Here is a 72,089-nt window from a genome sequence, read left to right on the forward strand (position 1 = left end):
ATTTTTCCTTTAAATCACTCCGATACTTGCAAATAGGAATAGAAATGACTATAACAGTAACTGCTCTCAAAGTATTGACAATTTAATAGTGGAGGCAGACACGTAAATGCATAACTGTAATAAAAAGAATGGATTTTTGAGTTGTGATAGATTTATCAACAAAGTGTTGCAGCAGTCCAAAGGAGGTTAAAAAAATATGTAGCAGGGGGAACTATACTCTTGTAATAACCTATAATGGAAAAGGATCTAAAAAATAATATATATGTATAACTTAATCACTTTGCTGTACACCTGAAACTAACACAACATTGTAAATCAACTATATTTCAATAAAAATTTAAAAAAATGTTATGGCCATAAGGGAAAAGAAGACAGAGAGATCCAGAAGACTAAACAGAGCTGGTGACATTTGATCAGAGGCTTGAGAACTGAGAAGGTAAAATGGCGGTGGGATGAAGAGCCCATTAATGCAGAAATATATCAGCAAAACTCTGGAGTGTAGAAAGTGCAGGATATGTTCAGGAATTAGAAGTCTAATATAGCTGTGCACAAAGACATGTAGTGGAAAATGAGTCTGTGAAGAAAAAACAGTCCTGCCTATCAAACTAAGTAGTTTAGACTTTATTCAGAAAATTTATTAAAGCAGTGGGTGAAAAGTTTGGTTATTGCATCTCCTTAACATCATCATGTGCTGCAGTTCACGCACGTGGAACCAAGTCAGTTTTAGAGCAAGTACACCTTAAGTCTCTTGGGAGAAGGAGTAAATGCCAAGGCCATTGGTCATTATTGCATCTTCGGAGCCATAAAATTGGAACCACAGATATACTGAATGACCTTGACTTAAAAAGAAAACCAACATAATTAAAGCAAGTATTAGAGAGAGTAATTGATGGGACATTTGCCAACTTTGAATTAATTAGATTCAGCCTTAATTTTTAAAAGTGCTGCTTGCAGCAAAATGAAACCATCCTTCTCCAACAGAGTGAGATGTTAATGTTCCCATTATGATTCCTTTCAAATTTGAGCTCTTCCCAGCTCAAATCTATTGGGTTGGTTGAAAATGAAGTGGTGCTTGCAAATAACATTACTATCCGGAAGACCTATCTGGCTCTAAATTAGCCAAATGAAGGGCATTGTTCCCATTTCATTTTTATGAAAAGCTAATCCACAGGTCTCTAGTCCCAGTCTTTGCTTTATGCTGTGCATGTGTTTGAGTGCGTGTGCATGCATAGGAATTCATGCTTTTAGTGAAATGGGCAAGTATGAGATATATTGATTGGGTTCTTCTTGTCATTGACTGAGTAGCAAACTTGTCACTTCTCCAAGTAAGTGAATCATGTTGACAGGGTGCACCACATTTTGTAAGCTTTTTTTCTCTTTGTCCAGATCATTTGTAGTTGAAGCACATTTGCCACCTTTTAAACGTGGTCTCTGCAGCATTCCAGAGCCATTGAAATATTCGTCTTGACCTGGATAGTCAGTTTTTCTGCTAGCACAGAAGATTTTTAACATGAACAAGATCCTCTCAACCACTCTTTGTTTTGGACTCTTAACTTTATCTGTAATGTTCTTTTTAGAATCAGTGCATGGGCTGCCATATTTTATCCAAGGTATGTACATACTAATCTAAAATCCTACAGGTGGGTAAATAATCCTTATCTTCCTGTTTGCATTGCTTTGATTTTTCTACCACTATGGCAATAATGTTTTAAACATCAATATGATTGAATCATCAAACAGCCCTTCAGTAGTTGCTGTTTTAAATTACATGTAATCTGTGATGCTGTTCTTCTCAAGTAAATTAATTTCAACTGACACTGTACTAAATTAATTTCAACTACATTCTTTTTTTCTAATCCAGTGGCATCTGTTTCTTATTTCTATTCCATGACCAAAGATGGGAATGTGTAAATAGTGATACAGTGCTATGCATATTTCAAAAATACATCTTGAGGAAAGAAAAATGAGATTTTCATCCAATGAGATTATTAATAAGTTACTTATGAAAGGAGAGTGGTTCCTAGTAGAACACAGCCGCATGACACAGGGAGATCAGCTTGGTGCTTTGTGACCACCTAGAGAGGTGGGATAGGGAGGGTGAGAGGGAGGGAGACGCAACAGGGAAGAGATATGGGAACATATGTATATGTATAACTGATTCACTTTGTTATACAGCAGAAACTAACACACCATTGTAAAGCAATTATATTCCAATAAAGATGAAAAAAAAAATTCAAAGTGTTCATCAAACTCATGACAACAAATCTAAGCACAGTTTATTCACTTTGTTTTGTAATAAAATTGTATAATAAAAAAAAAAGATGGAAACTTGTGTGTGAAGAGATTTGGGGAGAGTAATGCATGGGGAAATTTACATAGTACTTTCAGGAAGATGATGATAACAGCCACATTACGCATTGACTGTATCAGATTTCTAACATACTTAGGGTACTTATGTTAAATGAAATAATTTAATTTATGATGTCTACAAACATATGCCACGATAAAGTTAGAGAAAATAAGTTTCTGCTCTTGTAATATGGTAACTTGATCTTTCTTTAAAATTTTCAGTGCATTCTGTAGTGGAAATAGCTTTTAATCTGGGAATCAGTGGAGCCAGATTAAATGCTGATTTATTAGGCAAACAACCTCATTGAAACTTTTATATATTTCTTTACATTTTAAAAATAGTAACTTAAAAATATTGCTCTTTAATATCTCTTCCAGTTTGAAACTGAGGTGATCTACCATCTAACTGATCTCCTTGTCAGGAAGAAGGAGATAGCCTTTTACTTTTGTCTTACTTGGGGGAACCAAGACAGAATATAATAAATTTTGTTTACATGACACTGGGTTGAGAAAACGGATTAAGTTTCCCCTTTCAGATCTAATTCAACTTTACTAGACCATTTTGCCTCAAATGTGCTTTTAAAAGTCAATGAAAATTAGAGCAGTTCTTCTGACAGTGGAAATAAAATTGCAGAAACCCTTGTTATTTATTTATAGGGATTTTCCCTTTGAAAAACAAATACAAGCCTGAGACTTACGTACAAGCCTGGGAATGAAAGATTCTGGATTTTATCCATGGCACTCACATTTTTGTCTTTGGCCAGTCAAAATCATTGTACTTGGTAGGACTTCATTGTTTTTCCTGTGAAATAATGGGATTTTCAGTTTTCTTAATGCAGTGTATATGTGTGAGGAGGGAAACATCTGGCCATTCATGAAGGACTTTGCAATATTAGGATGTTAGTTAGTGGTAACTGTAACTTCTGATATCATGTGTATATGAAATACAGTAAAATCCAACTCAAACATTTTGCTAGGTTATAATTAGATAACAACTCTGATCCCAGAATAGCACATATTGATATGTATATTTCATTGGCAACATACAGGAAACGTTTCTTTCTGGCACCCCCTTTGATCTCAGTTTCATTATATATAAATGGAGAAGATTAGTTATTGGGAAAATTATTTTCTAATCTAAATTGTCGATGATTAGAGTGAGCTTCTCTCCATGTACACATTTTTCAAATGTTTGACTTACTTTAGTCTTTTAACACATTGTTTTCAAATATGCATTTGTCTGCTGACAGAACACCAAGGGGTCGCCATCCTCTGTGTTAGACGCCATGCAAGACCAACAGCACAACCTGCCAGCTTTCATTTGCTTGGGGCCATACGAAAGCCTGCCTCAGTGGATAAGCTTGAATCTGGGCAGACTTCCTACCACAAAAGGTGGAGGAGGGAATATTGTGACCAGAAAGGATACGGCAATTTAATTTTTTTGGTATATTATCATTTGAGGGGTTTCCAGGTTTCTTTCTGGTAAAGTTTCTTGTCTATATCCCTTAAAAATCTTCACATTCAAATGACAAGCAGGAGACAACTGTCTTTTAAGCTTCAGTATCTCAAGTAGTAATCAATCAGTTTTTTCCTGTGTATTTGCAAAAATAATGACTCTCTCATGTCTGAGCAACTTTGCCATCATTTGTGTTAAAGGGGTATCGGCACTTGAGTATTTTTTTATTCAAACATCTCCTTTATCAACACTAACTTTTAGTGCAAAGAATGATGAAAAGTACATGCATTTTTTTCTTTTAAAACTGTATGTGTTTTAATACTAAAAATAAAAAGAAGAAATAAGACTTATTTGTTATTTTTCTTAGGCAATATATTACTTAACTTTAGAAATAAAAAAATTTTAATTTCTTGAAAAAACTTTTTCCTCAGATTCTTACAAAAGGTGGTTTTCTTAAAAGTTAGTGACAAGAATTTTTTTAGGACAGTCATTCAGGTGTAATTACTAGAAACCAACCTGGTAAAGAATGGTAAATACATTAATTGTCTTTCTAAAAAATGTTCCACTTAAATATGCAGAGAAGTGGGCTGTAAATTAAGCAAACAAAAGCTTCAGATCATCACTTTTCTAGTTACCTTCCTTCTAGTCTTATAAATTCCCTAAACTGAAGGCAATGAATCTGTTTCTTTTATCACAGTTCTCTTTCTGAAAAAAAATAATCAGTATCACCTGGCTACACAATGTTCCTTATTTTTTTCAATTAAAGCATATTAAAGATTGTAATTTAACATTTTAATGAACAGCTATAATAAAAAATTACTACACTATTGCACAGTCATGTCTTTCTCTTAAACTAAATTATCTCCAAGGGTCCTTGTTTAATTGATGTTAAGCAAAAATTCCATTGATAGTCTATTATTTTAACTACTCAAAGAAAAAAAGAAACCAGAATTTCACAAACAATTTCTATGTCTGTGAAGTAATAGAAATTGAGGAACTTTGAAATCGAGGAAATTGAGCAACAATAAGTGTTTTTGGTCAATGCAGAAAATTTTGATGCTGCCACCTACCCCAAGTCATTTATTTTGTTTCTCAGCAAAGCTTTCATTCCTTTAATTAGCCACTTAGATTCTTGAGTTCATTAGTTGACATTTTGTAGACACAGGGAAAGATAAACAATTTAAAGGAAGAATCTAGCTAAATTATGAGCCATTTCTCTAACTGAAACCACAATATTCCCACTCCTAAATTTTAAACTCACTAATCTACCTTTTGTCCACACAATATCAGTTATTATGAGGAGATGGAGGGAAGAATGATCCTATAGAAATTGTACCATAAAGGCTTGATTTTTTAGGCCACCTCACAAAGTTCATTTTGTTTATAACACACTAATTATTATTTTGTTTGCATTAAAATCTTGTTGACTCTTCATTTTTTATAGCTTGAATAAAGTCTATTGTCCTGACTTCTGCTCCAGAATTAAAGTATTTATGAAAATTTGGGTGATTTTTCTGTTTTTAGAGTGCTGAAATAGCTGGGCATCTGACCAATGAGTAGGCTGGGGGGTAAATGGACAAAGATGGAAAGATATCAATATGGAAAAAGTAGGCACTGTCTTACCTCTTCCACAGGGTTGCCTTGGATGATTCAAAGACAACTCCCAGAACACAAAAAGGCTCATATTTTAATGTGTATCAAATAAAATCTCAAAATCAAATGTTATTTTTTCTTTTAAAAACAACTTTTAATTCATATTTCTTATGTTAAACACAATAGTAGAAAATTTTTTTTAAATGCAGATGAAAAAACAGAAAGTAAAATTTACCTGCAATTCTACTAACCCAGAAATAATTACAGGTAAAATTTAGTCTGTAACCTTCCAGGTATATTCTCTATCTCTGCCTCCCTCTCTCTCTCACAATCTCTCTTTGAGTGTTCACATACATTCAACGATTGTTAAAACAGCCCATCTTTTTGGATTACACACCTCTCTCTATACACATTTTATTGGTGAGTATGCACATTGATAGTGCATATAGTGATTGATAGTGATTATAGTTACCTGTAAAACGTATTTAATCAGAAACATGTTCAGTGACACAGACTGAAAATGGAGATTTCACTACATTGAGGTAATTATTACAGGAAATGAATTGTTTCCAGATAAAGAAGATACAGATCGTGAAGAACTATTGCTGGCTCTACTGAATAAAAATTTTGATCTCCAAAGACCTTCCAACATTGGTGAGTTAAGAATAAAGTCAAACTTTATTTATTCCATCTTCTGACCTGTTCTTTCTACATGTTAATTTATATTAAATAAAATAATAATTACTAATTTTAATGCTGCATTGAAGGCTTAAATGTCTTTCTTATCTCGTATTCACGCTAAAAGCAATGGCGTTTATTAAAAAATATTAAAATCTTATTTTGTTCAGTTTGAGAGTCCTAATGAGATCAGTAACTATCTAGTTACTCAATAGTTATCTTTAGTCGTATTTTCCTCTCACCTAAGCAACTCCCACTGGTACGGTTAATATTATTTTTTACTAAATGCTTCAAGAATATCACTAAATGTTTCAAAACAGGTTTCCACTAAAAATTTCTCAAGTTAACTGTGGTTTTGTGGCAGTTAAGTTAGCACATTTTTTTGCAATCAAATTCTTTCAATTTGGGAAATCATTGGCATAGAAACCATTGGGAAATTTAGGCTATACCAACTGAGATTTTTTTTCTTTGCAGAACAGGAGAATATGATTTAGAATTATGCAACAGACTGGTCTCCAAGAAATGACAAATATTGTCAGAAACTTAGCAAGTCTAACCTGAGAGACAGTGTGACAATATGATAATGTGGTACCCTCTGAGAAAACATCTGTTCTTATAAAAAAATTGTCTATTCATGGGACAGTGTACCAGTTAAAACAATACCTTAATAAATACTTTAAAAATACAGGATTTTAAAATTAATAAGATATTTTTATTAAAGAAAATGAACAGAATTATATATATATATATATATATATATATATATATATATATATATATATATATATATATATAAGCTATACTCAAATTGTAAAACCCAGAGGGAGTTGATATTAACATTTCTGGAAATTTCCTTCTTGATTGAATTATATAGAAAAGATTTGTGTCCTGCTTTTTTTTACTGAATATCATTTCATGAGAATTTCCCCATGTCAGTTAAATAGCTTATATCTAAATACTAGTCCTTGTTAGATCTATGGTCTATTTTTAAAAACTCTGTGCTTATTGATAGAAATTAGGTATTTGCTCATTACATTACTGATTATATTTCAATATTACAGACATTGAAAAAATGCTTGGACCTTTATATTAGGGACAGGTGGGTGATCTCAAATCATACAAAAAAGACCTTTGTCTTCCTTGAATGTATGACCTGAAATGAATTAAATATTACTTGCAATGTACATTTTTCATATGATAAATGTGTCTTGCAGATATAGAGCTGGCTAACAAATTGGAAGAACTTAACCAGGTGAGAATGTGAAATACTTAAAACTTCAATTTTAATAATAACCAAAAGACACTTTCTTTTGACATAATAGTTGTTAAAATTATTAATACTCTATTATAAAACCTTTATTCCTGCTAGAGGAAGAGTGAAGTAATTCGCTAGGAAAAAAATAATCAAATTCTACTAAAAAATAAAGAAAACAGAACAGAGCCATAACTGAAGTGATCATGGGATAAAATGTCTAGAAATCTGGATTCTAGACCCAGCTCTCCAATTACCTATGAGACCATGGAAGAATTAAACTTCTCTGGACCTAAATCTCCTCATCTGTAAAATAAGAGGCTATAACTAGATTGGTGGTTTTCAAAAGTTATTATTATTTTTTAAAGTGAAATTTTTTTTCTAAACAAAATTGTATGTGGTCCCAGTAAATGAAATATATAAAAGTGGAGCTGCTCTGTTTGAAACAGCTAGTTTGGTGAAGGAGGGTCCCGAAGTGCTTCTTTCTTGACCTGCATTTGGCCTCGGTACAGAAAGCCCATTAGCAACCTTATCTCCTGACTCCTTGCTATGAAGAAAATTGGAAAATCATTGGATTAGATGATTTCTTAACTCTCTCAAACACAACTGCATGCAAATCCACTATTATACAAACTGTATGGCTGTTTGTGAGAGAGAGTTATGCCCCATCAATTCTTAGTATCCAGGACACAGACACATGCAGTAGCTCAGGCTGAGTTCTATTTTGATAGAATTAGGTCTTTAGGGTTTAGGCAATCAATGAGCTTGCTAAAACTTAACATGGCTTACACTCTGGGTGGAAATCCTAGGGGGCATCAAAATACTTCTCACTTACTGCTAGAAGGGACAAATTTTTCAGGAAATCCAAACATTCACATAACTCTTTGGAACTCCTTGAAAAGGACTGGTCATTATAGGTGATTTAATATCAAGACCAGCTATACAGGTTGTGTTTATAGGCTCCCCATTAATGAACACTCAGACTTGACTTCCTTCACCATAAGCCTGTTTGTTCCTGATCACCTGTTAAGTCATGGACCTTTCCCAGCCAGTTTCTAAATGCAAGTTTCGTTATATTTTTCTATTTAATTCTTTTTGTTTATTTTCATTTGTTACTTTTTTTTTTTTTTTTTTTTTCATTTGTTACTTTTATTTCCTTTTATTTCCTTTTTCGTCCTTCCTTTCTTCCATCTTTCCTTCTCCCTTTCTTTGTCTATATTTCTTCTTCTTCAATAGAAAAAAACATTGCTGTTATTAAAGATTAATACTTTTCATATTTGATTTTTAACAGTTGGAAAAACTGAAAGAGCAGCTCATGGAGGCAAAGGATGCTGAGATGTCTTATGCTATAGGTGGTCTATCTTCTTCCCATCCTAATAAGCGAGGTAAGTTTGGTGGTAGAAAAGAGTTGAAATAGAGATTTGCTGGACCTTTCCATAGTTAGTATAGCCTAGGCTGTGATGTGTTACCAATTATAATCTAAATCTCAGAGACCTGATCTAATAAAATCCAATCATAAAGTTCAATGCACATAGTACAACCCTCTTCTATTTTGTGGCTATATCGTCTAGATTATTGCTGTAGCTTGACTACCTCCAAGATTACCAAGACACAGGAAAGGATAGAGGATGAATCTCAGCTCTCAACTGCCTCAGTTCGGAACTCAGTTTGGTGACATGTTTCACTTCTACTGAAGTCCATTGCCTAGAATTAATCACTTGGGCTGCCACCAAAATATTGGCAACACAGGCTAATAAATGTTAGAAAGCACGTACAGTACTTGGAGAGTACTGCCTCAACCACAGTCAATCCTTTGTTTTGATTTTTTTTTTTTTTTTGCTGTACGTGGGCCTCTCACTGTTGTGGCCTCTCCCGTTGTGGAGCACAGGCTTCGGACGCACAGGCTCAGCAGCCATGGCTCACGGGCCCAGACGCTCCGTGGCATGTGGGATCTTCCCAGATCGGGGCACGAACCCGTGTCCCCTGCATCGGCAGGCGGACTCTCAACCACTGCGCCACCAGGGAAGCCCTTCCTTTGATCTTTTCTTAACCACATAGGCTATACTCAACCATCTCACATTAGAGACAACTCCAAACTCCTTTCACTGCTGCACCCAGAACAAAGAATAAGCCCTCCAGGGGATACTAATCTTTGTCAAATACAATGTGTCTCCTCTTCATTCACAGACCTATCAGCTAAAAGGACAAAATTCAATAATTGGAACAGGGACTGGATTATCACAATCAATAATCTTATTCACAAAGGAAAGGAACAAGAGACACACAACATCAAGAATGCTGGCCTCCAGCAATTCTGAAATCTCACTGGGCAAATATTATAAAAGTTTCTTACCCTGGAGATGGAGAATGGTTTCTTGATTAGGACCTGCTAGTGTGTAGGTGGAGTGCTTTGTCCACTGTGTTATTTCCCCTGGCTTCACCCTTTCTGAGGTTTTTGCTTTTTTGGCTTTTTCATTTTCATCCCTGGACACATCATATGGGCTCCTTGGGGAATATTCCCTTCTTGAGGATTGCACAGTTTTCTCAGGTCGCCTCCTACTCTCACAAATTTGGAGGCCCAAGGTTTATTTAGTCTTAAAGTGTCAAAGACATTTTTTATTCTAGGGTTTATGGTTTCTTTGCCAATGGTGTTCTTGTAACAATTTAGAAAGTTTCTCAGCTATTTGTTACACACAATTTTTTTTAAACAATTTTAACTCTTTTGCCTTCTCATCCCCAACTGAGTTGCCTTGAAGGCATCTGGAACATACTTTGAAGGCTATACATATAATCTGATTTGTGCCCTGAGCTCCTTATTCCAATTGACATTTACCTGGCATCCCTCACTTAGAGTCATTTTAAATTCCATTTTATAGTTTTGGGATCCAGAAACAGCTCTTGCAATATTTCAAGATCTTGTATTCCTGAACTATCTCTATTTCTTTTTATTTATTTGCAAAGATACCATTTTCTTCTTAAGCTCACTATTTCTTGCAACACCTGGCTAAGTGTATCCAACAGCAACTTAAAAACACTGCCAATATTCTGTTTTCCTAGTTTTTCTTCTAGAAATTCAAGAGGAGAACAATCTGAACCTGAACTGTTGCAGATGTCAGTTTTACCACATACTATGCTTCTATGTAAAATGGCTCTTCCTGTTTCCAGCCTATGATATCAATTTCCTTGTCTGCCATTAATCAACTGCTGAGACTGTGCCATAACTTAGGTTCTTCTTAGAGTACCACCCTCCTTCAAGTTTTCAAAGTGTATTTTGGGATAAATTAGGCAAAACACATCAACAAAATAACCTTACAATCTCAGTGGTGTGACTTGGTTTAAGATATATTTTGTATTTACATGAAGCCTTAGGTACCTTGGTTATTTTCCTTCACTTTGTCCCTGCACCGTGTGTCCTTGTAGCAGGATAGGAAAAACATGGAGGTAAATGCACCCTTACCTGCCAAAATTAGGCACATGATCTCAAGCTAACTTAGTGGGGTTGGGGAAGCCCCTGGGGAATGTGGAGAAATGCAAGGAACAGTTGGAGAATCCTACCTCTACCATAGATATTGTGAGCTTGTTATGACATGTATAACAAAATCTTCCCAGTAATGATTTACGTAAACCACTGAGTATATAAATTTGAGTTTAGGGAAGTAGCCCAGATTGAACATCTAAATTTGACAGTTATCTGCATATCACTATTGCTAGGTATTGTGATGAGACTGTCTAGGGGATCACTCTAGACAGATATAAAACAGAAGACATCCAAGGCCAAGTCCCAGGCCACACCAAGGTTAGAGACTGGGCAGATGAGAGAGAATTAGCAAAGGAGGCTGAGGAGGATCAGCTACCAAGGAAAAAGGTGACAAAGAAAAAGATGCCTTGGAAGTCAGATAAAAAAATTGTTTCCAGGAAGACATAGTTCAGCTGTTCTAATGCTAAGATAGGTCCAGTAAAATGAGAACTGAGATTTTCCATCTGAATAGCAATGGGAAGGGTTTTAATGGTTTTGACAAGAATTATCTGGTGGACTTATGGTTAAAGAGAATATGACAAAACAACAGAAATGACTAACAACAGACAACCCTTTGAGGAATTTTTTCTAAAGGGTAGTAAAAATTGGGATATTAGAGTAGCTTGAGGGGGTCAAGGAAGCTTTGTGTTTGTTTGTTTTTAAGCAAGGTGATATTAAAACATATGTGTATGTAGTAGGAACAAAGTAAATATTTGTGGTGATAAACATATGAATTAGATGCCCAGGTTAGGTGACAAAAACAACCCACATCATATCTGAAGTGTGGTGTTTATTGGCAAAACTAGAAACAGTTCACCATAAATAACAATGTGTAATGGTAAAATGGACTCAGAGATTCAGCTTAAAGCAAGAGTATCTTACATTTACTGTGAATTATTGTAATTTGTTTAATTATTTAATATATAGTTGACCAACAGCTGCTAAATTCTTCCATTCATTAAAAATATAACTGTCCAACACCTAATATCATGTTAAAAATGGGGATTACAAGAGTGAACCAGATACACATCAAGAGACACCAGAATGCTGGCTAGAGTTTTCCTTCACATAAACAATAAATGATAAATAAGCATTAAGAAGTTGGCTCTACTGGGGATACCATTCATGAAATTTCCCTTCAACTGGTCCAGAAAATTTCCAAACTATGTTCCAGCGCATACTTAATTGAGCTGCTCTTGTGGTATAAATCTGGGATATGTGTAGATTTCTTTTTCCTTCCAGACTGAGATATTCAAAGATATCCAAAGGGACAGAAAGGGACTTCCAAAATACTATAAAAAGAAGATTGGATTAGAGGGCGAAGTTCTTCAGTTTACTGTCTGAAAATAAACTTCTGCTTGCATAGGATTTGAATGTGGTTTTGTTTAAAGAAAACTCTGGCTCTTTTAGGAATGAAAAGTAGACTCTGAGTGCTATCATAACACTATGTGTTTGCGCTGATGAGCACTAGGGTCACAGTTTACAGAATGAGTGGAGGTAGGGAGGGAAACCTAGGCAGGAAGATAGACTTTTATCATTTATGGCAAAGAGTGTCTTTACTGAGTTTTTCAACTCATTTTTATTGTGCATCCTATTAATCAATAGTGAATTGAAGACCTATTCCCCCAAGGTCTTCATTTTATAAACCATTTAGATTGAAGGAAATTAGAGAAATTTGTAATTAATTAGATGAAGCTAACGTAAGTTGGACAATTGATTGGGAACAACCCACAGAAGATTTAAAATGACTCATTCATTCATTTGAAGATTAAAATGCTGTTCAGATTGGTTTGATTTTTCTGAAACATCACTTTATCATCAGAATGTGAAGACTCAATGTGATGATCAAATTATTTAAATATCATTTTTTGGTCTGCAAAGTAAACTTTAAATTTTCTTCCTTCTTTTTTCTCCAGTAAATAGAAGCATATTTATCACTGATTTTACTTATGTGAGTTCCTCTTTGGGACTTAACTTACCCCAACTCTTAAATAGAAGGGTGCGTCTTACTGTATTCTCTGAACTGCGTTATATGCATTATAATGTAGAACAGTGCTGTCCAATAGAACTTTCTTTGATGATTTGACCATTCTCTAATTTGCACTTCCCATTACGGTAGTTACAGGCCACTAGGCATTACTGAGCACTTGAAAGTTGGCTAGTGTGATAGAGAAGCTGAATTTTCACATTTTATTTAATTTTAATTAATTTAAAGATCCACATGAGGCTAATAACTACCATTTGAACATTCGTTTTAGAAAACTTTCTCTCATACTCAGGCATACATAAACTATTTTATTCAAATGTACCATTTTATCAAAAATATTCCTAATAAAGATTTTGTTTTGTTTATTTTTTAGCTTGCTTCTGGAAATACTGTGTCTAAAGTTTTTCCTCTGGATGCCAAAAAAAGATAAGAACATTAGACAAAATTATATATCTACTCACTTTACTGCTTAAAGATTGTAGCTAGTTCAAGCATAAAGAAATGGTGGCAGAACTTATCCAGCATATTACATGCTTAAAACTTATGTTGTGAATAATGATGACAAATCAGTTGCAGTTTTGAATGGCATGGGACTATCAAAATGGCTTTGTAGACCTAAAGTTGGGAGTGCTGTATCTATTATATGCTTTTCATAAATTCATTGTCTACATATAGTTTTGTCCAGAGATGACTAGGCTGTTGAGCTATCAATTAAAATATTTTAGACAGTGTCTTGGAAAATTAAATTATATTGTCCCAATTTATATGAGAAATTATATTTTATTAAATTTATTTAAAATATTTTAGAAAATGTCTTGGAAAATTAAATTATATTGTCGCAATTTATGGAAAATGTGCATCATTGTCCTTTCCATTTTTTTGTGATTATGCTGGCTACTATCTCTTTTCTGTTCATTAGGACAATTGTCACTGAGACTATTACAACCAAATGAATACATTACTGGGAAGCAGAAATCTATTGTTTATCGAACTCTAGGAGAAAGATGTATTAGAAGTTTCAGAGATAGATATTAAGAAAATTTTCATACAGAACAATTTGCTTTTGGGTCCTTTAATTCTCATCTCTGCCTCCTCCACAATATCAGAAATTATTTGAGCCTCTCAGCACGTCTGTGAGAGACTAGACTCAGTGTACAAAAAACGTTAAGTAAAACAAAACAAAAACTCATTGGATTTTCCTTCATTTTTTCCCCCATGTCTTCACATCAAACTGCTCTTGCTTACATCTCGTCTGAGCAAACTTGTTTAATCAATTCAAGGCTGGGAATCCAATTTCATTTTTGTTTGCCACCTGTTGTGGCACAGAAGCATAGTCGAAGTAACTTTATAATTAAAGAATATCAATGACTAGCTGGCCAGGTGAGCCTACCAGCATTCCCTTACGTCACAGAACAGGGGAAATGCAGTTTATCTACATGATGTTAATTGTGTGGTGCTTAAAGATAAGACTATCTCATGAGCTAGAATGAACAATATTGCTTAAGCTAAAAAAAAAAAATTAAAAATACATGAAACTGACCAAGTTGAGTAACATGCCTGCAGTGCTTTAAATACACTTGTTAGGAGTCACTTAAATGTACATAAATATTAGTTGCTCAATAATGCCTGAATGTTCCCACGTATTTACACCTGTTGTGAACACAAACATGATATTATCATAAAGAATACAAAACTCCTGTTTTCATCATCTCACGTTTATTAACTTTGGAGCAGTTGAACAATATTTGTGCATTTGTAAACTTTAGGGGTAATGTCATTCAAAAAAGGTTTTGATACTTCTTCCATTTAGAGAAAGTCATCTTTTTATAATTTGTTTTCTTTTTATAATTTGCTTTAAGAAGTTTAATTCCCTAAAGATATCTGTAGATTAAAGGTAGAATTTGCCTGATTTTTTTTTTTTTGTGTGTGTAGCTAGGAATTAATATCCCCCATGAAAAACTGGTTATATAATTAACGCCAGAACTCAGAAATCCATATTCACAGTTTGCTCTATGAAGCTTTTTTACAGGAACAAAGAAAAATAAAAAGTAATTATTTCTTTGAAACTAAATGAAAAGTCCCTTTAAATTGCTGACTTTCAATGAAATATAGCTGGATTTAGTAACATACAATGCGTTATACAAATAGATGAGATGACTCGTCATTTTTTAACAGAAATTATGTCTTAAATTTCCTGCTATGTTAAAAGGATGCCTTATTTTAAACTAGAATACCGCTGACTTATTTTCTACTCTGTATAAAGTAGTGGTAAAAGTTAAAATATGAAATAAAATAGTTATAAGTGGAGAAAACACTTTTCTTTTTTTCTTCATGTAAGTCTTGTGTATATGCTATGAGACAAATGCATTACACATTAGAATATAGTATAATTCAATACACTGTGACTTCTTACTTTAGTTAAAATGGAGGCCATAAGCATAATTTTGAATTTAAAAATTAAAGAAGATAGGAAATCAATTTGTTTAATCCAACTTTAAATCTTTATCATGAGAAATATTTAGGTTAAAGTAGGTTTTAATACCTTTTGTCAAAGTGTGAAGCAACAGCACCCAGTTGGATTAGCAGCTGACAAATATCCAAAGGGGAGAGAAAGGAAAGAAAGAGCTTCTAAGGAATTAGACATATTTCTATAATTCATCAGAAAGTTGGGAAAAGTGGGCAAGAGCAATTATAACTTAAATAATTCTTTTAAATAGTGAGTCCTGCAGGATATCTGTCCATGTACCACTAACTTTCTAATGTAAGTTTATGAACAGAAATTGAAGAATCAGTGAGATTTCTCAAAATTCAGTTCTCTTTGCTAAGGCTCCTCTATTACAATTAAAAGAATCATTCATTTTCAGTTTTTTCCTAAACTTAAAGTTTTTCAGCAGTTAGAAAATTTCCCCCCTCAAGGAGAAATTATATAAAAAAACCACTTTGTACTCTAAGTGCATATGTTCATCTCTATGTCTAAGTTTATTTTGTTCTTTGGATCGTACATTAATTCATTTTTAGTTAAGATCAACAACAACCCATTTCTCTCTTCTTCTTCTAATATGACTATACCTTCTCATCACAGTCTTTCTTTTTAGGCTAAAATAAACCTCTGCTCTGCTGACCGAACATTTTTCTTCCCACATATCAGGTCTGTTTGACAGTGATTACTAGGGTTTAAAGAAGTGTTTTCAGAAGGTTTTTAAATTTCTGCTGACTTATGCTAAACCTCTGGTCCAAGGAATAAGTTATCTTTATGTTTTGAAAGCATATCCAATGCACAATGAGCTTAGGCATCTAAATTACAAGAACAACACAGTTTTGCTGAGAGAGGAGCTTTCCAGAATACCAAAACTTATGCTTTCATAGGCCAATTAAAAATAATTTGAGGGCTTCCCTGGTGGTGCAGTGGTTGAGAGTCTGCCTACCAATGCAGGGGATGCGGGTTCGTGCCCTGGTCCAGGAAGATCCCACATGCCGCAGAGCGGCTGAGCCGGTGAGCCATGGCCGCTTAGCCTGCGTGTCCGGAGCCTGCGCGTCTGGAGCCTGCACGTCCGGAGCCTGTGCTCCACAACGGGAGAGGCCACAATAGTGAGGGCCCGCGTACCGGAAAAATAATAATAATAATAATAATAATAATAATTTGAATCTTTTTAAAGAAATCATTCTCATATATTCTTCAATGCTTTATTAAACACAGTATATGAAACAAATTAAATGGATTCTTAGATGAGTGATTAACAAGAAAAAGACTGTTTATTGTAATGTGCTAAAATATACTGTGCTACAATTAGGTGAACTTAACTGGCCCCTGGTGCTTTGGTGATTCTTTGACTTCCCCATACTTTCATCTGTTATTTCTGTGTGTAGTTTTTCTCATAATCAGTCAACACTACTCTTAATTAACTATAAGTTGTAATTTAGAGAAATGGAAAGTTGTTAGGGGACATGAGATAGCCAAACTTGGCAAATGAGTAATATCCTTTATTTCCTAGTTCTAAGTCAATGTACTCTGACCTGTAGTGTTTCTCAGTTCATTGGGAGAATAAAGTTTATGGGCTTAATTACTGCTGTTTTTTTCTGCTCAGAGACATTTTTCTCTTGTTTCTGGAACTGGGACTGTGTTTTATTTGGTTGAACCGGATTGACATTTGAATATAAGAGAAGCCTAGTTTCATAATCATTACTCAAGAGCCTCACAGACAAAGGATATGAGAGAAGTAAAACTTCAAGAGAAACTATACAGCGTTGTCTTTCCTTGTTCCCCAATGATGAACAAATGGATTGTACCTAAATTTTACTGAAAGAAATCAGTCTTCAGTTATTATTCTTCAGTAATATATGTAAATGGTAAATGCACATAGAAAGCGTTTCACTGTATTGTGTTTCTTAGAAAAGTAAGGTTTGGGGCCAAGTAACCGTTCATGAATAACTAAAATATATATTTAAAATATATCCATACATTGAAATTATCTGCACAATTTAATTGAAGTTACAACAATACTGTGATGTGATGGACTGAAGTTAAATCTCTGGAAAGGATTACAGAAGGTTCCTTATAAGTTTACTCATTAAGGAGTGTGAAGAACTTCACCGCAGCATCTTCCATATTTCTGTGACATTTCACCCCAGGAAGTTGTGTCTGCAAAAATGAAAGTTGAAAATGTTAAATTAATGTGAACTCTGTAGATAAGGGGAAACTCATCAACTTTAGTGGAGAAGAGCTAAAACTCTAATTACATGAGGTTTCATTATAACTTCTACTTATGCACCATATTTTTATTGCAGAGACAATAATGCAGAATGATAATTTCAGATCAAAATTTATTAAAAAAAGGATATTTTTAATGTAACAGCTAGGCGCTTATGCTGAAACCACACTTCCATTCTTCCGGTACCTCTATTTATTTTGAGTTTTCAGTCTTGGTTCAAAGGATGTTGCCATGACAAGTGAAGGATAAAGAAAATCTGATTACTACTTCTATTGTTATATTAACATGTTGATAATTATTGTACATCTTGTTCTCTTTAAAGGGTCCAACCATATACTGGTATTTAAACACAATATTACTGTTATTTGAGAGTTACGTTAATTTATCTGAATGATAATGTGTCAATATTGTTCTAAAATAAAAATTGTCAGTATAATACAGCAACATTTGCCTCACATTATTAAAAGTCTTAAGGCATGTGGCAGCCGGGGTAGCACAATTAATGTTCATACTTCTATCACATTTCATCAAGTGGGCATCCTGATTTCAATGGCAGTGACCTAGAACTTGTTAATTGCATCTAGAGAAGTTATGAAACTTTACCAATCTTAATTCAAGTTGCTTAGAACTGAAGCCTATTAAAAACTCAAAACTTGGGTCCAATACATTAATGATCTGAGGAGGACATTGTGTAAAAATCAGATTATCTTCCTTTCCAAAATGCCTATCAGGGAAGAGATTAGCATTTGTTCTGGAAACTAAGTAACACACAGCAGCTGTATCTAGACTTGATTTCAAACCAAGAAAGACTTCCATGATTACTACCAGTTTCGTTTTTAGTGTGAAGACTTATATTGAAACCCAGAGGTGAAAACCCACAAATAAAATTGCTCCAAATGAGTGTACGTCAACTCCCACAGAAGTGAAACAAAGATTTTCATAAAGTCTGAGATATGGTTTCAGTTTCCTTAAGAAATGGTTAATCAGTGAAGTTGGCAATAACAATTTAGCACACAGGCCTTATAGGTCATGAAGAGAATGTTGGCTTAGAAGTCCAGACACTGGGTCCTGGATCTTGCTTTGTCCAAAAGTCTGTAAAATTTTGGGCAAATCAATTTCCTCTCAAAGCCCATGTTCTCATTCGTTAAAAAAAAAAAAAAAGAAGAAGATTTAGGTTAAATGAGACTTTATGTTCTTTAATCTCAAAAGATTTAGCTGCATGATTATGTGAACACTATTTAATAGCTCAAGTTATCTATTAAATGATTCACATATTACATCTGTTTAATTCAAGGGAATATTGTGACAATAAGAAATAACATAGCAAAAATAATTTTGAAAAGTTGAATGGAAATCAGAAATATATTTTGATGGCCTTTATTATTTATAAATATAAAACATGAAACTACATGAGGAAGTCAAAAAATGTCTGAGAAATCTTGGTGATAGTAGCAGGAAGTAAGGAATAGAAACGATGGTTGAGCAATGATTGAAAAAGGAAGAGAAAATACGTGATATTAAGTTCTTTTCTAAACATATTTTTTTGTGATACTACTCTCTTGAGGTTATAATAATAAGGACAGTGATTGTCATGATACTCTGTAAAGTCTGTTAAGTGAAGGCCATAATATACTAATTTGGATTTCACTCAACAGTGATTCAGAAAACATGTTAATTCAACGGCCTTTTCGTAGTTTAGTAGCTGTCTGGAGTTTTCATGGTCTAAAACTTCATATAAAAATTTATAGGAGGGGCTTCCCTGGTGGCGCAGTGGTTGAGAGTCCACCTGCGGATGCAGGGCACACGGGTTCTTGCCCCAGTCCGGGAGGATCCCACATGCCGTGGAGCGGCTGCGCCCGTGAGCCATGACAGCTGAGCCTGTGTGTCCGGAGCCTGTGCTCCACAACGGGAGAGGCCACAACAGTGAGAGGCCTGCATACCACAAAAAAAAAAAAAAAAAAAAAAAAAATTATAGGAAAAATGAGTCTCTTGTATGATTTTTTTAATCATAACCTGTTTTGGTTGAATTCAGAAATACTAAAATGGGTGATAATCAAGGGTTGCAAAGGTGATAGGATACATGTGGAAACCAGCTGAACTTAATTATTTTAACCTCAGTGTCATAACGTTCTCAATACTTCAAGAAACTACAGGATTGTGGCCCGAATTTCAAGGAGTTACTTGATTTTTGATAGCAGTTATTTCCTACTCAAATATAATATGGTGATTGTTAACAGCCCCAAGAGTGACCATACTTGGTATATCTCTAGATATAAAGACAGTTCAGTCTGAGTTTTGAAGATGGTGCTGCTCAAAAGGCAGTGATATTGGTTGTATTCAGTAAGTCCTCCCGTATTTATGGACATTCAGTAACTTCTTTTATTTTATTTATTTATTTATTTATTTATTTATTTATTTAGTGGTACGCGGACCCCTCACTGCTGTGGCCCCTCCCGCTGTGGAGCACAGGCTCCGGACGCACAGGTCCATCGGCCATGGCTCATGGGCCCAGCTGCCCCCTTGGCATGTGGGATCCTCCCAAACCGGGGCACGAACCCGTGTCCCCTGCATCAGCAGGCGGACTCCCAACCACTGTGCCACCAGGGAAGCCCTCAGTAACTTCTTAACTGCATTGATCAACGACTCCACAGAGAAAAATATTTATTTTAAATAAGTCATTCTGAGAATGAGAAAGTCGAGGTAAGATATTGACTTTTCATTGTGGTTGAGAGTATTTGATGTGGAGAAAAAAATGACATGACAAATTAAAAGAGGATCAAGGCTAACGTGATGCTTTTGGGGCATCACTGGTCTGAGGATTATCTTGAGAAAAGCAGAAAGCAGAGTTCTCTCTCTGTAGCCTGAAATTGTCAAAGCAGTTATGGGTTGTCTTATCTATTTGCGAGGAAGAATGCACCCTCTGTAAGCCCTATTGGGAGAAAATACATTGCCTAGATTTTATATGCAACAAATATTCAGAATTTAAAACATATAATATGTGTGATTAAATATATTGTTTAAAATATAAGCTTACAATTTAAGCTTTCTGGGATTGAATTATACTTGTATCAATTACTAGCTATGTGACTGTGGATTAATTAATATATCTAAGCTTTCCACTTATTTGTATAATATAATAATTATTGAGTGCTTAACACATGTCAGGCACAATTCTAAGTGCTTAATGTATATCAATTCATTTATCCTCAGGACAATGCATTGTGGTAGAAATTATTTTTATCTTCATTTTATGAAAGAGGTTTTTAGACTTTAAGCAAGTTGCCACAGCTAACAGATAGATGACCTGGGATTTGACCCAAAAAACCTGACCTCTCTACCTGGCACTTTTACCCCTTATACTGTACTGCTTCTCAAGATGTTGGGATAGTAACAGTACTTACTTTATGGAACATGATGAGTAAATTAAACAATGCATGTATAGCACTAGTGTAGGACTCAGCACGGAGTTAACTTTCAGAACTGTAATATAAGCTGTTATCACTTGCACGTATTGTGTGTCCAATACATTCTGGGACTAGTACAAGAATCTAATTTAATTTCTACGATACCCTTATGTTATTATCTAAACATACAAGCTGTAGAGAAATAAGATGTCTTAATAGAAATGAGATAATGAATGACAGAACCAGGATTTGGATTATATGTCCTGATTCCTTGGCTAATACCCTTTCTGGGACACCATTCGCTCTCCTGTGTTCATGATGATAATTCTGGTAATGTAGTTATTAGCCACAAAATTGTGAGTGTCACTAGAATGTGTCTTCTTCATAGTAGAGGGATTGCTACACATTTATTTATATTTATGAAAGTGATTTATTGTTTATTAGAATTTTAATCTTTGCATATTAATATTCAATAATTACATAGAAATCTGTAAGAATAACTAAATCTTTTATTTTAGGGTGAAGTAGGTCTAGGAATGATCTTTTTAAATGTCATTTAAATTATTTAGCATCTATATACTAATCAAGTACAGAAATGTTTGAAAAAGCATATTTATAAGCTAAGGAATCAAAAGAGGCATTTACAAACCAAGATGGATCAGTTAGCCCATTGTGAAATGTTAATCAAAGCCTGCAGGTATTATATTTCTTCAAATTATACTCACAATTGGAATCAATTAGCCTCTGGAATTTGAAAGCCGGTTTCTACCAATCCGATCCATGGGGATACCAAATCGCCTTTTTGGATGATCTACTACTTTCCTGAAACAAGCGAAAAAGAACATTTTTAAGCTAAAGTCCAAGTTATCAATCATTAGTTTTGCTCTTTTATTTCATGCAGATCTGGGGACTTTCTTCTGGAGTTGGAATAACTGTGATAGTTCTCGTTCATCAGCACCCACTATGCATTAGACACCATCTCTTATCTATTCAACATCTGTTGAAGTAGGTTAGGCTTAGAGAAATTAAATAACTTATCCGAAATCAAATAGCCCAGATGAAAAGCCAGGTCTTATCAGCATAACAATCTGCTGAATGTTTAGTTTGGGTATGTCCCTTTCTCCTCTTCAGATTTGCATGTATTCCTCTGTTAATTGAGGAAGATTGCACTAGGTCAGCGGTTTTCCAGAACTTCTCCTTTAGAATGTTTCTCCTGGGGAAGGAAAGAGAGAAAAGGGTGCTGATGCTAAGACTGAATGTGGGGTAAGTGTGTCTCTCAGGTCTTCACTCAGATTTTACCTAGAGAAGCTTTGTATGTGATGGTCTATGTTTGTTATATGTACTCAAATATTGCTTGGAAAAAAATACTTCATTATTAAAATAAAGTTAAAAAAAATCCTACAGGAGGCCTTACAGTTTGTATGTTCTATAAATTATCTCTTTAAAAAGAAACATTTTAATTTGATTTGTTATTGCCATCACTTGGTGCTATCAAGTCAAAATCCTAACAGAAGAGGTCCAAGAGCTGTGAATGCATAATATACACTGGCTTTGGAATTAAAAGACATTTTCAGTCTTTCAGTCTTTCAAAAACCTATAGTTAAGTACTGTCTGAATGACAAGGATTTTTTTATGTGACATTTCTTTTATTATATACTATAACTTTTTTTCATTTTTCCTTCTTTATAACACGTTTTTAAGGAAGTATTATGACAACCCAACAAGGTACAATGTTAACTGGACTGGGACTCTTATCACAGTGTTAAACTTGTTTGAATAACTCTTTCTCTCCTGTGTAACTTTTTATTATTTTTAATAACTCAGTACAGAACCACTGGTTTCAGAAGTGGTTTTGCAGAGTTTTCCACCTTTGCCATCCTGCGAAATTTTGGATATCAGTGATGAGCAGACTCTTCCCAGGCTGATTGAAGCACTAGAGAAACGACATTACCTTTGCTTAAGATTGTACTGTCCTTTGAAGGAATTCCCTGGCAGTCCGTGGTTAGGACTCTGTGCTCTCACTGCCAAGGGCCCGGGTTCGATCCCTGGTCTGGGAACTAAGATCCCACAACCTCTTATGCTGGATGAGGATCAAATGAAACCTTGCAGAGTGTGGCTCAGGACCTGGGTCACAGTAGGAGCTCAAATTTCTCTGCTACCATAACGCTGCAGGTTTCTCATTTTCTCCTGTATTCACTTAGTATTTTATCTGAGAAGCTGCACTAAGCACCGAGACCTCCAGGTTAAAACCTATTTCCTGCTCTTCAGCATGTAACTGCCTGCTTAAATAGTGTCACACGGGCTACAGCAGATGGGAGTGATGCTTATTTATCTAGGTAACTTTTTCTAAAAATATTTTTACTGTTCACAAGCCCTGAGTTTTTAAGCAAACCAAGGGAGCAGGCATCTGCAAACACCTAGCAACTTTTCGAACCCGCCAACAAGCCAGTTACATGACAAGGATTTAATATTACACGAATAGTAGAGGACAAAGTTCTCTCATTTTTCTTGACGCCAAGTTTTCGCCTTAACTACCAGGTCTTATCAGTGTTCCTCATATCATTATTAGGTAAATAATTCATTTAAAAAGCTCTGAAAAGTATAGAGAACAATGGAAACATGAGGGACTTTTATCACTGTATCTTACACATAAAAATTTTATAAATATTGTTTAATTCTAATTAAAACTATTAATTTGAAGATAATTAATATTTATTTAATGTGTTCAATATGCCAGGTACTGTGCTTAGTGCTATGTATACAAGGATGAGAAAAATAGGAAGTGAACCTGATGGGGAGCTTACCCTCAAATGATATTGGTAGGAATAGACACATGTTATTATTATTCTTTTTTTTTTTAAATCTAATTCAGCCTTCTTTTCTGCTGATTCACATCTATCTTCTTGGGTTGGCCCTTTGTTTTGCTAGTCAATGTAGATAGCATTGTATGTATGATCTTATAGGACTGTCTTTTAGACAAACAGTATGATCAATATGGGGAAATCTGGGAAAAAAATACTTAGTGCTTATCCTTCACCTATCCATACCTCTGCCTCCATTCTTCAAGTTTCTGAAAATCACACCCTCCTAAGTGGTGCCTATTGTTTGCACATCTGGATTTCATGATAATAAATTGACCACATATTTTTCAACTTGACATTCAATTGGGAAACATATTGGGCTATAAAATTAGCATAGAGTGAATGATCAAGAGTCATAGGAAACTTTGCATATAGTTGTGCTTTAGGTCTTCTGATGTAATTATAAATAATGACTGCTGGAAAAAAAAAGAAAAATGTCTTCATGATATTTTAAAATAATTTTTATTCACATAAGTAGATTTACAGACTCCTCACTTAAGCAGTTATTTTCCTTGTAGTCAAAATAATGGTCACTCCTCCTCTGCCACCATAAAGGATGTCTGTGTCATAATCCATAGAATCTGTAAATCATTTACCTTACATAGCAAAAGGGACTTTGCAGATGGGATTAATAAAAACCTTGAGATGAGAAGATTATCCTAGATTATCTGGGTGGGCTCAGTGTAGTAAGAGGAGTCCTTAAAAGTGGATGATGACTCAAGAAAAGTGGGTCAGAGAGCTGCAATCAGAGAAGAACCTAAACCACCATTGCTAGTCTGGAAGATGCAGGAGAAAGTCACATATCAAGCAATGCTGTGGCCTCTAGACATTCTTAAAAGAAAACGAGGACCTACATCCTACAACCAAAAGGAACCGAATTTTGCCAACATCTTAAAATGAGCAGGAAATGAATTCTTCCCTAGATCCTCCAAGGAGCACAGCCTGCTAGTCTCTTGACTTCCTCTGTAGCCTGCTGATAGACTAGGTGAAAGAGAAATCCCATAGCAGCATACAGAAGGAATTTTAGGGGCAACCCCCTAGCTAGCCATCAATCATGTCAAAGTTGTCTGGAACAGGGGCCCCCAACCCTCAGGCAGTGGACCGGTATCCGTCCGGGACCTGCTAGGAACTGGGCCGCACGGCAGGAGGTGAGGGGAGGGCCATCTAGCGAAGCTTCATCTGCCGCTCCCCATCACTTGCATTACTGCCTGAACCATCTCCACTGTGGGAAAATTGTCTTCCATGAAACTGGTCCCTGGTGCCAAAAATGTTGGGAACCGCTGGTCTAGAATGGTATTTGGTGACTGGTGAGGATATCCTGGACTTCTGACCTACATAATTGTAAGATAATATAATTTGTGTTGGTTTAAGTCCAGAAGTTTGTGGTAATTTATTACCATAGAAATAAAAAACAAAACAAAACTGAGTACATTTGTCTGTATGATTTAGGGCTGAAGTCTGAGTATAAATGGTTAATACATAAAAGCATTAAACTGATGTGATTTTTATTCCTTGAGCCCTTAAATTCCTTCATGGACAACTCCCCGTTATAACTCCAGGGAAGGGGTAAGGTAGAAGCCATCCCGGGATGGAGGAAGATGCTCAGGGAAAGTCCCAGACAAGCAGAAGAAGAAGTGAGAAACCAGCCCCTTCCAGGTGTTCAAAGGACTGAAGAGAAGAGGAAGAAAATGGCACCTGGGAAAAGAGTAGTGCCTCACATGTGAACTGACCTCCCAAAGATTCTGCAGAATGGATAGTGTTACAAAAAATAATCCTTTTACTTTTTTAAAAAGAAGTATGATGGTTTCATGCATCATTATAAATTAGAACAGAACATTTATTGGTCCATATTACCAATGTATATTTTCAAAAGTCAAGGTAAAATAAATGAAAATAACATTTTTTTTCTTTCTTTACTATGGTTAATCTACTTTTCCTGCTCAAGTAAACTAGAGGGAGTTGTGGTATGGTAAAAAGCAAAAATAAACTATTTTTCTCCTTCCTTCTTCCCTACTCTTTCCTTCCCTTCTTTCTCCCAGATTTGATCCAAAAAATATTAGCAACCAGGGGATGTTGACTTGGCTTCTATTTATTACTTCTACTTACTGAAAAACAACAATACCTTAATAAGTTAAATAATTTCTACACAGTTTCTATCTATTCAGAAGTAAAATGGTAAACTAGTATTTCTCTTAACATTTTTGCTGATATGAAATATATATAACCATACTGCAATCTACAACACATACACTGACAGTAATACACAGTGTATAAAACATAAATGTTAACATAGAAAAATATTTTTAAGACCAAAAGGGAAAACTGTACTTTTTGACTATCTAGTCCATCTTTTGACAAAATAACAGTATGACATGGCTTATATTATATATCCATTTAAAACAATCCACCTTTTCCATTCTAAAATATTCTGAAAGTAGTTTAAGGATACAGAATACCTATTAAAGTAATATAGGAGGATGGATTATTTTAAATATAATTTTAAACTTCAGACTAAAATACAGACTTCTTGAGCCAAATATGATTTTCTTTAAAATTTATATTCTTTGTTAATTCAATTTCTAAAGATGTTCACCATTCTAAAACAACTGTTAGAAAACTTATATTTAAACTTTTTATTTAGAATCACTTCATACATACCAAAGAGTCTATAAATTCACCTAGGTTCAGTTTAAAAAAATAAAATAAATATCTCTATTGGTAGCACAAAGTTAAGAAATAAAATATTACCAGTACTTTAGAAGTCCTTAGTTTTCTTCCTCCCAAGTTGAATCCCTCCCATGACTTCATCCCAGAGGTAATCTGTAAGATGAATTTTGATCTAATATCTCCCTTCATTTTCTTTATAACCTATATGTTTTGTTCAAAAGTCTCTTGGTAAGTTTAGATGGCTCTAGAATTTTATTTGAAAGAAATGTGCAAACACTTTTGACTTCTTTCAGCAAATATTGTGTTTTGAGATTTGTCCATGTTGTCATGTGTAGAGGTAGCTCTTTTATGTTCAGTGTTGTATGGTATTTCATTGTATGAATAATGAATATACAAGTGCTTATTAATACATGACCATGGATGGGAATTTGAGGTATTTCTTTTTTTTTTCATGATGGTTATGTACTGTTCAGCTAGAAATTTTCTTACACATGTTTGTAATGCACATTTAAGGATTTCTCTACAGTATATTTTTAGAAGTAGAATTGCTAGTTATGCCTATACTTAATTTTATTACATAGTTCCAAACTGTTTTCCAAATTTGTTGTACAAATTTACACACCCAAGAGCAGTGTATGACAGTTCCTATTGTTTCAAATCTATGCCAGCCCTCCCACTGTGGACTTTTAATTTTGCCAATCTAGTGCATTTGTTGTTGTATCTCATTGTGTTCTTAGTTTGCTTTCCATGAATACTAATGAAGTTGCTAACCTTTCCCTTTGCTTATTGGCCACTTGGATTTCTTCTTTTGGAAGTACCTAAGTCTGCTGCCTGTTTTTCTATTGGTTTGTTTTTCTTTTAAATATTGATTTGTAGGAGAATTTCATATACTCTGAATATTAGGCTTTGTCAGTTATGAGCAAATATCCTTTCCCATTTGTGGTTAATCTTCTTTATTGTGTCTTTTATGAGAATCTTTAATTTTGCTTTGAACTTTATCAATATTTTTACATTTTGTTCATTAAATCACCTCTAATGTTACAAAAATATTATCCTATGTTGTCCTAAAACCTCTTGCAGTTTTGCCTTTCACATTTATATTTTTAAACCTTTTAAAATTATTTGTTATTTATGGAGTGACATAGGGGTCATATTTCTCCTTTTTTTCTATATTCACACTTAATTATTCATAAATTTTAGATTCACTTTGTCAAGTTTCATGGGAAATCCTTTTGCAGTTTTACCTGGAATTGTATTGAATCTAAGGTATAAATCAAGTTGGAGAAAATTGAAATCTTTATAATATTAAATCTTACTATCCAAGATCAGTTATTTAGTTTATCTTTAATGCCTTTTCATATATGTTAATAATTTTCTCCATAAAGACCTTCAATAATTTATTGGATTTGTTGTTGCTTATCATTTAAGAATATATGTTGTAGCATTTTTAAATAGGAGTCCCTTATTTTGTTAAAAAAGTTCCCTTCTGTTATTAGTCCACTGGTGATTTAGATCATGAATAGATGTTTAATTTTATTGAATGCTATTTCTGCATCTTTTGAGATAATATGGCTTTATTTCTTCAATTTATTAGCTCTATTATTTGACTTTCTAAAGCAAATCAACATTGTACTGTATTTTTGTGATAAACCCAACATGATATTGGTGTATTATCTTTTTGCGATATTTTTGGAATTGTTTTGTTGATTTTTTTGGTAGGAATTCGTATCTATAATTATTAATGAAGTTGACCTGTAATTTTCTTTTCTTGTTCTCTCCACACATGGTTTTGGTGTCCAGATAATGCTATTCTCATGAAATGAGTTGAGAACTGTACCTTATTTTTTTAGGTATCCTTTTGTTACTTATTTAATTATGTCATGGTCTGATAATATGTTCTGTATGATAACCAAGCCTTTAAAAATTTTAAGGTTTATTTTGTGAACAGGTACTTCATTAATTATTTTTTTTCGATACGCGGGCCTCTCACTGTTGTGGCCTCTCCTGTTTCGGAGCACAGGCTCTGGACACGCAGGCTCAACGGCCATGGCTCACGGGCCCAGCCGCTCTGCGACATGTGGGATCTTCCCGGACCGGGGCACAAACCCATGTCCCCTGCATCGACAGGTGAACTCTCAACCACTGCGCCACCAGGGAAGCCCCTTCATTAATTTTAATAGTTGTTTCATGTGAACTTAAACATTTTTTCCCCCAATTGTAGGATACACAACAATTTTTATTGATCCGGCTTACTGTTTTGAGTCCCAAGGAAAGAAACTTAGGAATCAGAGTGTGGAGGGTGTTCCCTAAAAACAATAGTCTGATTTGCTGTTATATCTTAAAGGGACAATAAAATGCTTGGCCCCTTTCAAGAAGGGCATGCAGCTCTATCAACATTGAGTGACAGCAAAAAGGGAAAGTATAGTAATGGCTAACAGAGAATGTTCATTTAAATAGTTCAGTAATTTAGATGAGTAAAACACAGAATTAAATAAATATACTTTAAATCTTAGGTGAGTATAGTAGCCAGGCTCCAAGATGAACCCCAATAATTCTACTATAATGCAGTCTCCTTCCACATTGAAAAGGGCTGACCTCTGTAACCAATAGCATATTGTGGAAATGACTTCTAAAGCTAAATAATGAAAAATATTTCTGCCTTGCTTTGTTGGATCACCCACTCTAGGGGAAGTCAGTTGCCATTTCCTAAGTTCATCTCACAGCCCTATAGAGAGGTTTACATGGCAATGAACTAAGGCCTTCTGCCAACAGCTAGTGAGGGACTGAGACTTCCTGTCATCAGCCTTACGAGTGGGCCATTTTGGAAATGGATATCCCCAGGCCCCATGTAGCCTTCAGATGACTGCAGCCCTGGCCAGCTTCTTCACTGTAACCTTGGGAGAGACCCTGAACCAGAATCACCTAGGCAAACTTTTCCTAGATTTTTGATGCACAGAAACTGAGTGAGAACATAAATGTTTATTATTGCCTTAAGCTGCTACGTTTTGGATAACTTGTTTGCATAGCAATAGAGATCTAATACGGTAAGATTCAAAGTGCTTTGGGATTCCACAAGAGAAGAGATCACAGCCAAGCTTGGAGGTTCCAGGAAGAAATTATGGGGCATATGAAAACAATAAAACAAATGGTGACCCCTGAGTCCTGCAATATTGGTTACCACAAGTTAAAATTACAGAATTAATAAATGACTATAGGAAGTTAGATATAAATATATGAGCTTGGAAAAAATTAATGTACGAGACAGAGTAAAATGAAGGGGACTCAGCAAGTTCCTGTAAAGAATGAAAAGAGAAATCATTAAAGTCTACAGTCATGTTTAAATTTAAAAGAGACAATTAGGTTTTCAAATTCAAATTCCAGAATGTTCTGATGAAGGACCACATTAAGTCTGAGTGATGATGTAGTTTTTAGTGGCCAGTACATAATGTCTTTTTTCCTGAGTCCACCTTCAGAAACAATACAGAAATAAGATATGAATGATCAATGCGGAGAAATCAAAATGTCATTTTGATCAAGCTGAATGTAGAATAAGACTTTAATTTGCATTTAAATGACTTTCTTACATCTCCTCTGAGGATTAGACGGATTTATACAATTAGTCATAATTATCAAATAAAAACAGAAAGAAAAGGGATGAGCTGAGCATGCTCAACTACTCCTCTCAAACTGACCTATCAAGTACATGATTACTTCTCCTTTGAGAAGTAGTGAATAAAGTGGTGGGGCTTGGGGCCAGTCTTTCCTTAACTGGAGTTTCTCTATGTGGAAACATGAGGCTGAGAAATATGACTAAATAAATGGGATATGTTTAGAATAATGAAAGAAACTGCTATTTCATTAGCACACAGTTGACTTATGACTTTTAGAGTTCTGTCTCAAAAGTGGTAATTCAATGTTAAATAGATTCTATTAAACTTATGATGGTGGTGCTGACTAGACATAATGTCAGCTTCTGAAGTATTATCCCAAGGAAAGGGCCATATGAACAAGCATTCAGAAACAAACCAGGAGCACTGGAATCAAAAAATGAGATTTAAAGGGTTCAATGTAAAGTAACCCAGGCATGCTTGATTTGGAAACTACCGTAGAGCTGTAGGATTAGGCAGAAAGTATTTTCATTTGCTTGACTCATGAGCCTCTTTGAGGGTCTGATGACACTCAAAACTTCTATCCAGCAAATGAATTTACACAAAAATGTCTTCTAGAATTTTCTTTTTGGGGGAGTAGTTAATGTACATTTCAAAGCCCATATATGGAATCAAGTATTATCCCTTTTAGGAGAAAGTTTTAAACCTTCATATATGAGTTAGTGTAGAGAGAAAAGGAAAAGGAACTTTACCATGGAGTTGAGCTGGGTATAAGAGGCAAGCAGTAAAGAACAATTATTGGGAACAATGACCCAAGATCAATGCTCAAGGGTGTTTCCTATAGTACAGACAAACTTTTAAATATGAGGAAGGAAACATGGAAATAGGGCACCACATTCTGAATCCTTTCTCTGTGTTCTTCACTATGAAATGGAGCCCATTTTGAACTACCTCCTTTGGGTATTAACAATTAAGTGCTGGAAAAAAATAGCAAAAATCATGAGATACCTAGGTTGGCCTCAGCCTGCAACATTGCTTCACAATGAAGTAGAAAGGTGAAATGTTAGGATTTTCACATTTAATCTTTGGCATGGTCATCAAAAGCGCAATCATATCTGACAAATTGAAGTTGGAATTGCTATTCTCAACATTAGTCTGAACCTTATGTCTGGCTTTGGATAGAAAAACATATACTGTTGGTACGGTTTTTCAAAATGATTTATTTAATGCATGCATCCTAAGTGAATCTCACTTTTCCTGGCCTTGGACAAGTGTCTTATTCACATATAACTTTAATTTCTTTATCATAAGCAGCTTATTTCAGTGGAAAGTCATTGGACTTGGAGTTCAACAACTTGATATTCTAGCTACATTATGCCAAGGAAATCATTTTATATCTGTGAAAATATACTAATAAAATGGGGTTAATATCTTCTTAGGGTGTTAGGAATTAAAAAAAATCCCAGTGTATCAGAATGTTAAAATGGGATTCTTTCTATCTCAGTTTTGGCTGTGGTCTAGAAAAGTTGAAGGGGGGGGGAAACAGTGGTATTTTCTCTTGCATTCTAAAGTAAGGTGCTAGAGTTATGCACTATTTGTAAAGGAGGTTGTTACAAACTAATTTTCTCAACCTTCATCCAATAAAAAGATTGATATTGAATAGGTAAAGAAAGAGAATTTCTCTGGAGCAAGTTTATGGAGAACAGTGACATTTCCCTCTTCTTTCATATAGAGAAAGGACTTCAAGAAAAGCTTGACATATACCCATTGAAGCAGGGTAGACCTCACAGAACAGACTATGAAATCTAAAGGGCAGGAGTCTGTAAGAATTGGCTCAATGCCAGAGTGAAGAAATGGTTATATAAGCAACAGCTTTACTTTGAGTGACCAGAGTCAAGGATGTGGGTTTTCTGTAGAACAGATGTAGAGCGAGCATGTGGGTAGAGTTGGCCTAGGCTAATTATAAAAGGGAACTTCCCTGAAGGGCTTTTGGCCAGGGGTTACGGGTGAGGCACCAGGATGCTGCTGGTGGTGTCAAATGAAGAAACTGAGCGGGTAGGATAAAGGTGAGGAGTAAAACTGACCTGCTGAAAGAGAAGCATAGCCAGAGGCAAGGTATTTATGTCAATGTTCCCTATGGGGGCTATGCAGTGACCCCACAAAACGGCCCATGGTGAGGAGTCATCTTTGAGCATTTACTGAGGCCAGAGAGCACAAAAGTCAAGTCATGATAGCATCAGTCAAGTAAGACTTTTCTTTACTTTTCTGCACCCACATCCCCAGTACTAGAGGGGACATAAGGCAGCCCAGTGTTGTAGAGGAAGGGGTGAGGACAAACTGACCACAAACCTCTTCCCAGTGCAGCTTTCCAGCTTGAAAAGGAGAAACTTTAATAATATTCATAGTTTGGGCTAAAACATATTATTTTTATTATTTTAATTACTGAAATATGATTGTTTTTCTAATAAAAGTGATGAGACAAATTTTTATTTCAGTGTGACCTGTAGAGTCATAGTACCTGCCTGTGTTTTTACCCAAGAGATAGGAAAAAACTCCTACTGAATGTGTTTGAATGCATGTGGGTGAGGGATAAAGTTGCTTTTCTAATTATGTTCTATGGAGTCTTCTCTTTCAATTAAGTGGTTATAATAACAATGTTAGAGAGCAAAGTGTTTATTGACCTGCGTCTATAGAATGTATAAAACTGTGCTGGGTGTCTTCCATCTGTTCTCCAGATACACTCTCTGACTTTTCTCACCCTACTTTCAGTCCAGGAAACTAACCTCACTGGATCCCAGAATAGTGCCTGTACTCCCTGGCTTTGGTTTGAGACAGACCTAATGGGCAGCCTTGGCAGGAGAGAGTGGAAGGAGAGAGGAAGTGAAGTCAGTATAATTTTCTCCTTGCTGCCTCCTTGCAAGATCACTTCCTCCTAACTGAAGGTCACGGCTTCTCCCAAGGCATCTGAATCTTCAGACCAGGGTCCTGAGCTGTTGTGCCATCCATTATGGTTTGCTCCTACCCAGCCTTTTGTAAATAGTCTTCCTGTGTCTAAATCCTTCTCAAATTTTCCTATCTCAAATGTTTCCTGTTTCCTGCAGGAACCCCGACTGACACAATGATATTACTTGCTTTGCTGACCTCAAAATATTAATGGGAGAATTAAAACAATAACAGTTGTGAAAATGATTATCCTAATTAAATTCAGATATAAAGTATTATTATTTTTGTTAATATTTTACAAGGCATTTTCAGTGTTGTGTGAAGAAGTGAGAGAAACCACCCTTTAGAAAAGTTCCAATACCTTCTAATATTAAAGTGTCATTCAAATAGTAGATATAATTTTCCTAGGGATATGGTCATAGCTGCTTCCGTTTTTTTTTTTTTTCATAAGCTGAATGACCATTAACTTCAGGCTTTAAACAAGTGAACCGAATGAAGAAATATTTTGAACTTCAAAGCATAGTTGAGATAACCCTGCCCTGAGAATTAAAATAGCTTGCACATCCAATTGAAAATGAAGCTAGTGTCATATTCAGGTGAAAAAAAAAGTTAAATATGATATAAAATAGGAACAGATGGTTCTTTGCTTCATTTTATGATGATCTGACATGGACTTTGCCCTGGTATTTTTTATGTTTGTTTGTTTTCTTTTTTCTTTCTCACTAGCTGTTCATTCATTCTTCACATTTCCATCTCTTATGGACCTTTTCAAAAGCAGAGTTTAAAATTTTTCTTTTCTGAATATTTTATAGTAATTGAAAATAAAATAATGCATTTCATATGCGTGAGACAGAGTTTTAAAATCTGGGGTCATGTAATTCAAGGATCCATAAACATGGATGGGAAATGTTACACCTTTAGTCTCATTATCCTCTAATTGAAATATAGCATTTGTTTCAGTTATGAATGTAGAAAAAAAATCACCATGGTGTTAGTAGTAAGTAAACCCTTGTCACAGTAGAAATCACAGATATATTCGGATCACATTTTTGTCGTTACAGATACTTTGAAATTGTTTTTATGTTCAGCACTACTTTAATTTATTGATATTTAGACATGTCTTTTAGATCTTATTTTATGCATTAATAAAGAAGCATATATGTTGTCATATTACAAATTCATTTTAAGTATTATGATAATTCTGTTTCTATATATTAGTAACCTTTGAACTCATGACGTTTGTCCATTTAAAAACAATATTTTGAGAAGGGGTCCACAGTGGCCAACGACACAGAAAGAGCTTATGAATTCCTAGATTTAGTGATGGGTGAAATCTTTGGGCTACAGTATGGAAAACGGACCTCAGACCTATAACCTTCTCTCGGTGAGTATGAGAAAATAGAAAATGCATGCCCTGAGAAGGAGAAAAACTGATGGCATATACATGAACATCACAAGTGTTTGTAAGCAACAAAGAAATTGTTTTGTATACGTTCATGCATAGTAAGGTAACAAGATAACCCTGGCCTTGTGAATAATTCAAAAGCAAGTAAAGAAGTAGTAAAGCTATCTGGACTAAAGGACCAAAGGTCTTATCTCATATAATGTAATCAAAGAACAGCAAATAACATTATGTACAGCTCTCCCAAGCAAAATTACTATAATTTTTAGAAATCTTTTAATAAAATAGTTGCAAAACTCTAAACTATATATTCTTGCTACTAAATGTAGGAAAACATTCATTTTAGTCCTGTGACTTTATCATATACATTTAAATGATTCTCAAATATCTTTGCAACAGATGATAGAAAAATTTAACATTTAATGTGTTTTGAGTTAGCATTATAATTTGAAAGAAATCTAAATTATTTTTCAATTAAAACTCAAGAATGTGTATAGAAATATATTATGCAATATCTATTACTTATCTCCCACTGTTTTCCAAATCTCTAATAGACAAATTTAATGTTTGCTTTAAGACTAAGAACAGGAATTCCTGAATAAAAAATGAATCCTGAAGGAAAAGCTCACAGGAAGTGTCCTTGGAATCTAATTCAAAGGGGTAAAACATCCACTATCAAAAATAAAAGTATAAAAGACATAAATAAATTATATGTAAAAAAGAAAACTATTAATTTGTATATGTCATTCTAAATAAATGCTAAATAAAACAATCCTGATATAGGAGGTCACCTTTGTTGTTAAGCCATAGAGTACAAAGGAGCAGAGTCTCTGCATTCTAACTGTAGTCATGAAACAAAATATAGTGTCTTGATTAGGGGAAATTCTCAGTTTTTCAAGGTCATGCGTAAACTTCTGTGCAAATGCATTATCTGTCCTTAACACTTCCAACCTTCTGGAAGTAGTTGGAGGTGAAGGGAAAGGTAGATAAAAAGGCAGAAGAAAATTGACCAGTTTTGACCTCTGAAGATCATTAATTAATAATACCCTTTCTTTATACAACACTCAATGGGACCATCACAATCTGGTTCCAGAGACACTGACTAAGATTATATAGGTTTTGTACTGCGCAGTCCAGAGGGCAACAATATGAATGATTGCTGAAAACAGCATCCCTGTTTGGTCCTAACTCTCCTTCCCAATTTTATTTTTAACCCTGCTTCTTAGGTTGTATGTTGATACTGAACCTACACCATGCTATTTAGTCATCCCAAGAACATGCCCTGAATGTTCAGGCCTTTAAGCCATCTCTTACCTGACTTCCTTTTAACAGAATAATTTTTCTTAATCCAATTAACCTTTCAAAAATAGTACTAGTTATTTGGGTCAAAATGTGCTGTTATTACGGAATTTGGCAAATCATCTTTTTTCACCATTTTTGGAAAATTATTGAAAAAATACCCACAATTTCTTTAAATAGTGATTCTCTTCTACTTATCACCATTAAACTCTAATTAGATTAAACTGTATGTTATAATTTCTCATTCTGTTCTCCATACCTTTGTGATATATTCTGAGTCATTTTCTTAGCGTTATCATATGGTGAATGTATTTACTCTTCTGCCAGGTCTAATCTCTTGTTTATCTTATTGTTTCATTTCATTTCTTTAATTTGTTATGAAACATTTCAAACACAGGCGAAAATAGAATAGTATAATAGACTCCCATGTATGCATCATTCTAAGTCAACAATTACTGATTATGGTAGGTCTTGTTTCATTTATTCCTTTCCCACTCCTGTATTATTTTGAAGCAAATCCCAGACAAATACTTACAACTAAATATTTAAATAACAATAAATCTAATTTCTAATGTAACCACAGTACCATTTTCATATTTAAAAGAGACAGTAGGGCTCCCCTGGTGGCGCAGTGGTTAAGAATCTGCCTGCCATTGCAGAGGACACGGGTTCGAGCCCTGGTGGGGGAAGACCCCAAATGCTGCAGAGCAACTAAGCCCATGCACCACAACTACTGAGCCTGTGCTCTAGAGCCTGCAAGCCACAACTACTGAGCCCACGAGCCACAACTACTGAGCCCACATGCTGCAACCACTGAAGTCCACACTCCTAGAGCCCGAGCTCTGCAACAAGAGAAGCCACTGCAATGAGAAGCCCGAGCACCGCAACAAAGAGTAGCCCCCACTCGCTGCAACTAGACAAAGCCACACACAGCAACAAACACCCAACACAGCCAAAAAGAAAGAAAAAAAAAGAGACAATAATTACTTAAAATCATTAAGTAGCCACAGTGCACATTCACAATTGTCTCTTACACATGTTAATTTTTAAACAGACAATTGCTTGAATTAGAACCCCCCCAAAATTGTGACTAGTTAATAGGTCCCTTAAATCTACTTTGATCTTTTGGATCCCTTCCCTCCTCCATCTCTTGTTTTTCTTCAAATCTTTGTAACTTATTTATTGAAGAAACTAGGTTATTTATTCTGCTGTTTTCTACAGTCTGAATTGCTGTTTGCTTCCCTATAATGTTTCTGAAGTCATTTCTTTGTCTTCTATATTTCCTGGAAATTGAGAGCTAGAACTAGAGGCAAGAAAATTTTTTTTTTCAATTCTGTTATATAGGTAGTGTTGAGTTCTTCCATCAGGGAGCATATAATGACTCACTGTTTTTTCTTTTGTGATGCTAGCAGAAACTGACAATCATTGTCTAGAGCCATCATTTCATTAGGGTTTGCAAAATAGATACATTCTAATACTAACACTCCTCTTCATTTATTAGCTGGAATAATTCTATAAGGGAGAATTTCTACATCTACTAATTCTGTTGTTTCTTCATTGCTTTAGCTGTACAAATTCTATAAAGAGAAAATTCCACGTTTTCCTTCTTCTCCATGTCTGCAAGCAACTATTTGTTGTAATATCCTTTTGTGTTCAGCTAATAGCCATGAAGCAATAAAAATCTCATTCTAAATTTCATATGCTCCCCCTACTGTCCCTGAATTGCTTGATACTTTGCTGTATCTATATTGTCAGACTGCATAACTATAACACATGGCACTCTTTTTTTTTTTTTTTGTAACCATCATCACACTTTAATTCTAAAGTTATGTTCACACCAATTCTTATGATGTTACCTCTCTAGTCATTTTGATTTTTTGAAGAATTTCTTCCAGTAGCTTCCTCAGGAAGTACTCATAAGAACAATATTCCCTAATTTTTTACACACTTATAATAGTTTATTTTTAGCCTTTATATGTGAAAATCTGTTCAAATGACTAAGTGCTTGCTAATTTCCTTTTCTTACAAGCCAAGCTATGTTAGATAGATTATATCTCCTAATATAGTATTTCTTTATGACACTTCCTAAAGAAATTGTTATGATGGAATCTCATTGTAGATTATATATATTTATAAGATTTATGTAAAAAATATTTGCTGTATATGCTATGTATGCTATTATAAATTTATATATAAATATTTACATAAATGTTTACATGTTGACTTTCAAATTATATTGTAGACTGTACTGCAAGATCCAGGAATCAAAGAAATACTATTTATTAGAAGGCACAATATTTTCTCCACTTAACTTTTGGCTTTCTATAACCTTCTTTAAAAATTGCCTCTCTTCTTGCTTTGTGTTATAATTTGTTATAAATATTTCTATGTTTCTTATTGGAATGTGATCTCTTTGAGGGACAAAGACTATATTTTCCTTCTTTTTTCCACCGTAGCCCAACACAGTGCCTAGAACATAAGTGGAACTAACTTGTATTTGTTTAATTAGAATACGATCTGAATTTCAAAATACATGTGTGGTATTTTTTTCAAGTACATGTTGGATAAATTATAGTCCCAAAGTGATGATTTTATTTCCTAGTGTAACTTTGAGAATCTTTCAGAAGTCTAGCAAATTGCATCCTGTATTGATGAGAATCATTTAGCAAAAGCAAAGTCACAGACCAGGAACAAAAGTGATGTGTCCTAGAACGCCAAGTAACCAAGTGAAACTGCACTAAAGGATGTGGAAATGAGTGCAGGAAGAAAAGAGGTGCCAGATTATGAAAATTTTCATAGAATTTCCTTAAGGAGTTTGCTTTTATCTTTTAAGCAATGGGAACTTTTCATGAAAAGATTTTTGTGTTAGATGATCCCCCTGGTAGCAGAGTAAAGGATGCATTCACCAATAAAGGGGTGAAGATGGTGGTAGAAGTGGAGATGGGGAAAGACTGGAGAAAGAAAACATGTCAAAAAGATGATTTAGGCCAGAATTAGGAAAGCCTTAATGTAAAAGGATATTCTGGAGATATTAAACATATAAAACAAGTAGTATTTAGAGAATTTAGTGAATAATGGAATGTTTAAAGTAAGTAAATGGAATCCTGGTGAGCAAAAGGGATCCTAGTAAATTCCCCAAATTCCAGACTTTGGGGAATTGGGTGATCTCTTGTGACACTGCTGCTGTGAAATGTACAGCATGAGGAAGAGATACTGAGGTGGTAGAAAATGAATTAAGTTTGGAATGACTGCTTTAAAGTACTGACACTCAATGATTAAAGAGAGATTTAATTACTCTAATTCTGTTATAATAGTTAACAGTTTACAAAGTACTCATTTGATTTTTATAGAGGTAAGTAATTATCCCCATTTTCCAGATAAATAAGCTGAGGATCACAGAGAATAAGATTCTTATACAAGTCACGTGGCTAGAAATGCTTAGAAATTTGACTTAAACACATGTGTCCTGACTCCAGGTCCTGAGAGCTCTTCACTGCCTTCTTGGTATAGGAGAGGGGACTTATTCACATCATTTGGAATGCTGTGTAACAAGGGTAAAAATAAAATGGTATTGTGGTTACCTTTATTAAATAGAAAATGCAACTGACCAGAACATTTATCTCATAGAACATATGTTTCCCCTTGCTTCCCAAATGCTGTTATGTCTTGTAAGAGCTACTTTATATTTATATGCAACAGAATCTTCTTCAGAAAACATTTTGACAAAAATATTTGTGCATACTATAGCAGTTATTTTGCTCCCTAAACATTATTTCTAAAATGATGCCATTAAACTCAGAAATTAGCTAAGACACTTTTAAACCTGTTTACCTACAAGGTTTCATTGTATTTTTTTTTTAATGTGGACCTCTCTGTTTCTGAACCCAGAGTGAAAGAATTAGAAAATGAAAATGTTCCTTCTCTAAGAGTTCACTTACCTCTGTTTACCTTTATGATCTACAGAACCAGCTGAGAGTCTGTCCAGGGGAGAACCAAAACCAGAGAAGCTTCTTTTCTTCTTTGTTTCAATCACATCATTCTCCAGAGACACAAGTTCATCAAGAAGTACGAGTTTTGCTGCCAGATCAGTGGCTGATTTTTCCTCCTTGACTTTGGGTGGTGACTGAACATCTAAGACTCTAGAATCAAAGGCCTATAGGGCAGGAAAGGTGATTCCATTCATTAACAAGAAGAAAATACATACAATCATCTGCATTTGTTTTTTGCTATTTTTAGCTGACTTGCCTGTCATGAACCTTGATTTCTCATGAGTTATGATCCAGAGAGAAAGACTTTTGGAGACAAAAACACATAGAGATGAGGTTTATCCAAAAGAAATGGAAAGGAAACAATACACACACACACACATACACATACACACAAAGAAAAAAAATGGTAAACTCCTCTAAAGGAGGCCTGCCTCTAAAATTTAGTATAACTGATTATTCTTTCAGATTCTTTCCCAGTAACAACTGCATCCTTCCTTATTACTCCAAAAGCACTTTATCTATACTTCTTTCATCACTGCCATTATTACATTTTCCCTTGTATTAGATTACGTACAATATATTTGTATTGCCTATTAGATTGTGAGTAACTTGAGGGCAAAGACTAGGTCTAATTAGTCTTTTATCTGCTCTATTCAATGCCTATCCCAGTATTTTGCTCATAGTTAGTACTCAGTAAATTTCTGATGAATATTTACTGAATGAATTCTGAAAAAATCTAAACCTCATGTTATTTTCTTTTCACCACTCATTCATTCCTTACTGATTCAAGCCACTAAACATCCACTGTGCAGGTCCTGCGTTAGACCCAAGAGATACAAAAATGAGTAAAATCCATTCTGTGCCCTGAAGGAGCTTACCATCTCCACTCATGTGATTTACTAACAAATATTAATGAGTGTCTATGATGAGTCAGAGCTATCCCAAGGACTTTTTTGTCCCATGTCAGATTTCTTGTTTATTTGTTTATTTACACATATTGCCACCTGGCATGTCATCCAAACCATAAAAGTATAAGCTTCCAGTTTGTGAAGTCTGTCTTCCTTTCTCAGGTGCAATCACAGCATTTCAGAAAATGCCCCTGCTAGCAATCTGGAATCATTTTGTTGTGCAGGGGATGCTACTTCCTTCCCAAGAGCCTGAGACTATTCCCCTGTGGGAAGAAGGGTTAATAACTACAGGGGTCTCTTCCCTTTCCTCCTTTAGTCACATTCTTGCTAGACTCTTGGCCTGGGAAAGACTCTTTTTCTTCACTTCCTGTCTTTATTTTTGAGTTACTTCTCTTATTCTCTTTCTATTCCCTTCTTTTTTTTCCCAATAAAATGAAACAGTAGTACTTTCCAAGCCTTTTCATCATTGACTCACACAATTCTCTTTTGCAATACTTACAGTCCACCTCAAAGCTCTTGAGACCTAAAGTCATTGAGCTCCTTCTTTCCTAAACCAGTGAAATCTGTTCTAAGACTAGCCAGTTCTTTCTGGAAAACCTCTCTTGCCCTGCTCTTTCTGATTCCCATGAGGAGAGATTTATATCAGGTCCTCTTCACTGCTTAGTGCACACTCTCAATCACCATATAATTTATTTATCTCCTCTCTCTCTCTCTTTTTTCTATTCTGTCCTGAATACTGCCATGAAGTTAATTATCCCCAAACACTACTTTCATCATATAAAAACATTAAAAATCTCTATAGCTCTTTGTAACTCATAGTTCAAAGTCCACAACTTTTAAAAAACCTCAACTTCTGTTACTTCCTTACATAAGCCTGGCGGCATAGAAACTAAAGAGGGGAAAGATGTTATAATCATGAAAAAGAAACTCTTAAGATCAGGAGGAAAACCTTCAAAGGGCACATTTAGGAGAACTTTTATTATCTCTCAGAGCTTCTTCCAAAAACTATGTGTTCATTCTTCCAACTGACATATATACAAATTAGATTTTTGTTTCTTTTTAAAGATATTCTTAGTCATCAGGAAAAATTCACAAAACTTGTATAAAACTTGTCCTTCAGTAAAACACATTTCAGATTCTCACTTTATGTTATTTAAGAAGCACAAAGAATGTATGTTTCTATTAAGATCAAATGAGCCAAATTAACTTTTCTCTGTGTGGCGATGTCCTCACATTTCTTTTCCTTTGTAGTTTAGTCTTGGCAGCAAGAAAACATCTGTAGAGTGATAAAATTTTGGCCCAACTACTCAAATCTTGACATGTAAACGACTTCAAATTTCACATAAAAGCACTTCATCTTCATGTAATTGATTCAATTATAAATATGGCTGAAATTATAATGAATTTTCTCCTATAGTTTTTGGTTTATGGAATACAAATCTTTGTTGTTACTTACAGCTTTTTTTTAACATTTAGATACCTGTTTTTCTCTGAATCCATGGTGAAGACAAGGCATAGAAAGAAATGCCTATTTACTTGATTTTTGTGTTATCAAACCTTCTCCCTACTTGTCAGCAACACCTGCTTCTGACATTAGTAAAAATGGCTTATGTTCATAAAAGAAGTATGGTCCCTTAAGCTAGTTTCCATTACCTCTTCTGTGACATCCACTGAGAGCACTTTTCCTGAGCTCCAGACCATCAACGTCACAGCCAGGATAAAATGTGCACTTGCCAATCTCCAGTCCAGCATCTAAGGGTCATACACATCAGGGTTAACATTGATTAGTCTGGCAAGATAGAAAACAAAAAATGTCTATAAAGTTTGTTATAGGCAGGTAATAAATCAAGTTATTCAGCTCCTATGTGTTGGAGTGCACCTCTGCAAAACTTATATAATACTTAATAGAAGCTGTCAATCTCCCAGAATGAATTCTATCAAGGCTTCATTTCCATGGAAACCTAGATTGGGGTTGTACAACAATAATCATAATTTAACTCTAACCCAAGTCTGAAAAATCTAGTTTGTGTAACTTTATTCTTTGATTCTCTAATCCACAGAGTACAACCTCATGTACCTAAGGGGAAATGTGTTAAATTGACTAGGTATGAGAGACTAAGGCCTGATGGGATTTGTGGTGAGCAAGAGAGGATGTGCTGTGTCTAAAAGCACTTCAATCCAAAATTTCAGAAACACCACAGTTCCAATAGGAGACTATCTTTATGGCCTGTGATATGTAAGGATTTCTTGAGCAAGATTCAAAAGGTAGATCTCATGGAAAAAATTAACGAATTACACTATATCAAAACTGAAAAATTCTACATGATAAATACAATAAACAAATTACAATAAAAAACAAATTAAAAATGGAATATATTTTCAACAGATATAAAAAAGAAAGATTAACATTTGGAACATTTAAATAACTCTGATAAATAAAAATTTAAAAACAGACTCACAATTAAGTAAAACTGGGCCAAAGTTTATAAGGAGACATGTATCTGAAAGTTCATAGCTTCATTTTATATAGTAGTAAAAAAACGAATCAATTCAAGTACCCTACTCAAGAAGAAATGGATTGATCAAACGAGGTAAATTCATACTATGGACTTTATGCAAATAAATTAAATATAAGTGTTATCTACTCTTCAAAACAAATGACCTGAATATTATGTGTAATTATATGCAAGGATTTAAAAAAGCAGATTTGAGGGGAGATTAGAAGTTCTAGAACAATACATGTGTCATGCTACCATTTACCTAAATTGGAAATACGTAAAGCAATTTCATATATTTTGAAATCTATACATATAATTAAAATAGAAACAAATGGAACTTGATTCATGACTATGATTACTTCTGGGGAGGGTGGGGAGTATATGAGATTATGGAGAAAACACAAGGGACTCAGTTTTTATCTCTCTATATATACATAGTAAAGCAAACATTTTAAAATATTACATTTGTTAATTCTGTGTAGTAAGCACAAAGGTGTATCATTTATGAATTTTTACATTTAAATAACCCTATAAATCCAATTAAAGCTTATCTACAACTGAGATCAGGCCTGCTGGATGCCAGTCTTGCCACTGGTTAAAGCAGAAGGCCTTGCTCTGCTGGGAGAAGCTCACAGGCTACCAACAGAACGGGCTTGACTTCACCACTTAGCACATGATATTGGGAATTCCCCCAGGCCATCCTTCATGAACGAGAAGTTTCAGTAAACTTCTGTTGCCTTAAAAAAAATCATTTGGAAACCTACAGGGAGCAAAAAGAAAGGGATCCTAAGATCAATCTGAAGAACTGGATTTGACTCATATTTGCTTTAGTAATAGTGTGACCTTGAGTGTGTGTCATTTAACCTACTTGAGCTTTATTTGTGAAATGAGGAGTAACTCTGATCTCAGAAGAACTTTTTGAGAGGATTGGATTAATTCATGTATAACCTCTTTATCCCATATAGCATCTATAATTTGTAAGTGAAAGAACATTTATGAGATATTACTAAATATTTCTTTAATAACTACATTCTCCTTGGTGTGATCCAAGATTTTCTTTATGACACTTCCTTAAAATATTGTTACTCTGAAACCTCAGTGTGGATTTTAGTAAAGAATGTATCTGCTAGAATACAGACAAATAAGACTTAGACATAGTAGCATCTGTATTAAATGTGTATTAATACTCAAAATGGAGATAAAATATTTTAGCATTGTCTATAACATTTATTTATCAAATATAATCTTAATTTTCAGAACTAAACTAGTTCTTCATTATGTCATCAATTACTCTACTTTGCAATCTAGTCATACAATGCTGTTCACTAGCTGCTTCTGTGTATTCCACAATTTCTGGAAGGGAGCAGTAAATTCTGTGTTCTCTTTCTGACAAACATATTTAATATTTGAGTTTTTTGATAAGTATCTAAAAACAGCTAATCATGATTATTTCTCTAAATTGAGACAGGAGAAAAATAACAAGCATGAATGTAAAAGATATCTTGTAAAAATACCAACCAAAAACTGCATTACTTATTTCTTTAGAAAATCAGCCATTGAATCATTCTTCCTTCTGATTTTGCTGCTGTCTCTGACTTTCCTCAGCAAAAGGGAAGATATATCAAAAACATAAATGTATTTTTACAATGAGCTCATATTTCTGTCATATCTTTTTTTTTAAATAGCTCTTTCATTCAATCAAAGATAAACTACAGTTGTGATGTTTTTCTTCCACTTTTTTTATGATGCTAAAAACAGTTTACAAAGTGTGAAATTGCTCAATTTTATGAGTTTTCCCATATGGATTTCTTTCAACTATTTTTATGCACATTTTACTAACCAGGTTTCTCTTCATCTCTGCAATCCTATAAAAGGCACAGGATGATGAGTGTTTGTAATATTGATGATTATGTCTGAGGCATATATTTTTGTGTTTGGGTGTATATAGGAAAAATGTCATAATGTATCATCTTACAGATAACCACATCCTGATTATTTGGATAGGGAGATATAAAAATAAATGCTGAGTTTAAATACACACATTTAATGGTTTAAAGCCATGCTTGCAGCCAGTTAACCAAAAGGCCAAGTTCCTAAATATGGCATTTGGTACACTAATGAAAACAAACACCCTGGCACCTGCCACACAAAAGACATTTGATTAACTAGTTGAAACTTGATTGCTACAAAATTAGAAACAGAGGAAACTATAGGGACGGAAGGAAAAGACCAGGTTCAGCTCCGTTTTCCATTTTGTTGATAGTGGATAAATATAACCCATGACTAAAAATCTACTCAGCCCCATGTACACTCCAGATCACAGAAAGAACACTCAAAGGATGTTCATTGTGTGAATACATGACAGTGGAGGTGTTTGCAATTTTTTTTAGTACAGCTATACTTTTCATTGAGTAATTTTTGAATAACATTCCTCTAATGTGAGGAGCTTCAAAATAGACAGTGGACATGGGATCTGCCTTATAAGGAAATTAAGCTCTGAAAGTCCAGCAGTGAAGTAACTGTTTTAATTATATTTAAACTAGGATTAAATGAGAAGTCTGTTAAAATGAAGAAAGACATTTGCATTATTGAGAATCAGTGCTGCAATGAGTCATTGTTACTGTGAAAAATGATCTCTCAAGTGGGCTTGGTGGGAAAAAGAAAAGATTGGTTGCCACTGATCCAAACTATCTGCCTTTGAAGGCTGGTGTTGAAGAAAAACAAATCACTCAGGTGACGAAGGAAATTTCTCTTCAACAACGTCTGACTTAGGGATAGTAGATCTAACCATTAGAAACTCACAAAAGGACTGAGTTTTGGGGTTGATTCTTGATAACTTCTGGGATAATTTCTTGATTAGAGCTATTCCAAATAGACTCTATCCACCCTATTTTCAACAGAAATTTAAAATAAAGCCTTAATTAAAGATAAAGGACTTAAAAGTAATTATTATTATTTTTAATTCTCTTTTTCTGCTTTGGCATTGCAGACATTTAAGTGAGATTTAACAGGACATGTTATGAACGGTCTCTAGTTCTGCCATTGGGAAATGACCATGTGTACTTGCACACAACACTCCCTAAATCTTCTTTCTCTGAAAACGGGGGTGGTCTTCTAGGCAAGTGGTGGATCAGCTTGGTCCCACAGTAAATCTGTAAAATGGAGTAAGTTCTTCTTCAATGTACTCTTTACCCTGCCCCATAAAGCCATGGTCACCCAGATCTTTTTGATAATAGAGGAAAGCTTCCAGGATAGTAGATAGCAGAATAACTATCATTTTTTATTTTAAAGACTGGCCTAAAAGGGACAGTGGTTACCACAAAGTCTGTGTGGCTTGCTGTGATAGAAAGAGACCTGATCTAGGGGTTCTGAGACTCAGGCTCTGCTTTGGCTCGGCTGCTATTTCACTGTATGATTTTGGGCAAACCCTTTCCTCTCTAGACTGAGTAAACTGAGGTTAGTCTCCCTGACCTCTAAAGTTGCTTCTAGCTTTTGTAAAGTCTGTTTCTGAATCCGGCTCTTTTCTGGTGGAAGCACAGACTCTGTATGTAGGTAATGATAATAGTTGGTGTAGGTTTGGCTGGGAAAACCTTTCTGCTGTCCCTCAAATCAGCTGAGTCTATGCATAAGATTTTGCATCTAGGTTTTCACATAAATATGTTCCTCTTGAATTTTAAGTATTTCTAGCTGAAAAGACAGGGCCTACAAATCTTTGATTTTAAGATTTCATTTTTGGTAAGCAATCCCATTTTATAAATGTATTTTAAGAAAGAAAAAATGCTACCGATTAAATTATACCATGCTATCAAGTGTAAGACATTCCAATTTCAAAGATGTTAAATGTGCACAGAATGGATGAAATATGCTATATATATTTACTTTCAAATGTTTACTTGGATTTTTTTCATCATGCTTAAGATAGTATACTCAATTCCCCCATACTTTCAAAACAAACATTGTTAGAGCTAAGGGAGGATCCAGATACCCTAGCATGTAGCAGTTATATCTGCTCTTTTGGGGTCAGAGAAAGAAAGCATTGTACAAGATTTAGCACATTATCAGTTATAAATTTTAAAAATCACATAATGTTAAAAAATTTAAAGATTTGATTGATTCCTTATTCCTTTGTATTTGTAGTTAACAGTCTATCAAAGGAAAATAATCATTTGAATATTTTCAGAGTACTCACAAGTCTTAGTATTAGAGGATACAAAATCACTATTATCAAAGGCTCCTATTTTGGTTACAAAATAGGAATTTTTGAAAGTAGAAATTTTCAGATATCTGAAACACCACCAGTTTCACATATACACATATTTTTTTCACATATGTACATATCTTTTTCACATAATGTTTTTCTAAAAATCTTTAGATAAACTAATGAATATTTTAAAAATAAAAATTTTCAGTCAATAAATAGACATTCATCATCAGAAAAATATTTCTATGGTGGTGAGGAAAAACTCAGAATTAGACTTGAAGGATAGGGATAAGTGTCCTTGCTGTGCTTGATAACCTTGAGTAAGATGCTTAAACTGTCAAAATTGTCTAATAAAACTCATTTTATGAACTCACATTTTAATTAATTAATTTTGTTTAATTTAAAATTATTTAATTAATTTAAAAATAACACAAATCATTATGGATTTGCCTTGTTTGCCAAATAAGAGCAATAAAAACATTTACTTTCATATTTAATATTATTTATTAAAACATATAAAGATATACACTTATCTGTGAAAAAACACTGCATCACTTTTATTCTTATTTTATCATAGGTGAACTTTTCAATGGAGACTCTAAATTTTGCATGAAAACATTTTGAAAACTATAAGATAATATGGAAAGATTAACTACATGATATAAAAATGATTATTTCTGAGCTGAAGGCAAGTGTTTGACAAGTTCTTCCAAGGAAAGTAAAGCTTATGCTCAACAACCACCTAGGGACTCTGGGGCCATTCATAGAGACAATCAGCAAAGCTTATGTTAAACAATCAAGAGGATACATAACAGTTTGACATGATACAGATAATCTTGATATTTCAATGAGTGACATTTGAACAGGGTGTTAAGTTTGTGTGTAGTTTTCATTGATGAGAGAAGCAACCAGATGCTTGAGACACTTTCCTGCTAGAAAGCAGAGACTTGCACGCTGGCGTCTCTTCTTTATTGGTGCTGCAATTCCACTGCCTATGGTGCAATCGGCTCCACAAACAAGAGAGCTAAGTGTGGCTTTGACACTTAGAACTTCAGAAGTGGGAATTAGTTTTGGATCCTCATAAAGTCAAATATTAGATTTAAAATCATTGAGGATTTTCACCCAAAAGCAACTTAATTACAACTGGTAGTCTCTGTCACTAGCATACATATCATCTATATCATTCTCACAGAAATACATCTGAGAAATACTCATGTTGTTTAGCCGTTTGTTTAAAATTCTCTTTATGAAATTTGCTATTTTCAGTAGATTGTGTGATGGGTATTTGCTTTATATTTTGAGTATGATTTTGAAAGGAAGGTGCAAATTAAGACTGAGAAATTTAACATTTCCTTTTTTTTTAAGAAATGAAAATGTCAGGAATGTATTATTTCTCATTTCTCTTCCATTGGCAATAGTCAATTTTCCGAAGCCACATAGCCAGTTAGAAGAAGAGCCAGAACAATAATGTAATACTTTCAGACTCTCAATTTCATGCTTCTTCAATTATAACTTATTTGTAGAAGTATAAACATTTTCCCATCTCCAAAACAAATTGCTTATAAAGTCAAATGTTTATGGATGAGGTGTTCTTAATGTGGCAAACACCTGCATTTTAAAAAGACTTTCCTTGGGGGGCTTCCCTGATGGTGCAGTGGTTAAGAATCCAGCTGCCAATGCAGGGGACATGGGTTCGAGCCCTGGTCCGGGAAGATCCCACATGCTGCAGAGCAACTAAGCCCTCGAGCCACAACTACTGAGCCCGAGTGCCACAACTACTGAAGCCCGTGCACCTAGAGCCTGTGCTCCAAATGAGAGAAGCCACCACGATGAAAAGCCCACGCACCCCAACGAAGAGTAACCCCCGCTCGCCGCAACTATAGAAAGACTGCGTACAGCAACGAAGACCCAACATAGCCAAAAAAAAAAAAAAAAAAAAAAAAAAAAAAAATTCTTTGAAATGAATTTCCCTGAACGCTAAAATTCAGGAAGAATGATTATTTACGGTATACATGTGTTAACTGATTTTATTATGTCTGGCACTATTTTTGTTCTTTTTCAGAAACTACTGCCTTCCAAAATCAAAATTTTGTTGTTAAATATCTCAATTTTCTTTTCTATATGGAATTTTCAATCATACTACTAGTATCTTTCTCACACAAAGTTAAGAAGGCAGAAACCTACAATAACACTAGTAAGATCCTACTATCATAAAGCCCAGGTATGTATGTTTAACAAACTCTTTAAATGTTACTGTAAACTCCTTGAAGGTAGGAACTATGACATGTTCACTATTGTATCTCAGCACCCAACATAACGCCTGGCAGAGAGTCAACATTATGTGTTGAATGAATGAATGAATGAAGCAGCCCTATGTGGTAGATAAACAGAAATGCGGGACAGATACTAACTTCCCAGTTTTATTGATATGGAAACTAAGGCTTAGAGATGGGAAGAGATTTGCCCAAGTTTTACATCTACAGTAATATATGATGAAGTTCATGCCAAAATCCCGGTATGTCCATTAATGTTTCACATCACAGATTCTCATTCTAATGAAAGAGACCTGCATCATTATTCCCTAATCATTATACCAGTAAAGTTTAAGATTTCTCCTTATCAAACACTAATTTGTGCTCAGATCCCTGAATTATTATAAGTTTCTTCATATAAAACTATGTTATCTAGAAAGACAACAGAACTTTGTGTATGATTGTGTGCAATTCTGGTAAGGGAATTTGTTCTTTAATTCTAATAATGAATAATGGGAAAAATAAGAATCTTCAAAACTAGAGATAGGGAAAGGCTGGTAGAGTTGCACATAAACATTCTGTTTAGCCATTTGATACTTAGGTCATTTTTATGTGGCATAAAAAGGCTTTCAAAGGGTAAAGTTGGATAACTGCAGTTAAACATGGCATATATTAGCATCAGGGTAATGTGGAATACTACCACCTCCTTCACACTTTACCCCACTTTGTACTTATATATACTATTTAATAAAATAGAATTATAGCAGGGTGATAGAAAATAAAATATAATAAAGAAAGTAATATTGATTGGGGGAAGGAAATTTTACTAAAGAGAGTTATAAATGGCAATCACTCTTAACATTTAATGTTACAGTATGTTATGCATTATCATTAATTTCAGGCACAATATTTTATGAAAATATTAGCATACAACTATAAAGAATATTATAATGAGAAGAAAACAAAAGGAAGAAATCTGTTATACTTAAAACATAATTATTCTTCAAACTCTAATTATATTAACAAAACTAAATTTTAATTGAATTTTAATATGACTTTATATGATTTATATTTTGTTTTATAGTTCATAAGATATCTCTATTAAATATTTTTTTTAAATCACTAATTATGTTGTTACAGTCATGATTTTCCCATAGTTTTTGTAATATTGACAGTGTAGCATAGTCAGGCTGTGTTGTGGAAGCAGAGCCAGCCTGAGTGTTATGGGAATTAAGGAGCTTGTTACAGGAACTAGACCTTACAGAAGCATGGGAGCAGTCAGGGAGGGATGGACTGCCAAGGAGGTAGAGGAGGAGATGTCACTTCCTAAACCTCTTAGTGCCCCAGCATGGATGGACATGTCAGAGTTTGCAAGGAAATGCAACCACCAAAGTGGGACCACAGGGAAGCCACGGAGAGGTCCATGGAAAGCCACAGCTATTACTTGGTGGGTCAGCAGCCATGTTCTCAGTGGTTGACCAGGTGATATTTTAAAGGTGCATTTTTCACATGTTTAGAGTCTTATGTGTCATAGGAACATAGGGTTTTAGAAGGGAAGGAGGCTCTCATTAGAAACTGTGGAATTTACCATCCTCAATAGATGGAGAGAGCCAGACTCAGAGGTAATTAACTTGTCCGAGGGAGAGGAAATAAAGGGGAGATGTAAAATGGATTAAGAGGAGAAGGCATGGCAGAGGGGTTGTTTCTGGAGAGAGCGGGTGCTTTGTTCTGAGACCAGAGCTGATGAGGCATCGACAAGGGTGAAGAGGCAAGGCTGAGCAACAGCCAGTTCAAGCCAGCTAAGGCACCAGCAATCACTGGCTGGTGATGTTAACCACAGCTCCAGAGAGGTACCCTGAAAATTATTTGCAGAAAGGAGAAGGAGGACTCAGCTAAAAATATCTCTAGTCAGAGAGATCTTTAGGCACATGGGAGTTGGCCTGTGTAGAGAGGTGCCTAGGGCTAGGAGGGAACTTGTGACTCATCATTTGTACCCACGCAGACTCTAGTTTTACTGAGGAGAGAAAAATGCCCCTAGGAAGCTGAGTAAAAGCTGTTGAAGACAGGACTGGGATTAGAAAGCTGGTTTCCTGACTCCAAATCATGTGTTCCTCTGATAACACCATTGAACCTAAGCAAACATTGTCTGATGTGTAGAGATCACAGTGGATGAAATATTGGCAAGGAGGTTAAGTTAGATGATGTCTAAGGATTAGCCCCAAGATTCTGAGATGTTGAGTCCTCATTCTCTAATATAGGGAAAAGTGACTGATATGGGAGCTTCCCCAGGTCATTCTCACATTCAGTATCACTGGCGCTTTTAGTTCTTTTGTCTCTTTCAATAATAACAAAATGTTGTCGAGCCCTACTCTGTGCTTAAGCTTGCATGAAGTTGCACAACTACATAGTGACACAGTTGGGGTAATATTTTGAGACTGCTTACTTTGAGTTATGTTCATTTGAGACAAGCTCAACCAATCTAATTTTATTAATTAATGTTCAAATCATTGAAATTATTTGAATAAGATGTTAAAATTATAGCCCTGAGGTCCCCATACCTAGTCTACTAAACATATCTGCTTCTTTACTGCCCATGATTCGTTGTATCGGAATCAGTTTAAAATTCTGAGAAATAAAGGGTGAAAGCAAATAGCCTTAAATACCTTAAACAACTTATTGAATGAAGCCACAGTACAATTAACTTATAAAGAGGAGATGAATGCATATCTGCAGGAAGCTCTTCTTAGAAAAGTTCTATTAAGAGTGATGAAGAGTAGTACCAAAGTAAAGAGAAGACACAAAATGTGCTGATGTTTGTGGGAGAACATTAAATATAGTGCTATCAATTCTATAGCTTAATGAGCAGTAAAATCATCATAAATCATTGTTTAAATTATCTAATTTCTAGAAAGATAACTCAGAAATAAATAATAATCTAATTCCTAAACCTATAATATCTATAATTGTAATTCAAAGGAGCTATATTTTGCTTTGCTAGAACTTAATTTATTGAGTGTACACTATTTCCACAGATCAAAACCTGTAACAAAATTTTAAATTTCTTCTTAAACAGAACTCAAATGTATGCTTCAGATTAACTCTTAATTCAATAACTTAATAGCAAGAGCACTTCAAATGCTGAAGAATAGACATTGATCTAAGTCTACTCTAAGCTATGTTATTAATATTATACTTGCCTATTTGAGTTTTGTAAGCATAAAATCAGATAATATGGGTTTGAAGAATATAGAATACAGAATTTTATTAGTTTAGGGATGTTTCCTAAGTTCCCATTATAATAGAAATACAGATAAGAGAAAATCTTTCTTTTCTAGCTAGGTTTTTAAAATTAGGCCACTTTGTATATTTAGAAAATTCCTAACACTGGATATATTTGATGAAAGCAAAATTAATACATCTAACACACTTATAAGATTATTATCTTGAGTTCCCTTTCTCTTTGTTTTAAAATAGAATATAAAAGCAAAAATAATGTAATAAATATAAAATGCCTGAGCAAACAATTATCTCCACCCTAAGTTTGTATTACAAAAATATCTTAGATTTTTTACTCATTTTTAGAGAGGAAAATATTTCCAAAAACATTTCTGACTTTAGCTAAATCAAGATATAATCAAAACATTTAAAAAGTATGTGAAAATTTTTTTAAAAGTTAAAAGGAAAAAGCCTAACTCTTTATCAGCTTTTATATTTAACTTACCTTGTGAAAAATCAGGAGATTCTCACTTTAGAGTCCTGTCTGTGCAGTTTCTCCCAAACTCAGCTCTGATGGTGAGTTTTTGCTCTGAGTTTTTATAGTCTCAGTTATACACCCCTTACTCCAATCCCTGCCTTTGTTTTCTCTTACATCATTTCTACAGATTTTCCACTGAACATTTTCCCAAGCTTCTCCTCAATCTCTGTCTCTCTCTCTCATCCTTTTTTCTCTGTCTTTCCCAGTCTCTATCTCTCTTTCTCTGTTTCCCTCTCCTGTTCTTCCTCTCCATATTTATTCTATCTACTGCTTTGACTATGGAATTTAAGTAGCAACAGGAGCATGGGCTCTGGAAAATTTAAGTATACATTTAGTATTGTGTTCAGGCTTAGACCCATCACTTCTTCCTGAGGTTTTAGTCCAGCTCTGATAATTACAAATCACATTTGGGAAATAAAATGCACTAAGATTTATTAAAAAGAAGGTCACTAGGATATTTCAATGTAAGGTTTAGGGAAACAAAATCAGAAATGCAAATTGATTTATTGATGTATCTTTTGGACCCTTAAATTAAATGATCATGTATGGAAATGGTGAGTAGTTTCAGCCTCAGTCAGGTGTGCAACCCTGTCAGTGAAACTGACAGCTACTTTGTAATTAACATTGCTATACTGGGAAGGCTGTCACTAACAAACCTATAAATACTGAACTGGACATGTGGGCTATAAATGCAGTCGTTGTAATCATTTTTATCTTGTTCTTGTTCTCCAGTATTTTAATTTCCTTTTAACCAAAACATCCCTGCTTGTGTCTGAAATTTTCCTTCATTCCCATTTCCTACTAATCAGATTTGAAACTTTACATACACAAATTCTAAAAAATAAGTTGTTATAAGTTATTAAGTCCTAAAGGTAATATGTTGCCAGATGATTATTAGCTCATTTAATTCACCAGTAGATCCCCATTTAACAGATAAAGAGATTGAGTCTCGTGAGTTAATGAGATCACACAGCTGGGAAGTAGCAGCAGAGTCAGATTTCTAACACAGATCGTAATTCCATATCCAGTTTTCTTCCCACGACTTCATTCTCTCTCACTATTTAAAAAGCTGGAAAAGAGAATCCAAATCAGATTATGTTTTTTCACAAATAGAAATAAATTTGTTCTTTTTTGTTTTGCTTTAAAAGGCAGTTAAAATACTACTCACTTGTATAGGAACTAGTACATGGTTAATTTAGATCTAGATGGAGAACTGACCAGAGCACACTGAATTGGTGGGACAGTAAAATGCTTCATTTTTGTGAAGGGCTTCCAGGGATAACATATGTCTCAACAAGCTTGAAATTTGAGTAGTTGGCAGTGATAGTTCACAAGTCAAGATAAAAATACAGCCTATTCGTGTCCTTGTTTAGACATTACTGCCATAAAACAATTATGTTAACTTGAATCCACATGCTGGAAAGCTCTCAATATAGATTTAACGGATTCATCATAATGCTACTAGAAGCCAATATTCTTGACGTACCTTCTACCCTTATTTGAAATGCCTCCGTTAGCATGCTGACAAGTGATATCTGTGGCTGATTTATTCCAGATCTGTCCCTGCTTAAACAGTCCAAAGATTCCACCCTATTTGTGGATTTCGTTGACCTAATTCAAAAGTTCGACTTAACTGTTCTTTAGCAACAGTTTATTCCAGGAACATAACCATGGTACATTTAAGACATTTATATGGGCTTCTGCACATTATAAAGCCCTAGGTAAATGACTTATGCATTTATACATGGTAAAGAAATTCTGTTACTTAAAAGAGAGACTAAAATAGAAGCATATGAAGAAATAGAAAGAGAATAAACACCCAATAATAGATGAAGAGATTAAGATGAAAAAGATTAAAAAAATTACTGAAAACTTATATCATTATTTAATTCTCATAATAACTTTGCTAATGAGGTATTATTATTCATATATAACAGATGAGAAAACTAAAGCTCAAATATTTGAAAGGGATAGCCCAAGTGCTCACAGCTTAAAATTGATGATGAGAACAGGAGCTGAATCTCGCTTTCTTTATCAGTCAGGACTCTGGCACGTCTTTCTAGAGGTGGCACATTCAAATTGAGAAATTTGAGAATAATTTAATGTGGGCAGGTGTGGAGGAACCAGAAAGTATCATGCAGTATACTGAACCCCCATTAATAGCTAGGTATTCCTAAACCTGAAGGATTAAAAGTGAAATTACAGGGACCCAGAACAGAGGGATCCTAGTGGAGAAAGTTGCCTGGCAGAAGTGTAACATTTCATCAAGGGACACAGGTAGTCAAGAGTGATCTACAGGGGAGGGAACCTAGGAAACAAACACTGAGATTTCACTTTGCTTCCTGGATACAATCTCCTGTTGTGTCTACCTCTGGTCAAACCCTGAGAGATAAAGGACCCAGCACATTGTTTAACCTCAAAATTGCGCTAAGAGACAGACAAATGTGTTCCTTTGTAAAGATCAACATGACTGCAAATGCCAACATTACCCACACTATTATGCCATACTTCCTAATGCTTTTTCTCAAGTCAGGTTTATTGAGGGATAATTTACATACACAAAATTCACCCTTTTAAAGTGCACAGTCTGATGAGTTTTGACAAATGTAGACAGTATGTAGTCTCCACTACAATCAAGATAAAGATCATGTCTATAATCCCCCCTCCCAAATTTCCCTCCTGCCCTTTACAGTCAATCTTCTACCCCATCCACAGGTCCTGGTAACCACCAATCTGAATTCTGTACCTATAATTTTGCCTTTTCCAGAAGGCTGTGAGAAATTATACAGTATATAGTCTTTGGTGTCTTGCTTCTCTCACTTAGAATAATGCTTCTGACTGAGATTTATCCATATTGTTAAATGTATCAGCACTTGGTTTCTTTTTAATAATGAGAATGTTCTATTGGATGGATGTGCCACAATTTGCTTATTCATTTGCCAGTTGGTGAAAATTTGAGTTGCTTCCAGCTTTTGGTGATTATGAATAAAGCTGCCATAAACAATAATATAGCGGTCTTTGAGTGGATATATGTTTTCATTTCACCTGGGCAAATACATAGAAATGGGATTCATAGATCATGTGGCAAGTGTATGTTTAACTTGATAGGGTATAGCAAACTGATTTCCATAGTGGCTCTACCGGTTTGCATTTCCACCAGAAATGTATGAGAGTTCCAATCACTCAGCATCCTTGCTAGCATTGGACAGTCATTGCCATTTTCAAAACTTTAGCCATTCTAATAAATGTATACTGGTATCTTTAATTTGTATTTTCATAAAAACTAATGATGTTGAGAATCTTTTCACGTACTTACTTCCCCTTCATATATCTTCTTTGGTGTAGCGTCTGTTTAAAACTTTTGCTTAATATTCAGTTGTGAGAGTTCGCTATATATTCTAGATACAAGAATTTTTTTGATTTGTGTTTTTCGAATTTTTCCCCATTCTGTAGCTTGTCATTTCATTCTCATAGCAGTTTCATTTCACAGAGCAGGCATTTATCATTTTGATGAAGTACAATTAGCCATCTTTTAAAAATGGAGTATGCTTTATGTACCCTAAGAAATCATTCCCCCACTCAGGTTTGTAGTGATTTTTTTCTTGTGTTTCCTTCTAGAAGTTTTCAAAATTCTTTTGGCTATTCTAGGTCCTTTACATTTCCGTATAGATTTTAAGATTAGCTTATCAATGTACAAAAAAGAACTAGCTGGGATTTTATTTGGATTTCATTGAATCTATAGATCAATTGGAGGAAAAATGACATCTTAAAAGTATTCTGATGTGTGAACATAGTATATTTCTCTTTCATTTAGATCTTTGATTTCTCTTTAAATTTCAAATTGGTACAAATCTTGTATGTATTTTGTTAAACGTATCACTAATTATTTGATGTTTTTTGATGCTATTATAAATGTAGTTTCTAAAATTTCAATTTCCAAGTGGACATTCCTAGTTTAGAAAAATACAATTGATTATTGTATATTGATCTTTTATTCTGTGATCTTGGTAAACTTATTTATCAGTTCTAGTAGGTTTTTATAGATTAAACAGGATTTTCTATGTATATAAAATTCTCTTGTTTGGGAAGAGAACCTGTTTTGTATCTTCTATTTCAACCTGTATGTCTCTTATATCTTTGTAATTTTTTATTGCCTCAGCCAGCTCTGCCAGTGCAATACTGAATAGAAGTGGAGGGTGAACATCCCCACCTTGTTCCTGATCTTGGGGTGAAGAAGGCTTTCATTTTTCACCATTAAATATGATAATGTAGGGTTTTTACAGCTGCCCTTTATCAGGCTGCAGAAGTTCCCTTCTGTTATTAGTTTTCTGAAAGTGAATTGTAACCTTGCTTTCCTGAGATAAACTCTATTTGATCACAACATATTATTCTTTTTCTACATTGCTGGATTTGGAGTGCTAAAACTTTTTAAGGGTGTTTATTCATGAGGGAGATAGGAGATAGGCTTTTCACTTCCTTAAAATATATTTTTTTAGGTGTCGGTTTTGAGAGTTATGGTGGTCTCATAAAATGATTGGGAAGAATTATACCCTTGTCTTAGTCCCTTCAGGTTGTTATAACAAAAATACCATAGACTGGAAGGCTTAAAAAACAAGCATCTATTTCTCATGTTCTGGAAGCTGGGAAGTCCAAGAATAAGGTGTCTGACCATTTGGAGTCTACTGGGGGCCTAGTTCCTGGTTCATAGATGATGAACTTCTCAATGTGTCCTCACATGACAGAAAGTATGAGAGAGGTCTCTGGGGTGTCTTTTATAAGAGCACTAATTCCATTCATGAGGGTTCCACCATCATGACCTAATCACCTCTCAAATACCCCAACCTCCTAATACTATCCTACTGGGGGTTAGGATATCAACATATAAATTTTGTGTGTGGGGGGGTGACTAATATTCAGCCCATAACAACCTTTATCTATTTCCTGTAGGAGTTTGTATGGAATTTGTGTTATTTTCTCCCAAAATGTTTGGTAGAATTTGCCAGTGAAGTCATCTGTGACATTAGTTGCCTTTGTGGGAAGGTTTTTAACTAAATTTCAAACTCTTTAATAGGTGTAGGGCTAATCATTTTATCTTTTTCTCCTGAGTGTACTCTTATAGTTTGCATTTTTCAAATCATATGTCCATTTCATTAAATTATTAAATTAAAATGATTTATATTATTCTGTTTTTTGCTTTTGTTATTTGTACAATCTGTGATGATATCCTCTATTTTATTCTTAATTCTGGTATTCTTTTTCTTCAGTCTTTTTTTCTTGATCAGTCATTCTAGAATTTTATCAATTTTGTTTGTCTTTTTAAAGAATCAGCATTTGTTTCATTGATTTTCTTAATTTTCATCCTTTTATTTCACTAATTTTGGCTATGTTTTCTTTCCTTCCTTTTTTTCTGATGGGGGTTTACTTTGTTCATCTTTTTCAATTTTCTTAACACAGATGCTTAGATTATTGATTACAGATATTTCTTTTCTTCTAATATAGGCATTTAGTGCTATAAATTTTCCTCTAAGCACTGCTCTAGCTAAATTTTACACATTTTGATATGCTCTGTTTTCAGGTTTTATTTGATTTGGAATTTTTTCTAATTTTCTTTAAAATTGTGACTATTGGTTATTTAGATATTTGTCATTTAATTTCCAAACATTTGGTGATTTCCATACATTTTTCTGTTATTGATTTCTAGTTTAATTGTTTTGTACTCAGGGACCACACTTTGTTTTATTTCAATTCTTTTAAATTTGTCAAGATTTATTTTATGGCTGACAATATAGCTGTCTACTTTGGTGATGTTTCATGTGGGCTTAAAAAGAACATGCGTTCTATTATTATTGAGTGGAGTGTTCTATAATTCTCAGCTAAGTTAAGTTGGCTGATGATGTTTAAATCTATATTTTTAATGATTTTTGTCTACTTGTTCTTTCAGTTACTGAGGAAGACTTGTTGACCTCTTCAAGTACATTGAGAAATTTCTCTATTTCTGTTTTCAGTTCTATCAGCTTCTGCTTTATGAATGCTTAAACTCTTTATTAGGTGCATATCTCTTTATCATTATGTAATTTATCTTTTTAACCCTAATAAAATTCTTTGTTTTGAAGTTTACCTTGTGTGATATTAATATGTTCATATAGCTTTCTTTTGATTATTTTTAGCGTGGTATATCTTTTCCCACATCATTTTCCTTTCAGTCAATCTGTACCATTACATTTAAAATGTGTTCCTATAGACGGAATAGAATTGGTTTCTGCTATTTTTTTCCCAATCTGACAATCTCTAAATTGCAACTGGTGTGTTTTGATCATTTGCATTTACTGCAATTATTGATATACTTATTTTTAAAACTACCGTCTTAAAAACTGGGATTTTTTGTCTCATCTATTTCCTCTCATTCTACTTTATTTTGGATTATAGTTTATACCTGTGTTTTATTTTTAAGTTGTTGTTATAGATTTATAGTATGCATCATTATATTGCCACAGCCTTCCTTCAAATTATATTTTTCCACTTCACATATCGTGTAACAATCTTTCAGTAGTATACTTCCATGTTATCCCTCTCATCCTTTATGGTATTATCGTACACATTTTAATTTTCCATTTTATAAACCCAATTCTTTTTTCTATATTTGTTTTACACAGTTAATAAGTTTTAGTGATTTAAAAAAATTCAAACTTATATTTACCATTGCTGATGCTGCTTTTTGTGTGTGTGTGTGTGTGTGTGTGTGTGTATGTTTAGATTCACATTTCCAAGTAGTACTACTTTCCTTTTGCTTGAAGAACTTTCCTTAATATTTCTCATAGTATTTTTGTCCAAGAGAGTGTTTAACTTATCTTCATTTTAAAATTTTATTATAGCTCACGGTAGAATTCTGAGGTGATAGCTTTTCTTCTTTAGTATTGTGTAGTCTGACTGGAAGCCTCTTCACCTGTGATGTGCTTAGTTGTATTTTTCTTTATATTTATCCTGAGGGTTTCTGAGTTTCCTGGTTGTTTTCTTTCATTAATTTTGGGGAAAAAATGGCCATTATCTCTTCAGATATTTTTGTTTCATTCTTTCTTTTTTCTTCTGTTATTCTAATTACATGTATGTTAGATCATTTGATATTGTCCTACACCTCTTGGAAGGTCTGATTTATTTTATATCTTTTCTCCCTATAATTCAGCTGAAATAGTTTCTATTGACCTAACTTTAAATTCATTTACTGTTTCCTATTCTTATTCTAATCTCTAGTAGTGTATGTGTGTGTGTGCATGTGTGTGTGTGTGTGTGTGTGTTTAATTTTAGTATATTATAGGCCTAGCAAATGAATGAGGATTTCACTTACATCTTGGGCCTCTGGGAACTCTAAACTCTCATGCCACTGACACATTTACTTTAAAAATTTGTTAAAATTTCAACGGTTCTTTTGTTCTTCACCACTCTTATGTTGGCTTCCTTTTCTTCAAATGTTCTACCAAGGGTGAAACTATTTGCATGACCTCTCTCCCCTCAGAGGAACTGCAAGTATTTGAAATTTATTAACCCTGGTTATCTATTGACCTCAAATCCCTGATGGTCTCAAAAAAAGTTAAAACTTTTGCATGATTTAGTGAAAGTGACCTTGTCTTGTGGCTTCCTATATACTAAAAGGAAATACAAGTCTTCTGCCTTATATTGTTATGCTTATTTTGCTGTATAACAATATTTCAATAATTCCTTTACATTTTATTGGACAATATTCTATTTATTATCATCCCAATTTTTTAGACATGAAAACAGCCTCTCACTGCTGTGGCCTCTCCCGTTGCGGAGCACAGGCTCTGGACGTGCAGGCTTAGTGGCCATGGCTCACGGGCCCAGCCACTCCACGGCATGTGGGATCTTCCTGGATTGGGGCATGAACCCGTGTCCCCTGCATCGGCAGGCGGACTCTCAACCATTGCGCCACTAGGGAAGCCCTGTCCTACCTTTTCCACTGCACTTTTCATCTGTATAACTCATCCCTTTAAAGATGAAATTCAGAGGTGTAAGATCTGCATTCACAAGCCTCCTCATATTTCCCTTGTATTTATCCTGAAGTGAACTCCAAAAGGCTACATTTCCATATTCTAATCTCCCAGGTCAGAAGACTTATTTCTACCTCTAGACTCTATAGAACACCTCATGTTACTCTGGTCTGCATTGATTTAAAAAAATATTTATTTATTTATCTGGCTGCACTGGGTCTTAGTTGCGACATGTGGGATCTTCATTGTGGTGTGAGGGATCTTTAGCTGTGGCATGAGAGATCTTTAGTTGTGGCATGTGGGATCTAGTTCCCTGACCAGGGATCGAACCTGGGCCCCCTGCATTGGGAGTGAAGAGTCTTAACCACTGGACCACCAGGGAAGTCCCTGCATTGATTTTGGATGTATCCCATGTCTAGGTCACACTGTATTTATGTAGTTGCAGTTGTGGGAGATTTTAAAACAAACTGGAGGTTTACAGATCACCTTTGAGCCAAAGTGCATTGGCTTTCACCTTTATTTTATGGGCCTAGAGCCTTGACTAGACTCGTTGGCCTTATTTCAAGAACTGTTTTTACCGCACAACATTGGCTGACCCTGATGGAATGCCCTTGCCATTTGATACCTTCACCCTTTACACCCTTCCTTTATTAAGATCACCCCTACTGGTTACATTAACTACAGGATTCTATCTGCTAAATTGTAACAGTTCAAACCACTGACTTGATCAGTTTAAGGACATGGAAATGTAGGGAACACCAGAAGCTACACTAGAAGACAAAACTGTCATTTTATCACACACACACACACTCCAGGAGAAAATCACTTGATTATTATTATATTAGTACAATGATGTACTAATATAATGATAATAACCTATCAACAAATAGCACAACAAAATTTACAAATCTGTTTATAAGTTATATTACTGCTGTAGTCATTGTTTTCTTGGTGATACAATACTCTTAGATAATAGGGCAACTACTATTAACACCATTATACAGATGAAAATTCTGAATATTAAAGAATTGTATTTACCTGTCCCATTGGATGTGCAAGGAATTCTGCTGTGTCTGTGACGTTGTGACTCTGCTCTCTAGGAACATATATTCTAATAGAGAAGGCAAAGTTGAAACGCAAATAACTCCAGGATGGACTCCATACTATCCTGTGAGGAATTCAACCCTTGATTAGCTCTTGTTTATATCTTTGTTTTAGGGCTTCTTTTCCTAATGGATCACCTGATATTCTAGAAAGTTTTTCACCAATTATCATATCAAGTGTGTTTGTCTCTCATGTTGAGTCAGGAACTATTATTTTAAGTTAAAGTTATAGGAAATTATAGGGGTGGACACTGTATAATAAGAATAACCATTTTTGATGACCTTCTATGAGACAGGTACTGTATTACAGTTTTTTAAACAGTCATTGTAATAATAGCATAACTCATTGAGAACTTACCATGTGACAATGTTATTGTTAAATTTTCGCTTCTACACAGTGAAGGAGAAATTACTATTATCCTCTTTTTACCAAAGAAACCAAAACGTAGCTAAAGTGAATAAACTAGTTAGTGGTAAAGTCAAGATTTAAATCAAACTTTTCTGACCTTAAAAGCTTATGTTTTTAACAACTACACTATATTGTCTCTCCATCTAATTCTAGACACATCTTACAAGGTAGGAATTATCCAAAATTAAATCATGGGGAAACAAGGTTTGGAATATGTTCAAAGTCATGCAGGTATAAATGCGAGAGCTGGAATTTATGTTCATGAGTGACTCCTCCAAAACCTCTTCTTTAAACCTTCTTCAACACTGTTTTCCACTGTGTTACACCAATGATGTTGTTGACATTCCTGGAATGCATCTATATAGGCCATCAACTTCCATCATTGTGGAGATGTCATGTCTCTGAATTATACATCCCTTAAATTCATCTCTATGAGTTCATACTGGGAAGAAGCCTCAGGCATCACAAAATAAATAAATTTTGTTCAATATACTGTGATAACTAAGATAAGTAAGCTGGAACCTCTTAAGTAAGTAGGAAATGACACTGTTGGGCTGCATCCTGCAGGTCTACAGTCCCTGTGCTTGCCCAGCTTCAAGACTGAAGTAAGAGCCTGGTGTCAGAGACAGAGATATCAATGGTTTAATGGATGGGGGAGTTTACATGTCTGAAGCAAGGCCCTGGAGCAACACCCCACCGGCGCTGTGGATGCAGGTCAGGACACGGTGGCAAGCTTTGCTCTGGGGGCAGGGAGATGTTACCAGCTCTGGGGGAAGTGATGTCAGGTGGCCTCATTGGTTACCAGGAAACTAGCAGAAGGGTATGCCCCTCACCTCCCCTTTGATAAGAACAGTCACTAGCTGGGGCCTGGGGCAAGTATGTAGGAAGGCCAGTCATGTAAGTAGGGTGTAGGTGAAGCAGGCACTGACTGGTGGAGCAGGGGATGTACAGAAAACAAGAGAAGAGCCATCTTGGGTGGCCTGACCATACAACCACTAACAAGATTATTCAATTCTCTTAGGCATCTAATAAAGCAAAGCTTTACTCTAAGTAAAACACCCAGTGCAAATTAACTATAATATGGATGCCTAAAAACTTTTGACATCAACATGATGATATCCAAAGGATGAAGGTAATCATCCTACTCTACTCTATGCTTGTCAGAGTGTATCATACTTTGAGAGAGATACAGGTAAACTAGAGTGTCCCAAAATGGGGACCCATGTCAGGGTGGCATCTGGAAAACAGTTACTCTAAAAACAATTTAGAAGAATGGATATGTTTAATTTGAAGGACAAAAAAGGAGTCCTCATCCTTATCTTGGGTCATAAAGTACAGGAAGAGATATTTGAATTCAATAGGAGCAAAAAGACTGTCAATAGCACTTTATTTAGATGTTTTGATGATAGAATTATTTCCCTCAAAGAAGATCCTCCACATCAAAAGATACTTAAGAAAAAGTGGATCTATTACAGGTGTTGCAGAAATGATTATCACCTCTAATCTCAGATTAGAGAACTAGTTATGTTCTTCTAAGCTTTTTGATTCCATTAACAAAAAATTGAAAAGTATATACAGACTTACTTTCAAATAGATAAAGAGGTGGCTTGCTTATATAACCTGTCATATATTGATCAAAGTTATTACCATATGAAAGTTTTAAAATATAAAACGTATACCCTAGTGAGGTTGACAGACATATTGGGCAAGTCAAACTAAATTTTCATTGATAATGCTCATCTTTGCCCTATAATCAATTTACACCTTGCTACCTAAGCAAATACACTGGTCTAATAAAACATACATGTAATATGTGATACAATCGTTCATCTCTTTTGGTTCAGAATTAGTTCTCTTATTAAACTATGTTTGCTCACAAACTTATATTTTCATTCCCAATGGGGGTAGACAGGTGTAGGTATGAATGTAAGCCCTAGGCAAGAATATTTGTAATAATTTCTACAGTAATAATTTTAATAATTACAGTAATAATTTTTTGTGTTTGATTTCATTGTTTTCTCAAGATAAACAAATGTTTCATGGTAGTTCTCTCTGTCTTTTTAATAATGAACTCAAACTGAGGACAAAGGAAGGAATGACGTACAAATGATTTGGAAGTTCTTTAAATTCCGAATTTCCTTTCCTTTCAAGTTTCAAGTTAGGAGGTATATGGAAGGGTTTATAACACAAAGTTTAGGAACTGGAAATAAATTTTAAGATACATATTTTATTTATTTATTTAAATACATGTTAAATACATATCTAACATTTACTGAGCACTCACCATGAACCATATACTGCTCTAAGGTGTTTTACATGTACCAGTTTATTTAAAATCATTACAATAATCCTATGAGGTTAATTCTTTTACTATATTCATTTTGAAAATAAGGAAACTGAAGTATACTGAGGTTAGTCAACAGGTTCAGTATGGTTCAGAGGCCAGATTCCTAGCCATTACTTTTTATTGATATAGAAAGTGCATAGTGCCAAGAAAGTGACAAGTGTCAATTTTAGCTGGAATAGAAATAGGTTTCAGTCATAAAAAAATAGTCAGGAATTACTAAAGGTAATATTTTCCTTTTTTAAAGTTAAAGTTTATGTCTAATCTAAATGCTATTAATTTATTTTTGTATAGTTAATTAATATTATTTGAGGGAAATATTTTCTTATCCAAATCTTATTCTCTTTCATTCATTTTCTCTCTCTCTCTCAAACACACAAACACACACACTAGCATTTTTAATGTTTTTATGACTTTATGAACTGGAAGAGAGTAGATATTTAGCAGAGGCAAGCAAGTTACCTTTTTCTTCATGCAGAATCTTCATATCCCATGGTCTTCTGCAAAACTGGACTTTTGGCTGCCAGCATGATTTAATTTAGGAGTATCCCACAGGTTTTCCCTTTGCAGATTAGAAGTAAAATACTTACTGGAACAATGGCCCCCCTGCCTCCATTTGGTCCTCCACAGACTGATGTAACTGGGATTGGGAAGTGAGACTGGCTCTTCCCTGCCCTGTGCAGGTCTTGGACAAGTCTTACATTTTCTGGGCTTCCAGCCCCTCATCTGTGAACTCAGGAGCTTATTCAAGTGATCTCTAAGGAATTTTCCAATTGTCAAATGTCTTTGACTTATCAAGTCAGGTAACTGCTTATTTGCAAATATGCCTACATTGACTACATGATTGAGTGTTCATTTCCACAGAGGAACACTCCTTAGAGTCTTTTGTGTACCAGGTCCTGAGAAAGTCAAGGTATAGGGTAAAGAGTTTGTACAGGATAACCCACATCTTCAAGACCTCAATTTAAGGTCTTGCCAAGGAGAGGGTTAATTTGAAAAATAACAACATTTCAATGTGATTGGTGCTATACAAATGGTATAACAAAAGTTTTATAAAAGCATATTTTAAACACGATTTGAGAGATTTACCTTCTGTCGTATTATTTTAGTTGCCAGGGTACCTGAAGAGTGGCTGACAGATCTCACCCTAACATTAGGTATGTGCACACATGTTTTTTGAATAAGGATGTATCTTACCATCCACAGGCCAAAACTAGAAGAAGCCTTTAAGGTCCACATTATTACAATCATAAATGAGCAAAAATAACTTTTTTTTTAATATTCAAGATTCACATTGTCTTTCAGCTTCCATGGATGTAAAAAAATGAAGCTATAAATTAAAGTCCAGCCTTAAAATTGTCTTACCTACAATTATCGCCATGAACTATTTACTTAAATAGAAATCACATGTGCTTAGACTTGTTCCTTTATATTTCTTAGAATGTTAAAAAAAAATACTGTTTCTTACTCTTCACATTGAACTTTTGTTTCATCATTTGTGAACCTTGCTCATTATCTGAAATAAACTCTCACTCAGTTGCCTGCCAAGGTATTAGAATTCACTGACCTGCCAAAGTGAAGCAGACCTATCTACATTTCATTAAAATGTAGACTTTGGTCTGAAATCTAATTATAAATGTGGACATGGTAATGAAGCTGAATGTAAAGTTGGAGTTTAACTGTGCAGAGGGTTGACAGTGAAAGTCAAATCTGGGAGGAAAACCACCCTCTTCCCAATCTGTCCCATAATACTTTCCAATTTTGTCCAGTCCTCTCTGAACAGCACTGGGGAACTATCATCTCATCTTTGCTTTTTACTCATACTTAAAGTCTAGCATGAAATAACAGCAAAAATAGGTTAAATTATTGGAAGAATATTAATTTCATTATTTATGTAAAACAAACGAAAGGAAGTAAAAATCAGTCAAGATGATAAACGTTGAAGTTTTCAAAGATTCTGAGTTCACTAAGCAATGAAACTCCCAATAACATATTTCCCTTAATTATTTTATTCATGGATCTTTGAGCATGACATTATTAAATAATCATGATTTATTGAACCCTGTCTTATTGAGGACAAATTATCTATGTATTTAATTATTTGGTTATGATTATCTAATCTAAACAGCTTCATGACCCCGCTGTTCCTGTGTACAGAAGGGTGATATTTAGACTAAGGCAAAAGAAATTGAAGCAAAGAATAGCTCATTTCCATATTACCAAAGTATGACATCTGGTAATCATAGTAATAACAATTAATATCTATTCAGTTCTTCCTCAGAGCCAGTACTCTGCTAATAGTGTTACATTCCGTATCAGGTTTAATCTTCAAAGTAGATTTAAGAGGTGGGTATTACTATTAGCCATAAGTTTGAAAAGAAGTAACTTTGGCATGGAATGCTTAAATGCCTTAGTAAAGTTTATCAGCTAGTAAGTGGTAGGGGCTGAGATTCAAACCTGATGTTTTCACAGCCCATATTCTAACTACATATCATAAACCTCCTAAATATAAGTAATTTCTACTCACCCTTTAAACCAGAACAAGTTACTTAGAATTACACATGTATCTTTTCATTCTTTCTTTTCTTTTTTCCAGAAACCTTCTGCTAGGATGAAGAAAGTATTTGGGAAAATTAGGAGAAAGTGTATGGAAGAGGATATACTGATCACATATGTGTATAAAAGTCTCTTTTTAGAAACAAGGCTGGCTAGATTAAGGAAGGAAAAATTAGACGTAGGGATATAGAATCTGGCCCAGTATCTGTTTACCTTGGTCCAAAGAATTCAAGATCTCAGGTAGGAAGCTCTCTGTAGAACTGGAGATTTGGAATTCAAGGACTATTAGTATATTGAACTACTCTGAAATAAGTGTTTATTTGAAATGTTTTTCTACATTTAATGTCTTACAATGAAAGCTTTATTGATTGATTGATTGAATTAACTCAGTAAGCAAAAATTGATTTATTTAATTTAGTATTTTCTTAGTTGACTTAAAAATACTGATTCTAGGCTCAAAATGTAGCATTTTTTGTTTAAATTCAAAAATATTAAAAGGGAGTGTAGGGCTTCCCTGGTGGCGCAGTGGTTGAGAGTCCGCCTGCCGATGCAGGGGACACGGGTTCGTGCCCCAGTCCGGGAAGATCCCACATGCTGCGGAGCGGCTAGGCCCGTGAGCCACGGCCACTGAGCCTGCGCGTCCGGAGTCTGTGCTCCACAATGGGAGAGGCCACAACAGTGAGAGGCCCGCATACCGCAAAAAAAAAAAAAAAAAAGGGAGTGTAAACATGATAATCAGTATAATTCTTTTATTATTACTTCATCTGATTTAGACCATCTTAAAAAATTAGCTTTTACTTTCTCAGAAGCCTTGTTTTCTCTACCACCCTTATTGGGGCAGAGAAAAAACTTTGATTCTCCAAATGTTTCTTTTAAAAGACAGGCTTGCATCTGCTTCAAGAAGAGATTTGCTTCTAAGGAGTCTGTAGACAGACCAAGTAGACAAGCTAATACATGGAAACTGAAATTGAAAAGGTGGCTTTCTTTTTGGCATACACTGTTCATATCTCCTGATATGAAGGATAAATATGCTTTCTGTTCTTCTCAGTCTCAATCAGACAATCCTGAACAACAAAACCCTTACCTGCCTTGGGTTTGGCTACTGGAGCCATGCTTGCTCCATTTCAGGAACATTTCCAGATAACTTCATTTTGTCTACTCCACAACTTTTTATCCTTAGTTTTTCTTGTTTCTTAAACCACAAATTGGTTTTGTTACTGATTCCACTGGTTACCTTACTACTTGGATTGACTATTTGATTTTTTACTTGCCATTGTATTTTAATCTTTGGTGCATGACTTCTGGAATCTTTCCCCTATTTTCAAGTTATCAAGGTAAAAGTTTCCCATTCTGAGCTCTATTTCAGTCATAGGGAACATGTCCTATCTGGAATCACCTTTCACGCATACTCTATCTGACAAGGGGATAGAAATTATTATTTTCCTTTACAAGGTGGAGTAAGATATGTGAAGAAAGTAGGGGGATAGTGCTTGGAAAGAAAAGTATCCAAAGAACTGGCATGAAAAACCAGATTATTTGCTAACATATTCTTAGATTTTACATTATTTTGTTAAAAAAAACAGCTCCCAATTGAAAGCTGATTGCTGGTTTCTTGTCTTAACAACTGTATTATTACACTTGATAAAAATCCATATTAGTTGAGGGGTCTTATCTCCCTACTCCAACCTGTCATATTTCAATTAACTGTGACCAGATTACTATACTAGATATAGTCTCCTACACACACACACACACACACACACACACACACACACACACACACACACACATTTCTGTGGAAAGTGGATACCAATACTTATTCTGTAATGCTGTAGGGATGATTAAATGTAATAATGTATGTAAAGCAAATGTAAATGCTTAATATGTATTCAATAAATGGGGACTATCATCGCAGTTTCACATTAAATCGAATTTTATAAAATAGGTAGTATTTTGAGGTGGTTACTGTCAGTATCATAATTTTTCAGCTGATGACTTGAGACAAAGTGAAGTTAAGTTGCCGGCTCCAAATCACATACCCAATACAGTGTAGAGATCGTCTTGAACTTTGAGCAAATTGTGGTCTCACTCTCAGGTAAGGTGCATTTTGGAAAGTATCAACACACTACCATGCAGGGAAATTAATGGTTGGTCTTTCTCAGAAGTAATTGCAAGTTACCATAGGACTGAGCAGTGATGGAAATGAAGACGCTTGATGGAAGAAGCTCTGGCAACCAAGGCAGTTCTCTAGAGTTCCTTAAAGATGACAGAGAACAGGTGTCCTGTACTGTCTATCAAAGAATGTCTTCTGTTTCAGTCAAGAGATGGACCATACAGACTGAAACAACTTTTTGAACCAAACTATTGTAACAAAAAGTGTGAAAGATTTTAAAATGGTAAATATTCCTCTGTGTCTGAAGCATAATGAAATGTATACATGGTACTGGTGTGAGGTATTATGGGAGATAAGATCCAGAAGGCAGATTGGCTCTTTTAAAAAATTATTATTTTTCTCAACTGTGTTCCACAGCTAGGCTAAACAAGCCACTTCTACACTTGAGAAACTCATTCCGAAAGAAGAGAAAAATAAGCACACTATTATAACAAGTGCTATGGCTGCTGTAAATTCAATGGTAACATAAAGGAAGTAGCCTAACTGCCTCTGCCTGAGGGAGTGGACGATGGTTTCATAAAGTAGGAGATACATGAGTTAAGATTTGAAGGATGTGTACAAGTACTCAGTGATGAGAAACACATACAGAGGCGTTTGTGGATTAAAGTGCATGTTCTAGAAGAAGAGGGTATTATATTTGGTCCAGAATAGAAAATAATTGTGTAATTTCTTAATATCAGAAATGGAAAATAAAAAAAATCTTAACAAATAACAAGATGGTTGCCTTATATTTAAGATAAATTTAATGCAATTATCCTACCAAGGCCAGATTTATTACATACTTGCCTCACTCCTATTATTAGAGTATTTTATCATAGACCTGGGTTTTCAAACCAACATATGAATTAGTTAATAATCACAACTTGCTGATTTTCATTGAGCTATTCAATACATTCTATTCTGAAGTAAGGAGATCAGAGAAGTATGAGCTATATATAGTCAGAAAGACTAAAAACCTCAGTAACTAGAACAGATATTTGCTTATTGGCATAGGTACACTGGAGGATGTTCTCTCCTCATATTACCAACATGTCAGGATTTTTAACAGATGTTATTAAGACACCACAGTAATGTAGAGATATATGTAAGCTGAGAGCATAATCACTATGAAGATTGAAGGCTGATGATTTGACTGTGTTGAAATTACTCTGGTGTCCCTCTAATTTGTCACATGACTTAATATTTAACTCCATTATATGATTTTAAAATCTGGGTTCCTGACAATTTATTTTTCTTTTCATGAAGTGCATAATGATTTGTAAACTGACTCTTCATGTTCCTAAACCACTGAGCATGTTAAAAATTAGTTTCCATGAAATAGAAGTGGTTTCAAAGGAAGTCTTGGCTCAAGTTGCTACTGTTTATGGACTTTGACTGCCAGGATATCCATTCAACGAAAGATGGCGATTTCTAACATATTCTATTTTTACTTTGATATCCTCCCTTAACGCTATGGTTTTCTCCAAGCTACTTCCCAGGATCTCCCTTCTGTTTGTCCTCAGGATACGTTACCATTAGCAACTGTTATTACTGGCCCTTCTTATTCCATCAACTACCAATTCTTAGGGTAAAAGTGGAAAAACCTTGCAAATATAATTGCTTAAGGAAATATTTCTACACGTATTACTAGGGGTGATTTTTAGCATCCTTTTTAAATATGTTGACACATGAAAAGCAGTGAGAATGAAAAAATGATCTCGATTATTTAGCATAAACTAAGCCAAAAAAATTAACCTTAATAATAAAGACACAACAGTGGATTTTCCTGTTGCTCTTTTGACTTGACTTAATTCTCTTCATTTCTATGAAAACTTGAGCAAAAAAAAACATTAACTGAATGTTTATTTGTACTAGGCACTGTTTTAAGTGCTTTGAAAATGATTAGAAAAATCAGAACAAACATTCTTCTCTTGAGAAATTCACCAGCTAGAGGGAGAAGAGACACAGATGAAAAGATGAGTTTTTAATAGGAATACTAGAATAATTCACATGATGCAAAGTTAAATTTCTATTTTGGTGGTAGAAAAACAAACTTCATTTTTATGTATTAGGGACTCAGTTTATATTTTAGCATAAACTGTCACTAGAGGATTTAGACATGTTTGGGACATCTGGAGGATCAATGGTAGGAACTCATCTGGAATTTCTTTGCATGGAAAACCAAAGAGTTTTAT

The 72,089-nt window shown here is 34.6% G+C and overlaps 2 protein-coding genes across 2 annotated transcripts; one reads left to right on the forward strand and one right to left on the reverse strand.

Annotated features, from left to right (window-relative positions):
- Positions 1 to 1,510: 1,510 nt before the first annotated feature.
- On the forward strand, positions 1,511 to 13,231 carry UTS2B (urotensin 2B; the record flags this gene model as incomplete). The annotated part of the gene is made up of 5 exons (XM_079704156.1): positions 1,511 to 1,610; positions 5,954 to 6,052; positions 7,291 to 7,328; positions 8,620 to 8,713; positions 13,206 to 13,231. The coding sequence occupies 5 exons, from the start codon at positions 1,511 to 1,513 to the stop codon at positions 13,229 to 13,231; spliced, it is 357 nt and encodes a 118-aa protein (XP_079560282.1).
- Positions 13,232 to 21,682: 8,451 nt separating this feature from the next.
- Positions 21,683 to 42,374, reverse strand: OSTN (osteocrin; the record flags this gene model as incomplete). Its single annotated transcript, XM_079704736.1, has 3 exons — positions 21,683 to 21,767; positions 39,664 to 39,878; positions 42,276 to 42,374. The coding sequence occupies 3 exons, from the start codon at positions 42,372 to 42,374 to the stop codon at positions 21,683 to 21,685; spliced, it is 399 nt and encodes a 132-aa protein (XP_079560862.1).
- Between the last annotated feature and the right edge of the window lie 29,715 nt (positions 42,375 to 72,089).

Source organism: Hyperoodon ampullatus (assembly GCF_949752795.1).
Source record: "Hyperoodon ampullatus genome assembly, chromosome: 5".
Taxonomy (NCBI): Eukaryota; Metazoa; Chordata; class Mammalia; order Artiodactyla; family Ziphiidae; genus Hyperoodon; species Hyperoodon ampullatus.